This window comes from Microtus pennsylvanicus, chromosome 21, assembly GCF_037038515.1.
Source record: "Microtus pennsylvanicus isolate mMicPen1 chromosome 21, mMicPen1.hap1, whole genome shotgun sequence".
NCBI classification, from domain to species: domain Eukaryota; kingdom Metazoa; phylum Chordata; class Mammalia; order Rodentia; family Cricetidae; genus Microtus; species Microtus pennsylvanicus.
The window spans coordinates 6,153,310-6,223,269 of NC_134599.1; the positions used below are offsets into that span (position 1 = coordinate 6,153,310).

The window sequence follows — 69,960 nt, forward strand, 5'->3', positions numbered from 1 at the left end:
ACCAAGCCGCAGGCGCTGCCCGAGCCGCGGGCGCTGGAAAGGCTGTCGGCGCGGCGGCGGCGGCGGGCAGGCGCGAGCCGGGAGCCGGGCGCTCGGGCGGGCGGAGCGCAGCGCGGGGACGAGGCGGAGCGGGGCCCGTGGCACCGCCGGCCCGGGTCGACAGACAGGTGTGCCGGCGCCGCAGCTCCAGCCGCTTCAGGCCCGGCCCGCGGTCCGGAGCCGGCAGCCGCTAGCCGAGGACCCCGCGCCCTCAGTCCAGTTCCGGCCCCGCCCGCACTCAGCTTGGCAGCGGGGTGCGGAGACCACGGCCCGGCCAGGCCACCCGAAGCCTAGTGCTGGGCCGGGCCGGGCCAGGGTGGGTGGGGGCCCGCCCGGCCCGCCCATGGGCTCAGGATGCCGGTGCGGAGGGGCCACGTCGCGCCGCAGAACACCTTCCTCGACACCATCATCCGCAAGTTTGAGGGCCAGAGTGAGTGGGGGAGGGGGCAAAACGGGGAGGGGGTTTGAGGAGGTTTGGGGGGTGGGTCCAGGCCTGCCGAGTGTGGATGGGGGGCGTGCCCGGGCCGAGTGCAGTGCAAAATGTGAATCATTTGGGGATGGTGGGCCCAGAGACTTACGCCAAGAGCCTAGGGGCCAAGGCTTGGTGTCAGGGGATCATTGGTATGGGACCAAGGGACTTAGTGTTGTAGCTTGGGGTCAGAGAGTGTGTGTGACTCCTGGAATGTGCAGGAAAGGGAGGTAGGATGAGATATGCGGGTGTTTCTACCTCTAAATGCCCAGAGTTTATGAGATTGTGTGTGTGGCCATGACGATGTATATGACCCAAGCATTGAACCCTAAAAGTACAGTGCATATGCCAGTCTTGACCGTGTTCTACGGGAGAGACAGAAACTAAGAGTGTAGGCTCAGTAACCAATCTACTCTTGAGTGTGTGGCATGTATATGGCCTAGTCCCTGTGTCACTTAAGAATTTGAGTCTGCTTGGGCAGTCAAGAGGTGTCACCTGCAAGTCCGCAAGATTCTGGGTCCGGTGGTGAGAGGGTGCTGCAGACCTAAAGCTGGCTTTGGGGTTAACAGGCTGGCTATGGAACACCTATGTGATGGGTTTTCCTGCTCTGGACAGCACCCCAAGCCCCATTTGGGGATTACAGCACCCCTTATGCTGACCTAGCAAGAGAGACCTCTAGAAGTGTCTTGGGCTATGTGAATGTTCTGGTGTTGGTGTGCCCGTCCTCAAGGCTGCACTTGCACAGAGGGTGTGACTGTCAAGGACCCTGGAAGCTGGAGAGTGACATTCCTTGCCCGTGACCCTGTGCATACAGGACAATGCGTGCTTGTGCTGTGGGGGGAGGGAGGGGTCAGTTGGATGGGCAGCATTGTCCCTAGATGAAGAACAAGATGATCTTGAGGGGGTGGATCAGTGACATTGGTGCAGGCCTAGGGGCTGGGGGCAGGCTTTAGTTTCCTACCAACTGGGTAGGCACGGGCAGAATCTGAGAAGACCTTGGACTAGATCCTAAAGGCTTGGCTTCTGGCCCCACCTCTGCTACTGAAGCCAAATGACCTTGAATGACCCCTCCCAGCCTCAGTTTCCACACCTGTGAAGCAAGGGACAAGCTCCAGGGCTTTGGAGATTCCTTCTGTATCAGTTAGATCTAGGATTTCAGTCTAGGTGGCGCGGTGGAGTGGGACTTGCCTTCCAAGGAACTTGCTCTCTGCTCGTCTAGTCTGGGAGTTGGATGGGGGGGGGCACTTTTCTCCTATGGGTGCTTGGTACTTTGGACCGTCTTGGGCTGAAGTGGGATGGAGGCACAGTTAGAAGGTCTCTTCATTTGACAAGAAGCTCTGCCCTGGGTTGATACTTGTTTGGGAATCCTGGTAGGCCTTGGGAACTGACCTAAAGATGACACTCAACTCTCAAAAGTAACTTCCTTGAGGGCAGGGGAAAGATGGCAGAAGTCAGGAGGCTAGATCCTGACAGCCTGGCCTTGCTGCAGGGAGCCCCTGCTGCGCAGCCTGGGGTTCCCCTTCAGGACTGTGCAGAGCTGCAGTCTAAAGGCTCCCTGAGGAGGAGGGAAGGAGAGTTTCAACTTCAATTGCACATCGCAGCACTAAAGGCCAAAGTGGCCAGGATTCCTGTTTATAGATGGCGCCTATCCTTGGAACATCTCACTTGGGCACAAACTGACTTGCTGCTCACCCACCTGCCTGGCCCTTGGGGCAGGTGTGGGTTGGATGAGCCAAGTCTAGACGCAATGGGTCTGTCGGACTTCCTTCTTCTGACGGGGTCTATCCCTAGAGGTTGTTTTCTCACAGTGGGCCAGTGTCTTGGGCCCACCTCTGGGCTCTAGGGAGGTGCAGGCTCTGGGGTGTGAAACTGCAGGTTGCTTTCCTTGCTCTGTATGACCTTGGATTTCTGACTGTGACTCCCAGCTGTCCTGCCAGACAAGATTCAAAAGCTGGTTTTACTGTGAATGAGCTGCCTGACTTGGGCATTGGGCTGAACTTCTCTTGAGTTCATCCATAAGATGACGATATTAACAACTGCCTGGTGGGTTGTCCAGGTCTTCTAGTTCACTCCCTCATCCTTTGACTCACCCACTCCTCAGCATCCGACCGCCTGTGGATAAGGTGTGGAAGTCATAGTAGGCACTGACCGGAGGGAGTCTGGGGGTAGGTACTCGAGGGACTTATTTTCTAGGGACAGTCCCCTCTCAAGAGGAAGAAGCCAGAGAAGCTGGTGCGAAGGGGAGGCTGGCCGCCATCTCCTGCCCTTCCCATGCTCCCTTTCCAGGCTGTGTTTATCCCTCCGCCGCGGCTGCTGACACGCGTTGCTGACACCCGCCCAGGCCGGCCTTGGCCGCTGGCTCTCTGCCCGGGGAAAGCCACGCAGCCAGCCGGCCGGGCCGGGGGTTGGGGGGGCGTGTCGCTAGGCCGCGCCCGGTTGAGGCACCTGTGTTTGGGCACAGCTGCGTTCGGCCGGGGTTGGGCGCCCCCTCCCTGGTGCGGACGAGTGTCGGACAGAGTATGTTACGAGCGAATGTGAGGAAGGGCCGGGAGCCCCCGAGACTGGTGTCCCCGCTCACGTGCACATCCCTGCCTCCCCCCTCCAGGCCGCAAGTTCATCATCGCTAACGCCCGCGTAGAGAACTGCGCCGTCATCTACTGCAACGACGGCTTCTGCGAGCTGTGCGGATACTCGCGGGCCGAGGTGATGCAGCGGCCCTGCACCTGCGACTTCCTGCACGGGCCGCGCACGCAGCGCCGTGCCGCCGCGCAGATCGCGCAGGCCCTGCTGGGCGCTGAGGAGCGCAAAGTGGAGATAGCCTTCTACCGGAAAGATGGTAGGCGGGGCCGGGGCGTGGCTATGGCGAGGGGCCGGGCCTCCAGAGAATGAGCGTGGGTGTGGGTGTGTGTGTGGGGGGAACAGTGGGGTGGGATGTGTGGTTGCGGGAGGCTGGTGAAGTGTGCGTGTTCTGTGGGGGCGGGGCCCAGGCGGGGGCGTGGCCCTGTGTCTCGGGGCGGGTGTGGCCTAGGTCTCAAATCTGGTGGGTTGGCTTTCCGGTTGGCCTTGGAGCTGCTAAGAGTGAGGGGCCCTGGCACCTTCTGTACTTAACTATTTGGCAGATGTCATTATGTTGAGCTAGGTAGGCTGGCATTTGCCCAGGCAGAGATAGTAACTGCGTGCGTAGCTGGTGGTAATAGCTGGTGGCTGGCGCTGATTCCCAACCACTGAATTCTAGCTACCTGTAGGTCAGTCTGAGCCAGGTGACTTCCTGAAAGATGTCACAGAGGGTGAAGCGAAGGGGTTTGTATCTGTTGTCACTCTCCTCCCGCCTTCCTTTCTCTTCTGCGCTTCAATCACACTTCTTCCCACAACCTCCATTCCCTTTGTCTGGTTTGCAGAACACCCCGCCCCGCCCCTCAACTCCCTCGTGGCCAGGTGTCTTTGCTCAGCCACCACCTCCCCACCCAGCTGCTCTGCGCATCCGGAGAGCAAAGTAGAAAGCGGATAAACACAGTGGGTGGAGCTGCTCTCATACTAGGCCTGTGCTGCTGGGTGGGCTCTGCTCAGTCAGGAGGTCAGAGAAGTGGTGGGATAGTGGGTATTGGAGGGCTGGGAAGGTGTTCCAGAATTCGGCTTCTCATCAGTGAATATTTCATAAGTTTCACTACAATCCTGGAAACCCAGCTCAGAGCTGAGCTCTTGAACATAGAGTTGCCTACAGTAAAGGCAATGTTCGTGCTCTCAGGGAGCTTGTTGGCTATTCACAGTGAGCCCACCCTGCCTCTTGTGGCAAACGGGAGCATCAAGCCCCATGTCTCGGCTGTGCATGGTCCATGGTGGCTGAGGCTGCCTGTGAAGGTTGGCATCCTTAAGGGGCTTCCTTTACAGGTGTGTAGCCCGTGATGTCCTTGGATAGCACATAGGGGGAGTTTGCTTGTGCAAATTGGGGTTCTGGCTAGCAGGCAGGAAGGGGATGAAGTAGCGGGAAGCTTACAGGTACTGGGATATGTGTTATCTTGTGTAATCCTCATAGAACACATGAGATGCAGATGCCACTTTTAATCTCTTTCTAAGGATGATGAAATTGAAGTTCAGAGAAATTAAGACCGCTCCTTAGTCACACAGATCGAAAGCATCAGCGCTTGAAGTGGAGTTCATGTCTGTCTGACCAGAGCCATGTCACACTGTTCTACTGTGTGTCATGGACAGTGACACCAGAGAACTAGAGGGCTCCACACAGGGAAAACTTAAGTTTCCAAACCACAGGTTTATGCATGTGAACACCTAAGTCCTGGGGTCAGGTGTAATGTGGGAAATCCCCCACCAGCCTAATTGACTGATTTCCACAAATTTATTTCAGTGCTTACTTGGGATGCTGGGCTTTCTCTCTCTCTCTCTCTCTCTCTCTCTCTCTCTCTCTCTCTCTCTCTCTCTGTCTCTCTCCAGAACTAGGGATTAAAGCCAGAGTTGTGTGTATGATGGCAATGACTGCTACCGTATGTGTGTTTGAAGCACAAGTTCATGGAGTTGATTCTCTCCTTCAACCTTTATGTGAGTTCCAGGGATCAAACTCGGGTTGTCAGGTTGTGTGAGAAGCACCTGTACCTGCCGATCATCTTGGCCGTGCTAGCTAGCTCTCCCTCTCCTTCTTTTTGTCTTTTGCCAGGGCCTCACTATGTAGATAGAGCTGGCATTGACTCACTGTGATCTGCCAGCCTCTGCTTCCTAAGTGCTGGGATTAAAGATGTACACTACCACACCTGGACCTAAACTTATTTGTTTTGAGATAGTATCTCAGTAAGTTGTCGAGGCTGGCCTTGAACTCACCTGGTAGCCCAGGTGGGCCTCCAAGGTAACTGGTATGATAAGCCTGCATCACTAGGCTTGGCAAGAGTGTTGAACTTTTGAGAAAATGCTCACAGTACAGGGTCTTCCACTGTGAGCACACTCTAATCCCTTGATGGACATTGCTGTGTTTGAGGATTTGATCCCTTGGCAGTAGTGAGGTGGGGCTGATTTTGCTTTTGGCTATAGCCTAGATATAGCCTTCTCAAGTAGCACAGAGCTTTTTTGCCCATGCTGACTTCTTTGGGAGACTCTTGCAGAGGAGCTGTCAAGGGATGTTGAAGGTCCCCTGATCCAGCCATTTGGGGAACAGGTGAAGTCTCGTGGTGGAGGTCCCATGACCAGTGTATCCTTGGGGGAAAGGGGCCTAGAATCCAAGTCTCTGTGCTAGCCCATGCTCTTGCCTCCTCCAGGTTACTACTCCAAATGGGGGCAGTGACCCAGGAAACCCTATGCCAGCTGCTGCCTTCTGCCCCTTCTTTGTTCTCACCTAGTTTCCATGGGGATCAGATAACTCCCAGTGGCCAACAGGTTGGCCCAAGCCCTCATCTACCCGGGGACCCACTTACCTTGGCATTCTGAGCTGAGGGTAAAATGCAGACAGATTATTCAGCCTCTCTGCCCTCTGTCTTGTGATACAAAGATACAAAGTCCCTCATGCTATCCTTCTTGTCTGACCTGGGGCTTCCTTTGTGTGTGTGTGTGTGTGTGTGTGTGTGTGTGTGTACTGATGCGTGGAGTATGTACAAAGTCAGAGGAGAAGTGTGCCAATGCCAACCCCTGTTTTTATCCAAGCCTTTCCCAGAGTGTCTGCCTGGGCCAGCCCTGGGGGAGTAGGTCCTTGGGCTGCAGCCCCAGGGAGGGGGAATGGCTGGGGAGGAGGCAGGGCCTTTTGCTGGCAGGCGCCGCTAAGGACAGCTGTGCTGTGTCGGAGCCTCTAACTCAGCTCTGTGCAGTCTCAGGGTCTGGAGCCAGACAGCCCCATTATTTAGTTGCTGGGTCTGCTGGGAGGTGGGGAAGCTAGACTGTGGGAGTGTGGGTGGAGAGGAGACATAGTGTGCCCAGTTCACTGGCCTTTTACTGATGCCCCTTAGGTCAGGCCCAGGGTCAGAGTGGAATTGTGAACGGAACCTTGTAGTGCAGGTCTGGCAGGATGTGACATTTCTGGGGAAGCGCCTCAGACAGCAGGTGCTGGCTGGGGACACACCTTGCCCTACACTGCCATAGTGGGGGTAGGGGAGATGTGGTTCTCTCCCTGTCCCTTCTATTGTCTTTGCTCTTTGTTCCCACCTCTCTGCTGCCTCCCCAACCCACTGCTGTGCCCTGCCTGCCTACTGTGCCCCGTCCTCTTGGCATTTCTCCCTCTCCATGCTCAAGCCTCCCTGCCTTGGTCTCTGACCTGCCTGCCTGGCCCTGGCCCTTCCATTTTTGCCTCCTTCCCATTTTGTCTATTTCTTCTGTTCCTTCAGCACCATGGAACCTTCTTGCTTCTTTCCCTATCTCCTCTGTCCTGTTTACTCATCCCCAACTCCCCAGGCATTAGTCTGAAAGGCTTTATCTGTCTTACCATACCTCTGACTGTCCTGTCCCTGTCTCTGTGTCCCTGTGTCCCCAGGAGCCTGTGTGTGGGTGGAGATGGGGGATGTCTCTGGAGAAGAGTCTATTGGCTTTTTCACTCCAGCTGCAGGCCAGTTGCCACGGCAACAAGGTCAGAGGGTCCCCACTGCTACAGCTGATGCTGTGACTGAGGGGGATGGGTTGGGACCTTCGGTCCAGGCCAGCTCCCCAGTGTGCTGTGTCTCCACATTTGCTATACTGCTGAATCCTGACTCACACTCTGGTTTTCCAGGTACTCAAGCAGGCTCTGGTGGTACCAGCCGCCAACCTCTGGGCATTCCACTACCCCTATAACCCAGGTCCTTGGTCCTGGTTTTCTCTCTTCCCTGCCTTTCCTGGTCACTGAAACCAGAGGTCCTGCTCTTCCCCTGCTGTGACCCTCCTCTATCAGACACTCTCCTCACCCCCCACCCCCAATCATGTGGTATCTGAGTTGGTGAAAAGATGCTTTCTGTGAAGGGGGAGGTTTTGAGGGGAAGGCAGAGTTCAGAGGTCAGTGCCTAGCTGTTTCTGTACTCTGCATGGGAACTAGCCTGGATCCTTCCTAGGAGGGGCCAAAGGCTTAAATTTAGGGCTTTTTCCACAGGGACAAAGCCTTGGAGTGTTTACCTGCCTCTTTTTGTTTTACTCTCTATTCAGTCCTAGCTGTCAGGTGTAAGTCAGGCTGGCCTCTCAAAAGCGATTCACCTGCCTCTGCTAGGATCAAAGGTGTGCTCACTTCTTGGAAGCACAGATATGCTTGTCATCCTGGTCAGGATCTGGCGGAGCCTGGAGCCTGGGGCAGGTGGTAGTTTCTGGTAGGGCCTGCCTCCAGCTTTCTGTCTCTACTGAGACTTTTCTTCCAGATGCCCCATGGTGGGCTGCATTGGGCTGCTAGGGGCTTCCGGTCTGTGAGGACAAAAGGATGCTATCTCTTCAGAGCCCCTGGGCCTGGACAGTATCGGGAGGGTGCCTCCTGCTCCTGTGTGTGGTGTCTCCGAAGCCCCAGAAGAACTATGTAAATATTTGTGCAGAGCTGTCTAGGTGGAAGCAGAGTTGACAGTGGCCGTGGGCTCTGGGGAGGGGGACTGGAACAGCAGGAGAGCCAGCCTGGTGTGTGAGATGGGGTGAACTTGGGTGGCTTCCTGTGCAGTATGAATTGCGAGTTCTGAGGAAGCCCTTTCCTACTCAGCATCCCTGAGGGGGCCTGACCACCTCTTCTAGAGAACACTTGCTGGCCTGAGAGTTGCCCCTCTCCTCTAAAGCCTGCCTTCCCACTTTGTGTGCAGGCAGGAGAGTAGTGGTATTTGGCTCCGTGCATAAGGGAACGGCAAATTCTCTGTCTGACATGCAAGGAGATCTTGGGTCAGGGTCAGAGAAGAGCTGGGAGAGATGCTAGAGTACGGACCAGACCAGGAGGGTCCCAGTGCCTGTTGATGCTCCTTATGCTCCATAAAGACTCCTGGGCTGTGTTTTGGGGTCAGGCACTTGTGGGCTGTCCTGGAATTACCCAGTGTATGCTGGGCAATATCTGGTCTTTACTTGTATTTACCTCAGTCTGGCCCTGGATGAATTTGTGGTGCCCACCATCCCTACTAGGCTGAGCAATGTTTTTGGTTTTTTGTTTGTTTTTGTTTCGTATCTACATGCCTAGCACATTGTAGGAGCTCAATATCTGCATATTTTTGCCAAACAAATGAACACACTGGGTACTGTTGTATGGCAGAAGCCTTGTGTTAGATGACATGGGGGTGCAGTTTTTTGCTTGATTATGGACTGTATGGCCTTGGGAAAATTACTTCTTATCTCTGGTTCTTAATGTCTCGTTCTCTGAAAAGCCTTGGGATGATAGCATGCTAGAGTGGAAGAGGTGGTAGAGGGCCAGAGGATGAGCTGGGTGCCCTCCTGCTTTGCTGAGTGTGGGAGCCATCATAACATGCACTCAGAAGGAATGGGAGGAGGCCTGAGAGGGGAACAAAGCTTCAGCAAAGTCATCTGGGAGCTGGTGGCTCTTGGTAGCGCTTAGGAATGGTCAGGTGACTTCGCTTTATAGTGGTCCTTGCAGCCTTCTACTGGTAAAGTTTCTCAGTCATTTTTCCAAGAGGGGAAACTCTTGCAGAGGCTTGCAGAGGCTAAAGGACTTATCTAACAGGTGGGGACTTGAATGGGACCTCCGGCCCAGTTCCTCTCTACTCTCGAGCCCTGTGTGGACCGCCTTGCGTAAGCTTCTTCTGGGGTATGATGAGCTCAGGGTCTCAAGAGGCCTGCACTTGGTTGGAATCTAAGAGTTTTGGTAGCCTTTGTTTCTGAAGTGGATCAAAGTCCTTGTCCCCTGCATGGTGGGTCGAGAGCATTCCCCAAACATGTACCAACACAGCAGCATGGCACGCCAGGGCTGTCTGCTTGTCACCTCATGGTGACAGTTGAGACCGTGGGGAGAAGGTTGTCTGCTGTGTGGCTTTTACAGTACCTCTGCCTGTCTTTCATCTCCCTGCCAAGGTTCCTGAAGGCTCGGCTCCTCAAATCAGTGAGGCCCTAGTACTCATGCCAAAGGTTTTCTTTTTCTTTCATTTTCTTTTCTGCCTTTTCTTTTCATTTCATTTCTCAGTTCCGTGACACTCCTTATAGGCAGCCATTCAAATATACTCCCTATGAATATGCTGTTCGCATATGTTCTTGCAAATGTGTATTTTGACTGGATAGATGCATATGGATTTAATTTATGCAAATGCTATTGTGCTGTGTATTGTATTCTAGCATTCACTTTTCTTATCCAGGAGCCCAACTTTATCTACAGGTGAACTGCCACTGAGTGTCCAGTCTGTGGTTTCCTATCCAGGAGCATGTTTTACTTATGCACTGTCCCAGTGAAGGACCCCGCATAGTCTTTACCTCTGCCACCAGAGGCAATGCCACATTGAACCTTCTCTTACACAGTCCTTTCCAGACTTGTGTGAGGGTGTCTGTGGGCTGCATGCCTAGAAGTGAAATTGTTGAAATACAGGATATGGGGATTCTTAGCTGGCTGTTGCCCCACTGTGCGCCTGAATAGCCAACCCTGTTGTCTGCCTCCTGAATGGGGACTCATACTCTCCCACCTCTGCCACATTTGGCATCATCTCCCTTTCTAATTTTTGCCAGTCTGTCGGCTTGTTGCTCTAATTTGAGTTTCTTTGACTTCTTTGTAGGTCAGTGTATCTCTTTTAGGCTTGATAGCTGTTTGAGCTCTCCCGTTTGAGCTGTTTGATTGTATCCTTTGCTTATCTTTCTGTAAGACTGCTCTCTTTTGTTCCCGTGCATTTCCAGGGGTTGCATGTGTGTTTTAGAAATACAAATGAATACAGTATGTATTCCCTATGTCAATTCCTTGTTTGAATTGCGAATACCTTCTCCCTCTTGGTCTCTGTTCAGTTAAAGACAACAAAGATTCTTTGTTTGGGTACAAAGAATCATCACTGCTAGTTTTGTTTGTGCTCTCGAACTCCCACTGGAGACCCATTCCTATGTGAAGGCTGAGAGGTTCCCCACAGGTCCACGTCTCTCCTCTGGCTCCTTGGTCTCACCTTCCTCAGTTGGGTGTTGGATCCACCCTGAGCCCTCCCTGGATGTAGTGTCAAGTAAGGATCAAGTTGTACTTTTTCCATGTAAGGAGCCAACTTTCCCAACACATCTAGTCTGGTTTTTTCCATTGCTTTGTGGGGCACCTTTAGCATAGGTTACTTGCTGTGTAACTGTGGATCTGCCTCTACCCCCAATATCTGTCTGTCTGTTCATCAGGATGTATAAAACAATAACAAGCACAGCGCTATGGTGTTTACTGTGTCTCAGTAATCAAAAAGACGAAGCCTCCCACTTTTTAAATTTAAAAAAGATTAAATTTAAAAAAATGGCTTGCTTATTTATTTTATTTATTAGATAAGATATTATACTTTAGCCTGGGACTCACTATGTATGAAGTAGTCCAGGCTTGTCTTGAACTGTAGCAATTCCACTGCCTCAGCCTCCCATGGGTTTGGATAATAGCAAGCCATACCTGGATTTTTTTTCCTTCTTCTTTTTAACTTTCATTTGTTTGTTATCATTATTATTTTGAGTCAGTATCTCTCTTTACATCCTAGGCTAGCTTGGAACTCACTATCCTGCTTCTGCCTTCTGCATGTTCAGATAACAGGTGTGCCCCACATGCTGGCTTCACTAGAGCCTCAATCAGAGTTAGGTTAGTCTTGTAGATTACTTAGAAGAATTAACAGCGTTGTAAGTTTCAGTAAGATCCTGGACCGTGTCTATCTGGGCCACCTCATTTTCATCTACCTTATGGCTCCAGAGTTTTGTTTCCTCACCTGTGCATCCTTGGCCACCGTTAGCTGCTCTGTCGTCAGTTATTGAAAACGAGATCGGGTGGCTGGAGCAATGGCGCTGGAGCGATGGCTCAGAGGAGAAAGTTCTTGCTGGAAAAGTGTGAGGACCTGAGCTTGAATCTCCAGTACCTACTGGAGTGAAAGCTGGCCACAGTAGCATGTGACTGTAACCCTGTAAAACGGAAAGTGGAGACAGAAGAACCTTGGGACACTCGTGAGCCAGTTAGCCTGGTGTGTGTGGTGGCGAAACAATACCCAAGGTTGTCTTCCGCCTTGCACATGCAGATCATGGCCCATGTGCATCCACGTACACAGATATGCACACATGCATACATACAAAGATAAGGAAAAAAGAAAAAGACCTTTACAAGTTATTTAATTTACATGTGTGATTGCGATTCTGTATGTCATAGTGCTTGTGTAGAGGCCAGAAGGTAGCTTTGGGAGTTGGCTCTCTCTTTCCACTGTTGGTTCTGGGGATCAAACTCAACTCATTACGTTTGCAAAGCAAATGCTTTTACCCATGAGCCCTTTTGCTAGCTCCTCCCTGTTTTCTGAAGTTTTAAACTCACTGTGAGGCCAAGGCCAACTCTGAGTGCTGGGGTTACAGGTGTGGACTTCTACACCAGTGCCATCTCGTTTTCTGGCTCTCCTTTCTGCTTGTGTGAGGCTGTGCTGTTCTGTGGCTGGTCTAGTTGGTGGAGCTCTTTTCTTAGTTCTTGACTTGTTCATCTGTTGACTTTGTTGGTTCTCTGGGGAGATGATTTTGTATCCTGCAATTAATGCCAGTTTTCAGATTTGTTTGGGTCATGGTCATAGACTTTCATTCTTGAATGTGCCACCTGACTTTTCAGGGGTCCTTTACTGACAAGTGTATTTGCTATGCTGTTTCATAGGGTCCTATGAGAGAGCAAATCAGGAGAAATTGTCCCCTTAACTTAATGACAGCTGTGCCTGCTCAGATACCAAGGGCTCTCTAGGCCCTCACCTGTGTTTGGGGAGCCAAGATGGAAAACTATTGCAGGACCTTACAGAACCCCAGAAGAGGGCAGAGATCCCAGGATTGCCCCTCTCATGAACAGTGACAGATCTGTGCCCCTGATGCCCTATGATAGCTGCAAATACAGGGGTCAGGGTCATAGTGTAGAGGGCAGAAAGGGGCAAGGCTCAGACATTGCACAGCTGACACGGTTCACTTAGGTTCCAAGCACCATCTTATTTGATAGTAACGTGACCAAATGTAGTGTTGCTGTGGGAGAAGCACCTGAATCTCTTGGTGTCTCTGTCTGTTCACACTCAGGATGCGGGATAATTCTGCACTGAAAGACTGGTCAGGGCCCTTGGATCTAGAAGGGAGGTGGGAGGTAGGGACAGTGTGTCTACACTGGCCCAAACCGCAGGTCATTAGGAGACCTTCCAAAGCTGTGCACTCAACACCTGCTGTGAAGGCAGTCTCTGTGGTGCAGGTCTCTAGGGTTGTGGGTACTCACCCCACTCCACAAGCCAGTGTGTGTACATATCCTCTTCAAAGGGTGTGGTATTGGATGAATTCCCAGAGAGAAGCATCCGTGTGAGCTGATTCAGTAAACTCTCTGCAGAGGGGTCTGTGAGGGATGGGGATGGGAGGAAGTGAGAGGGTCAACAGCAGGAGCGGTGCTGCTGGTTCTGTGGGTACAGTGGTGGAGGCAGCTTTCCCCAGGTCAGTGTGCCATCATCCTACAGTTGTTTTAGAAAATCATTACTTGCTCACACATTGTGTGTGTGTGTGTGTGTGGTATGTTTGAGGAGGTCAGAGGACAACTTGTGCAAGTCAGTTCTCTTCTATCATGTTCGGCCCCAGGGATCAAACTCAGGTTGTCAGACTTAGTGGCAGGCACCTTTACCCACTGACTTCTCTCTCAGGGACTTGTGTTACCTTCTTAAGGCAGAGGGTATGACCCTCACTCATAAGCTAAGAGGTGGCATGGCCCCAGGACCCTGGAGTGCAGCCAGCATAGCTTTCCTGGGTGAAGGCTGTCTTTTGAGGAGTTGTAGTCTGAGGAGATGGCTCAAGCATGCTCTAGGCTGTGGGTTTCAGCAGGAAATAAGATGCCAGCAGAGACCTTGGCCCTACACAGATTGTTGGCAGGTTCTGGTTGCAAGGCTGATGGAGGAGTGCATCTGGAGGCAATGTTTCCTGAGATTTGGAGTCTGGCTTGTGGCTCCCCAAACCTGCATGTCAGGGAGTACCCCAGTTCCTGAATTCATGAGCCCAGGATTGGTCTCTTTCTTTGATACACACACACACACACACACACACACACACACACACACACACACACACACGCTATGGCACAAGGGCACAAACTCATTGACTGGCTGGCCTCTCCGACTCCCCCATCCTGTCCCTTAAGCCTGCAGTATCCCTGGCCATCCCTAGCCCCCTGGCTGTCCATGAGAGTGGTGTTAGCGACACGGTGGCCCTTGGCCAGAAGCGGCTCCCGCTGCATCTTCCTGTCGCCGCCACCAGGCTAAATATAACCTGACACTGCACAGCCCTGGGCTGCTCCTCCGGAGACAGCCTCTGCCTGGGGGGCGGACAGGGCCAACTGCAGCCTCAGCCTCCCTGCCCTCGGTGTGACTTTGGGCTCATTTTGGCACAGCTCCTCCTGCTTGGAGTGGGGCAAGGGAGGTGACCAGGATGAGGGTGCTAGAGGTCACCTTCCCTGCAGGGACCTGCTACTCTGCCTCATTACAGCTCCAGATGCTTCTATAATGCCATCTGTCACCTCATCTGGCCCCCAGAGCAGGAATCACTTGTCCCTGTAGTACCCATAGAGAGCCTAAGCTCAGAGAGAGGTGGGTCTGTCTCCAGCACACAGCAAATGTGAGGGACAGCAAGGGTCCAGGTCTCCTGATTGTTGGAACCAACTGCCTCGGTTTCCCAGGGCACATCCACTGCTTTGTATGTTTTGTCTTGCTCTATCTTGTTCAGATGCCAAATTAGGGTCCTATTGAACACTTGTCTCCGTCAGGGTAGGCACCAGGGACATCTTGGTCTTGTCCTAAGTGCTTCACTTGTCCTGGCATGCACAGTGAGACCATGGGGCGATGGGGAAGCCATGAAGCCTGCTGCCCTACAGGTGAGCCAGGTGAGATTCTGACCTCACCAACTTGCCTGAGGCTGTGCAGGTCATCTGCAGGCCTCCTCTCCCCAACCTGCCATAGCTTCTGCTAAGGCAGGCCTGGGCCAGTGGTACCCATAAGTGGGAAATTAGGTTTTGGTGTACTGGATGGATGCCTGACCTAGGTGAGTGAGGATACCAGGCAGGGTAATGTCACTCCAAAGTGAGCCCCTTTGTGTGACCTGGCACCGGATGCAAGCAAGCCAGGGTTTGTAGTCTGAACGGGACATTTTCTGCTGTCGGAATGAGCTGAACCTGCTGCACCAGGGTCCCTTCCATTGCCTCTTCTCTTGGTGACTTACAGTGAGCAGCATGATCTTTGAAGGCTGTTGGGAGATTAGCTGGCCTAGGTCATCAAGACCAAAGGCTCTCCCAGTTCCTGTAGGTATATGGTTTCTAGCATACCTGACAACCCTGTCCATATTTCTATCCTGAGCGGTCAAGGACAGGCCTAGATTGGGCAGAGAGGCTTTGTCACCCAAAAATGGGGGCTCTAAAGCCTGTCTGGAGCTGGGGGGATAAGGGTATGTTTTGTATTAGTCACTTAAATCAGACTATCCCAGGGGCCAATTGCTAAGGTTTGTCTTTCTTCTGAGTATGCAGAGCTCTCGTTAGGCCAGGCTCCAAGCCTATCATATACTATGTCATTTCATCCAGACTTTGGACCTGTGGAGTAGGTGTGATCAACCTTGTATGGCAGACAAGCATTCTGTACGGTGACTGGCCCACAGATTGTGCCACCTCCTCTTTGAGAAAGAGAATAAGACTCCGGCTTCTCCCCTTTCAGCATCTCCCAGTCCCATCCTTTCTGGAGTGCTCCCAGGGCTGTCTGCCTCTTGAATGTGGGCAGTGCCTGCCACAGAGTGGTGCTGGGTGGAACTGCAGTCTTGCCTAGCTCTGGCCCCAGGGGCCGGCCTGGAGACTGCCTCTTCCTTGGATGAGCTGGGTCACTGGTGGGATCCCAAGTAGAGTAGGAGGGAGGAACAGAGTAAGTCTGGGGTCCTGAGGCTGCATAGAGGCTGGGTAGATAGGCAATATCCCAGGATCCCTGGGGACAGCTCAGTCACTTGTTCTCAATCTTTCTTCTTAGCTGGGAACCTGATTGCCTAAGGTGACCACAACTTATCTATCTGTTCTGTGCTAGTATCTAGCTTCAGCCATCTGTGGGCCTCCAGGCTGGCTTTCCTTCTCTTACCCTCAAGAACCCTCTCCATACTTCTAGTCAACTACAAGGTAGGGTCCTATGGGCAGGCCTGGCCAAAGAGCTGGGTTTGGAGACATGTTAGGTCATATAAGACTTGGACAACTTGGCAAGTGAGATGGTAGGTACCTCAAGATCCTACGGTGTGCTTGGTCTTCAGCTCTCTTTGTTTCCATGTACAATACCCCCAATCTCTGTTTCCCTCAGTGATAAGATAGGGCTGGCGGTGGGTGTGTGGGTGTGTCACATTTTTGGAACAACCAGGCCTTTGATGTGATATTTGAAAAGAAAAATTCCTTGCATGTCAATTAAGGAGTGTCAGGCTTGTCCTGTGAGAGGGGCATTATCTTGAGGTTTCTCCTTGGGAGAATTAAAAACAATTATTGTGAGATGCAGGGACTGGAATCACCATCTGAGGTGTCAAGGGCCAAGGTAGCCATCTGAGAAGCAGGGTCCTGGTCTGTGCATTTTCTCTTGCAGAATAGTCTGGGATAACTTGGGGATAAAGTGCTAAAGACTCCAGGTCATCATTTCTGTCCCCTTTAGGGACAGAGCCCCTAGGTCATCTGAAAGAGCCAAAGTCATCTTGGTTTTAGACTCTTTGATACATATCCTGGTGAGCATAGTGGCTTGGAGCCTAGATCTCTGGGGCTTTTGGGGGTAGATGCTGGGGTCTCCCAGGCCATGGTATCTTGGTCTCCCGCCTGAGGAGGCCAGTTCCTGCTCAGGCCGCTGCCGGCCATCACCATATTAGGACATAAACTCCAGGCTGTCTGTCTGGGTGCCAAACGGCCTCCAGCTGGGCCCAGGCCACCCCCCCCCCCCCAGCTTCAACACCACAGCTGTGTGTCAGAGGCCGGAGGTCAGGGGACAAGAGCAGCTGCTAAAGGGACACCCAGGCAGAGTTCCTGAGCTCAGGGCCCTTGGGTAGGGTAAGAGGGTCCTGGCTATGGTGAGTGTAGGGTCTTGGGTGGTGCAGAGAGCTCCCCACAGGCTTTCCTGGGTCTTGCCCTCACCTCTGTACCAGTTTGTCTGAGTGGGTTTGGAGGCTCTCATTTCACAGAGAACCCACAGTTGCTAGAATCACTTGTCTGCCGTGGTCTTACTCACCTACCCAGCATGTCTGCACTGTGGTTGGCCAGTGTCTCCAAGAGCCAGGGCCCTCGCAGCTGGCTGACCTGGCCACAGCTTTCGCTCTTCTGCACCGTTGGCACTCTCTCCTCAGGCCTGACTGACAGACATCAGTGAGTTCTAGGTTTTAGTCTTCGCCACCCCTCCTGCACACCGGGGCCAGTGGTCAGAGTAAGGGGAGGGACAGAGGGCAGAGAGACCAGCCTAGGGAGGTTCCAGGACATAGACGTAAGGGAGACAGAGGCTTGTTGATAGGGCTCTCCAGAGACCATGTGACTCTTTACTTCTTTCCCAACCTCCTTCTTCCTGACTTTCTTTTCCATGTCACTATACCGCTGTCCCACTGACACCATGGTCCATCTCTGGCTTCCAGGGCACATTAGTTATTCTAGGTGTTGGGCCCTTCAGAAGGGATGTGACCATGGGGAGGCAGAGAAGCCAGATGAGCAGAGGGGAGCCTGGGTGATGATGGACAGGAGTTGACAACCTGTCTGGGACCCTGTGAGAGGGCCAGGATGTCATTGTACCCTTCTGAATCATCAAGGAGGACTTCCTGCAGGTGGGACTCTTAGCTTGACCCTGGCAGGGGCATTGCTCTGAGTCCATCTCAGGTCAGCAATCACCATGGAGGGCATGGTGTTCCTCTGAGAGCCCAAGGGAACTGGTGGGCTTGTTTGGCCTGCTCCAGGGACTCTGAGGGAAGGAAAGGAGGAGTCAAGAACAAGAAGGTGAAGAAAAATCTCATATCAGTGTTTCTCAGACTCGGTGAGGGATCAGGGTTCTTGGTTTCTGCCATGTCTCAGTCCAGTACTTCCATGGTGTGGAAGACTGCATGCTTGGAAACTGTGGCAGTCCCAAAATGTTACAAAGTTTTTGAAACTCTTTATTTCAAGTTGCATAATTATCTTGTGGAACTACACAATGTCTGGGAACCAATCTAAAGAGAACTGAGGCAAGGCAGATACAGTAACCAACCATCTGTAGTGTTCACATGCTAGGGCTTGCTCATACAAGCTTGAGAGTGACGACCATTCCATTCTATATGTGAGGAAAATGAGGCACACGGATGTTGGACAGGTTTTTTTCTTTTTAAATAAATGTATATATCTTTTAGCAACAGAGCTAGGACTGGAGTCCAGAGATTCTGGACTAAAACATGAGGTCCTGGCCCTTGAAGGAGGGAAAAACAAAGGCACTTTGAAAAGATGGGGATATAGATGAAAACATAGAGGAAGAAAGGACCACAAGCCAGAGAGAGAAGGTGAAAACAGGGAAAGAGGACTGAGAAATGAGGTGAGCAGTGAGTGAGTTGAACAGACAGAATGAGGGGAGAAATGCAGACTGGCTTGGCAGTCTGGCACAGCCAGGTGCAGGATCAGGCTGGGTCAGGAATTGCAGGTGTGGGCTATGGGGGTGCGGTAGAAGTGGATGGGCTCTTTTGGGTTCAGAGGTCCTTCCTGGTCACTTTGTGTCCTACCTATGTGGTGAGGAAGATGTAGTGTCACCGTGGTCCCTGCCCTCCCTCCTCTGCAGGGAGCTGCTTCCTGTGTCTGGTGGATGTGGTGCCTGTGAAGAATGAGGATGGAGCTGTCATCATGTTCATTCTCAACTTTGAAGTAGTGATGGAAAAGGACATGGTAGGGTCCCCAGTTCGTGACACCAATCACAGGGGGGCCCCCACCGGCTGGCTGGCCTCTGGTAAGTGCAGCCAAACTCCTGAGCCAGCTCAGGATTGAATGTTGCTCATGACCCTGGTTCTGTGGGAAGGGAAGTAGTTAGTATGTGTGTGGGGGGATGCAAGGAGCAAGGAAGACCTGGTCAGTCCCACCTGGACCAGGACGGACAAACACCTGTGCAGCCGCAGGGCCCAAAGTCCTTTAGGCAGAACACATGTTTTCTAGCCTTGCCTTTTGGATACTCACCCAGCACCCTGGAGGAATAATAGGTGCTTGCTTAAGCAGCATTAGCCATCGGCTCATTAGAAAGCTCTCCTCATGGACCCAGCTCTTCTGTGGTCTGGCCAAGTCCCAACAGTGGAGGTTAATGGAGGAGAGGATGGGAAGGCATGCTGGCCTTGGCTGTAAACATTTCCCCTGGTTGGCCCAAAGGCTCAGATCCTCTGCTTTCCCCAGGTGGCACTTTTTGGGTTTAATTAAAACAGCAAAGCTCACCTCTTGGGTTTTAGTGATCCTAGTTCTATGGATGCCAGCAGGGTGTAGGAGAGAGCTTTCGGCATCACTCCCCGCTCACTGTGTGACCTTTAGTGACCCACTCAACGCTTAGACCAATCTCTGAATGTGTCCCAACCAGTACAATTGTGGAATCATGAAAGAGTTAACGAAGTCTTCCTAAAGTGCGGTGGGAAAGGGCAGTTGATGACAAGCTTTAGATAGAATTGTCTGGGTTTGGGAATCAAGCGCTGTGCATGGACTGGAGTGAGGGCTTTCCACTGTCAGGGTCTCCAGTTCTTTTTGGTCAACCCTCACTCCATAGGCCTCCCTTTCCCCCACAGGTCGAGCCAAGACCTTCCGCCTGAAGCTGCCTGCCTTGTTGGCGCTGACTGCCAGGGACTCATCTGTGCGGACAGGAGGCATGGGCAGTGCTGGAGCCCCTGGGGCAGTGGTGGTGGACGTGGACCTCACGCCTGCAGCGCCCAGCAGTGAGTCCCTGGCCCTGGATGAGGTGTCTGCCATGGACAACCATGTGGCAGGGCTTGGGCCTGCAGAAGAGAGGCGGGCTCTGGTGGGCCCAGGGTCTGCTTCGCCAGCGGCCAGTGTCCGAGGCCCTCACCCATCACCAAGAGCTCAAAGCCTCAACCCTGATGCCTCAGGTTCCAGCTGCAGCCTGACCCGGACACGCTCCCGAGAGAGCTGTGCTAGCGTGCGCAGGGCATCCTCCGCCGATGACATCGAGGCAATGCGGGCTGGGGCACTGCCCCCTCCACCCCGTCATGCTAGCACCGGTGAGGGTGCAGGCCTGGGGGACCCTACTCCAGCTCCTCACTTCCTGTCTGCCAAGCCTTTCCTGTCCCAGGCCCACCATTTCCTCTTTCTCTTCTACCTCTTGGGTGCCTGGGAGTCTGGGAGATGGAAATCCCATTAAGAACTTATTTAATCTCATTAAGTGACCTTTTACTCTGTTAAGTATCCATTCATCTCATCGCATTCTACTACTCACAGAGCCCTTGCCGGCCCAAGGGGCTGGCTGTCCCTGGACATCCCGGAACAGGGATGCCTATGGAACTAGAAAGAGACAAGAGAGATTTAGAGGCTCCTGACACTATCTGACCCTTTCTACACCTTTCTCCTGCCTTCCCTTCATGGTGGGATGCTTCCTTAAAGCTCAGAGGGGGCGAGCCCTTGCTTGTTTTCATGGGTCTCCTGAGCTACCCCGCCGCGTATTGTCTCACCCTACAGTGAGTTTGGTCTCATTGTAGTCTTTGTGTCAGTGGCCTGGCTCCCCATCAGCTCCTGGCCTGCCCATCTGACCAAGCTTTCTCTTTCTATCCCAGGGGCCATGCACCCCCTGCGCAGTGGCCTGCTTAACTCCACCTCAGACTCGGACCTCGTGCGCTATCGCACCATTAGCAAGATCCCCCAAATCACCCTCAACTTCGTGGACCTCAAAGGCGATCCTTTCCTGGCTTCACCCACCAGTGACCGGGAAATTATAGCTCCCAAGATAAAAGAGCGGACCCACAATGTCACGGAGAAGGTCACCCAGGTAGGTGTCCGGGTCCATGGTTCTCTGCTCACCTCGGAGGGGTTGGAATTGGTGAAGAAGGCCAAAGTTGTAGTCAGAGTGGGGGTTGAAGGGCGAGTCAGTAAGGGAAGCTGTTCTGGGGGTGGGTGGGGAAAATGCCTGAACTGGGGTATGAGATGAAAAGGCTTTTAGAGAAAGAGGCTGGTGGAGAGGGAGGGAGGAAGGGAGGAGGCTTTAGGAGGGTAGGTGTGGATGAGCGGTGGATGGGACGTGCGACTCCTGGGTACAGGCTGAAGACGAAGTCCTTGAAACTAGGACCTGGGAGGCCATGGTGGGTGAGAGAAGGCAGTCAGAGAGATGGGAAGGACGTGTCTGAGGGGATTACCGGACAACAGGAGAAGGCCTCAGTTAGAAAGGACTACACAAGTCAAGGTCAGGAAGGCCTTGATTCTTGTAGGTCCATGTGGTGTACCAGGTGGCTTAGGTACCTGCCGGGTCCCCCCTAGTGTGGGAGAGTAGGGTTTCTTTCTGGTGGTTGGTGGGGAGTGCTGGTGATGGGTATAAAGCTGTCAAGGGATTGAGTTCCTGTCTCCTTGCCCAGAGTAGAACACGGGCTTTTGATTTCTGTGCCTTAGGGCTCCTCTGGTCTTCTTGTCCCTCCCTGCAGTGAGGTGGGTCACAGCACCTCCACTGCCCACTCAGTCATCTTTTCATCTTGGCAGTGGCGAGGTCTTAGTAGTGAGAATCTCAGGAGAGGAGGGGACTGTTGTTCTATGCCGTGCTCGCCTGAAGCAGCTGCCCTATGAGGGAACTGCCCAGCTCTGGACTCCCTTGACCAGCCTTCTGGCCGTATTCCCATGTCTCTGGCTCTCTGGGTTCATGCCAGGTCTCCAGCCCCTTTGCCTTGCCTCCAGAACATGCCCCTCACCCCATAGCCTTTATCTAGCGCATCCATCTCCCTCTCCTGTTCCTACCTCCCTCTTCCCACCTGGGTGCCCGGCATTTGCCCTGTTCCTGGACCCAAAGTGTGAGAGCCTACGGTGTGTGGGTCTTTGCCTGTCGGTCTGTGTGACTGCGTGTGGTGCCCCTGCCAGTCACCTGGCATCTCTCCATCTCTGGGTGTCTCTGCCTGACTCTGGCTGGCTCGGCACTGGACTGGCGGGGCGGGGGTGTTGGGGAGACCATTAATCTGCGGTGACAGGCCAGGCTGCCGGGTGGAGGGGGAGGGGCTAGGGCTGCGGGAGCGGCTGCAGCAGGAGCCTAGAGCGGGCTGTGAGGGAGGGGGCCGCTGGCCGGGCACGGGGCAGAGGGCGGGCACGGGCTGGGCGGGGGGTGAGGGGGGCAGGGTGGCGGAGTGGGGGTGGGAACCTGGGAGGAGGAGGGGCCGGCCAGCAGAGGCGCTTACCGCTCGGCTGCTAGGCTGGCGGCAGGCGGGCACAGCACAGCACCCTGGTAGCGGGGGGCCCACACCAAGGGGCCATGTGCAGCAAGAGCCAAGCAGGCAGCTGTCCATACTCACTGCTCAGGAGACCCCAGCCCCAGGGCCTAGCCCAGCCATTCTGGCTTCATGCCAGAGGCGGTCTTGGCTGCCCATCGGCCAGCCTTGGGCTGGCAGCCTGGACTGGGACTGCTGCTGGGGCACAAGTGAGGCACTAGCCGGGCCCTAGGGCCCTAGGGTAGTCAGGTTGTGGGGAACCAATTCTTCCATGGCGGTCCCAGCAGGGAAAGAGAGCAGGACAGGGGCTCTGCAGCCCAGGGCCCAGAAAGGCCGGGTAAGGCGGGCAGTGCGCATCTCCAGCCTGGTGGCCCAGGAGGTAGGTGATCCCCTCAGCACCCTATCCTTTTCTTGGGCTGGGACACTGAGGCCGGTGGGGGTGTGGCCCAGAGGGATCTGGCTGCAGTTGGGGAGAGGGCTTCTGAGAAGGACAGATTGGGAGCCCTGTGTTCTTCTGTATGGTCCACCCCTGAGCTCCTCATTGCTTTCCTCCTTGGCCGCTGGCTAGGTTCCCAGGGTTTCCCTTGCCTTGGCAACCCCTTTGGTATGGCACCCCCTTTTGTATGGCTTCTGTGGCCCACAGTCTTCTAGTTTATAATGTAAACGGAATAGAGAGATACCAGGAAGCAGATAGGTGTCTAAAGAGGATGGTGGGAGTTGGAGGGAGACAAGGAACCATCAGTCTTAGGCCAGACCTGACACAGGTGCTGGGGCTCCCTCGCTCTGGGACTCCATGGTGAGCACTGGAGGCTTGGCTTACTCCGCAGGGTTCTGGAGGTGGAACCTCAGAAGAGTAGGGGTCAGAGGCTGCTTGATGGGCAATAAGGAGAGAGAGCCTAGTGCACTGAGGCATGGCTCACCTCTTTAGGGCATCCTGGTCCCTTGTCCCCTGGGCTGGTGACCGCCCCCTAGGAGCCACCTCTCTGCCCTACTGGCTCTCCTGCTTTAGAACCTGGAGGTAGCTCTGGGTGATTTTAAGAATCCCACCCCTGCCACTATCACTGCTATCCCTGACTCGCTCTGTCTAGGCTCTCCTCCCCGCTGGAGAACAGGCACAGGTGAGAGTTTTCCTTCCCAAGGTGAAGATTCAAGGTTGAGTCAGTCTTTCCTAGGACAGCAGATCACAGGGATTATAGCCCTGGCCTGTGGCCATGTGGTAAGCCAGTGGTTTCAGAGATAGGTCTGGATAGACTGAGTTAGCAGGTTTGGGCCTTGTACCCCAGACTTTCTGTATATAGGAATGCAAATGTGCACTGGGGCTGTGGGCAGACCCGGGGGACAGGGTCACTGATGTGTGGGTAGCCCAGCATAGCTCCCCAGGCACAGAGAGGGGTCCTGTGAAGTGACAGCTACCTCCTTTTGTTCCTCGTCTGTGGGGTCCTAGCCTGTTCTTTTTTGATACATGAAAGACACTAACCTCACGTGCATTAACCCTCTATTTTAATGAACAAGCCCTCAGGCTGAAGGCAGGGCAGACCTAGGATCTGTCTCTGACCAGAGTCCTGGTGGTCATTCCCACCCCATCTGGTTTCTCTGAAGTCTCTCTCCATCCCAGGCTGGCCAGACTCCTCCCCAAGACTCATCTTTCTTACTGGTTCCTTTCCTTGTGATATTCTCTAAACAGCCCACCTGTGCAGATAGGCTTAGGGGATTCTCTCCTGAGCTTGAAAGAGAGTCTTGGATTTCATTGAGCGTAGAGGTCCCAGGCTGTGGGATGTAGTGCTTCTGGGACAGGGCTAAAACTCTAGGGGTGGGGAAGGCTAGGTTCTGGTTGCAGGGATGGCAGGGTCCGAGGCTAGAGGGATTGGGTGGGGATTCTGGCTGAGTTTGATGTCTACCAAAGGATTCTAAGGAATGGGTGGATATGGGGGCTTCTGACACTTGGGAAATCTAGTTCTTCCTGGTTTGGTTTGGGAGCAAGAGTGGTGAATGTGCTTGCTGCCCCTTGTCCCTATGGGTGAGCCTCCCCTGCCTGACTGTTGGGGAGCATGTGCTTTCCCTTGTCTGAGAATGGGGTTCTACACAGGCCAAGGGTGCACTTCTGAGCCATCCTGGGTGTACATCTCTCTGTATACTTGAGGTGCCAGGTTCTCAGTGTTGGACTCTGTCCCCTGGGTCCCTTTGTAAGAGTGTGGGAGACTTCTCTGGGACGGGGTGGAGAGGGACCTGAGAGAGAAAAAGTAGCAGCAGGGAAAAGGTTCCTCCCCTGAGGGAGGCCAAGGGGCCTGAGAATGGTGGCTGGCGTCCTTGGACAAGTATGAGCTGTGAGGGAACTGCAGTGACTATTTTATGTGTTGGGACTCTGGCTCCTGGGCTCACTGCCCAGCTGGGAACTGCAGTCCTTGGAACATATTCTGGACTGAGACAGGGGAGCATGTGTGTTAGTTTTGGGGCTATGGGACAAGACTGTAGGTGCAAGTTGCATAGTCTGAGGATCTGGCCTGCTTTGCTGATTGGGAACAGCGTTAGGATTTCCTGCATTATGACCTAAGTTCAAGTATTTTGGAGGCTTGTTAGAGTTATGTGGAGCCAGCCAGGATGTCCCCCTGCTGGGTGGCATTCTGGGAACTGTAGTGCCTCAGTCTGAGGGTAGTCAGTTGCTATGGCTACTTGGCTGAAGGATGAGCACTCTGATGAAAATGTGTTCTACTTGGCCACAGTAAGGATGACACCAGCTTCTGCTTTGAAGTTCCATGACCGTCATCATCCACCCCTTCCCTCACTGCCTAGGTTCTGTCCTTGGGAGCCGATGTGCTGCCTGAGTATAAGCTGCAGGCCCCAAGAATTCACCGTTGGACCATCCTGCACTACAGCCCCTTCAAGGCTGTGTGGGACTGGCTCATTCTGCTGCTGGTCATCTACACGGCCGTCTTCACACCCTACTCGGCTGCCTTCCTGCTGAAGGAGACTGAAGATGGGTCCCAAACCCATGACTGTGGCTATGCCTGCCAGCCTCTGGCCGTGGTGGACCTCATCGTGGACATCATGTTCATTGTGGACATCCTCATCAATTTCCGCACCACCTATGTCAACGCCAATGAAGAGGTGGTCAGCCATCCTGGTCGCATCGCCGTCCACTACTTCAAGGGCTGGTTCCTCATTGACATGGTGGCTGCCATCCCCTTCGACCTGCTCATCTTTGGCTCTGGCTCTGAGGAGGTGGGCTTAGCAGGAGGCAGCATGGAGAAAAGAGCCAGGAGGGGGTAGTGTGAAGGATAATGGGGAGGGGGATACTGCACAGGAAAGGAGGGTTCCTAACAGATCATGCTTGTTCACGCACAGGGTCATAAGGAGCCCCTCGAAGGGGCTCTTTTTTTCTAACTTGTCTACTGAATGGGGGATATAATTTTCTAAGGTACACAAAAGTGTCCTCAAAAGCTAGTTAGAACTCTGGTCTAGCACCTTAAGGTGACTGTTGGCCCTTTGGGAGCCCGTTTCCTCATTCTCATCATGGAGACCCTTACCATTTATCTTGAAGCTGGCACATAGAATAACAACATGCGTGCTGGGAGCAGTGTGGGAGGCACTTTACACCAGGTGGCTTTCATTATCATTGAGCGCTTCCAGGAAGAAGCCTTTTATGGTGTCACCTCTGTACCCTCTACTACAGTGCGCCTTACTCATGCCCCCTCCTCTAGCTGATCGGGCTGCTGAAAACTGCGAGGCTGCTGCGGCTGGTGCGTGTGGCTCGGAAGCTGGACCGCTACTCGGAGTACGGAGCAGCGGTGCTCTTCCTGCTCATGTGCACCTTCGCGCTCATTGCGCACTGGTTGGCCTGCATCTGGTACGCCATTGGCAACATGGAACAGCCTCACATGGACTCACGCATTGGCTGGCTGCACAACTTGGGCGACCAGATCGGCAAGCCCTACAACAGCAGCGGCCTGGGCGGCCCTTCCATCAAGGACAAGTATGTTACAGCACTCTACTTCACATTCAGCAGCCTCACCAGCGTAGGCTTCGGCAATGTCTCCCCCAACACCAATTCAGAGAAGATCTTCTCCATCTGCGTCATGCTCATTGGCTGTGAGTGCGTCCTGGAGGCGGGGTGAGGGGCGGAGCCATGATGGGTAGAAATGATAGTGAAAGTCCTAGGATGAAGCAAAGTGGCTATCGGAGCTCCCTGCCCCGCCCCCTCCTCTTCCCCTCCTAGACTCCCGGGCTCACAATATAGTCTGGAGGCTGGGATACCAAGGCAGGAAATGCTGAAGGTTGGCGTGTGTTTGAGCATGTGTATGTCCACTCTCAGACTGAGACGTGACCGGACCGCGAGTGTCGTTGACCTGGTGCGGGGCCTGAGCAGAGGGTCCCCGTGGGCGGGCGGGGTCCCTGCGGATGCTGACGGCCCCACTCACCCACGCCCTCAGCCCTCATGTATGCCAGCATCTTCGGCAACGTGTCCGCCATCATCCAGCGGCTGTACTCGGGCACGGCCCGCTACCACACACAGATGCTCCGGGTGCGGGAGTTTATCCGCTTCCATCAGATTCCTAACCCACTACGCCAGCGCCTCGAGGAGTACTTCCAGCACGCCTGGTCCTACACCAACGGCATCGATATGAATGCGGTGAGGCGCCAATGGGTGTGGGGGCACCCTCGTGCATCCAGCATGCCTCAGATGGTTGTAATTAGTACTGAGGAACCTTAGAATTACATGGGCTATTGATCCGTGAAACTCCTTCACCTGGAGTTCCCCTACTGGAAGAAGCCAGGTCTTTCACATACCCCACTACAGCTGGAGGTGGGGAACCAATTGCTGCACTTCCACATAAGAACTTGGTCAGGCTGGAAACTTAGGTACTGAGGGGTTCTGGGCTCCCAGGGCTCTGCAGAGGATGGAATTGGGAGGAGCGGGTTTTCCCTGAGCCAGAGGTGTGAGGCAGTGGACTGGTGTTTGGGCTGAGTGCTAAGAGAGTAACCTGAACCACCTCCCCGTTTTTAGGTGCTGAAGGGCTTTCCTGAGTGCCTGCAGGCTGACATCTGCTTACATCTCAACCGCTCCCTGCTGCAGCACTGCAAACCTTTCCGAGGGGCCACTAAAGGCTGCCTGCGGGCCCTGGCCATGAAGTTCAAGACCACACATGCACCACCAGGGGACACATTGGTCCACGCTGGGGACCTGCTTACTGCCCTCTACTTCATCTCCAGGGGCTCCATCGAGATCCTGCGGGGTGATGTCGTGGTGGCCATTTTGGGTATGGGGTGGGGATGCCCACTGAGAGACCTCAACCCAATGAATACACTGGGGGTGTGGGGTTGCTGGCAGGATTCTTGGGCTCTTTTATCTCATCTGAGGGTGGGCTTTCAAGGCGGGCAACAGAAAGGAGCCCTGCAGGACCTGGGGCTGTTGGACTGAGAGACTACCTAACCTCCCCTGACTTGAGGGAGCATTAGGCTCTACCCACAGGCAGGCGCCTTCTGTTTCCTTGAAGCTGAGTATCATCTGGCAGTGGCGTGGGAGGTACCCAGGTGGAGACTGTGCATTCAGTTTCACTAAGGACACAGTTCCCTAAAGTTTCATATAGCATACATGCCCAGAGGAGTCTTGTTTCTTTCCTGCCCCCCACCTATGGCCACTGTGGGTGTGGCCTGCACTTGGACACTGGAGACTTCTTGTCCTCCCATGCTCTTTCTGTGGTCCTGCAAGCATCAGACTCCTGGCTATGTCACTGTAGGGCATTTTAGATTTTTATTTCACAGTTCAACCCAAACATGTATACCGCTCCACAGTCTACTCCCTTTCCCACTAAATCAAGTGTTGCTACACATGTGTGTATAGTTTGGTCTGCTGTGCTTGGCTGTGCTAAGCTATGCTGTCCCGTTTCCCTTCAGTAAAACAATACTGGTTTTGATTAATTACTGTGTTGTCAATTATAGTTTGAAGACCATTGTTTTTAGGGCACTGCAGTTGGTTAGGAGGGCATTTAAGGGTAGAAGTAGGGTTATCCCAAGGAAGTCATGGCTATAGGCAGAGCTGGAACATTCTGGGTGGTTTCTTCTGGTTGAATAGTTGCTGAGAGACTCCAAATCCCTGGTCCCTTCTGCTGGCACCTCTGGCCACTAGCGCTGCCCCCATATATTAAGAGCCTTGGGAATATGGGCTGGCTCATGCTTCCTTGACTGTGTAACTAGGAACTGGATGATTGGAGATGTCCCAAAGGAGGGTGCCTGCTACTCTCCATGCTGGTGACATAGGCTGAAGTCTTTGTCTTCTCCATGGCCTCCAGGGAAGAATGACATCTTTGGAGAACCTCTGAACCTGTATGCACGTCCTGGAAAGTCCAATGGGGACGTGAGGGCCCTGACCTACTGTGACCTGCACAAAATCCATCGTGATGACCTGCTGGAGGTGCTGGACATGTACCCTGAGTTCTCAGACCATTTTTGGTCTAGCTTGGAGATCACCTTCAACCTTCGAGATGTGAGTGGGCCATCTGAGCTGGCCTCATCCCCAAGAGAGCTGCTTCTTGTTGGGAGGCTGCCCCTTCACTGTGTGACTTTGAACATGCAGTTCCTCTCTTGTTTCTCAGCCTGTCAAGTGGCATCACAGTCAAATCAGGCTCTGAAAGTCCTAACTTCAGCTCGTTCAGGGATATGGACAGAGGGGGAAAGATTCTTCCCTTCAACCCCAAAGACCCAGCCCTACTTCTCCATGTTAACGAAGGGGTGTAGCTGGCCCTCGGTCAGCCAGGAAGGGAGCAGCAAAGGGCCCTGACTCTGCTCTTGGTTGCAGACCAACATGATTCCAGGCTCCCCCGGCGGCAGCGTGGAACTAGAGAGCGGCTTTAACAGGCAACGCAAGCGCAAGCTGTCATTCCGCAGGCGCACAGACAAGGGTGAGGTGGCCAAGGGGAGGGCAGAGGGGAGTGAGGGCAGGGTCAGGCTGTGCAGTCCTCCAGCGCACTCCCCCTCTGTCCCTCCCTTCCGTTGTCCAAATGCTGCCATCTTTTTATGCCATGTTTGAACCATCATCTTCTTTGGAAAGACCTCTCCTACCTTCTAGGACAAAGGCTGGGCTTTTGGTCTTCATTAGGTCTGAGTGTTGCCTGGCAGGCCTTGAGGAGGGAGGAGGTGGGAGGGGGCGCACGAACAAAGGAACGTGAGGAGCTGGTGCTGATGAGCCAGGGCATGGCAGGGGCGTCCTCAGGCTGGAGAGAGCGGGGCAGGTAAAACAACTGGAGCTCGCCCTGCTCTTTTCCAGGCTAGCTCGGCTTCCCTCATCCCCTCCCCGTTTTCCCCTCTGGCTGAGGTTTGTTCTCTGTTTCCCACAGATACAGAGCAGCCAGGGGAGGTGTCAGCCTTGGGGCAAGGCCCTACCCGAGTCGGGGCAGGGCCAAGTTGCCGGGGGCAGCCGGGAGGGCCATGGGGGGAGAGCCCATCTAGCGGCCCCTCCAGCCCAGAGAGCAGTGAGGATGAGGACCCAGGCCGCAGCTCCAGCCCCCTCCGCCTGGTGCCCTTCTCCAGTCCCAGGCCCCCTGGAGAGCCCCCAGGTGGAGAGCCTTTGACAGAGGACGGGGAGAAAAGCAGTGACACCTGTAACCCCCTGTCAGGTAGGGCCTGGGCTGGGGGAGGGGTGGGTGTGGGGGCTTCCTGGATCTCACACCTCCTTTCCGGCTCCAGGTGCCTTCTCTGGGGTGTCCAATATTTTCAGCTTTTGGGGCGACAGTCGGGGGCGCCAGTACCAGGAGCTGCCTCGATGCCCTGCCCCAGCCCCTAGCCTCCTCAACATCCCATTGTCTAGCCCTGGTCGGCGTTCCCGGGGCGACGTGGAGAGCCGGCTGGATGCACTCCAGAGGCAGCTGAACAGGTAAAGGGGGGCCGCCCAGGGAAGTGGGTGCAGGCAGGGTAGGCTGCACTGTGGGAGAACTCGGGTCTTCTCTGGGTTTCTGGTAGTGTTTTGGGGATGCTCTGTCTAGACCTGTTTGTGCCGGGCAGCTGGAGCCTCTCCTTCCTCAGCTGGTTGAAGAGGGAGCCAGAGCTGACTAGCAGTGTTCACTTGCCTGAGTGCTCTTTTTCCTTCTTGCCCCAGGCTGGAAACCCGGTTAAGTGCAGACATGGCCACTGTCCTACAGCTGCTACAGAGGCAAATGACACTGGTCCCTCCCGCCTACAGTGCTGTGACCACCCCTGGGCCTGGCCCCACATCCACATCCCCTTTGCTGCCTGTCGGTCCCATCCCCACTCTCACCCTGGACTCGCTTTCTCAGGTACACTCTGGGGCCAGCTCCCAGCCCCACCCTTTCTGCCCGAGCACCACCCCAACAACCGCTTTGTTACCTCCCTACCCCCTTCTACCTGTTCCCTGCTTTCCTCCTATCCCTGTGCTCAGAAGCAATGCTTGAGTGGACTGGAGCCCAAGGGACCTGCCTGCCAGCAGAGTGGCCTAAGGGCCAGATGTAAACAAGGCCTGGGACCTGGGTCTGGATGCTGCTGCTAGTGTGCCTCAGGGTAGCCTCCTGGTCCTTGCCAAGGCTACATGCTGGGCCCCCAGCCTTGCCTCCGTCTGGGCTCTACTCTAGCACTTTTGCAGCGCTATCACTAAGGCTGCTAGCATTTCCAGGGTGCAAAAGTCAAGACTCTGAGATCCAACCTCCTTGTTCTATATTCTCTTTCTTTTGAGTAGCCTCTCAAGGGACGTTCGAAGCTGGGTCTCTTATGCCAGTTCCAGCTCTGGAGGCTGCTTGAGGGGGGCTCCTGTGGCTCCCAGAGGTGTCCTGGGCTCTGCTCCCCATCCCCTGGCACTGTCCCCCTCCCATATGCTGTTTGCTCTTGTTTGCAGACACCAGGGCCCACGTCAGCAAATGTGCCAGTCTCCCTTCACAGCCTCCCCCGCAGGGATCTCACCAGTAGACACGTCAGCACCCACAAAGCCCCCCTGCCTGCCCTAGCAGTCTCCCTGGCCTCAGACGCCTGGCCGCTGGCCCGCTGCTGTTTCTAGGGCTCCAGGGTTCTTTGAAAAATGCAAGAAGGCACCTTGCCTCTCTTTGTCCCAGCTCCTATTCCAAAGGAGGAACTTCTTCTTCCATTTGGAATTTGTCTTCAGCTGCCCTGTCACATTCCCTAGGGAAGGGGAGGGCAGGCCTTGGACTCTCCAGCGGTTCTCAGCTCTTTCTTTTGACTCCTTCACTTTCAGTGTAGCCTTCTTGTCCCCTCAGGTCCCTGCTCTGCACCCTAACCTTCCTGACTTCAGCCTTCCTGTCTTCGATTTCTCCAGTCCTTTTCTCCTCCCTCAGTTTCTCCTGCTATGTTCTTTGTAGGTTTCCCAGTTCATGGCGTTTGAGGAGCTTCCTGCAGGAGCCCCAGAGCTCCCCCAAGACGGCCCCACTCGACGCCTCTCCCTGCCCGGCCAGCTGGGGGCCCTCACTTCCCAGCCCCTGCACAGACATGGCTCAGACCCAGGCAGTTAGTGATGCTGCCCATTGCGGACACATGGCTCACCCAGGGTTCAGGGCATTGCCTGACCTCTTGGAGACCCTGGTTTGGAGGGGAGAACAGTGCAGGAGCAGCTTCTCCCTTTCCCTTGGGACCAGCGTCTCCTCCTGCAATACCCTGGGCCCCACTGGGAGGGCCAGGGGAAGAGCTGGGCAGTGGACTGGGGGTCTGTGGTCCCCCCACTGCCCTGGGGGCATTAGCTGGTCTAACTGCCCGGAGGCACCCGGCCCTGGGCCTTAGGCACCTCAAGGACTTTTCTGCTATTTACTGCTCTTATTGTTAAGGATAATAATTAAGGATCATATGAATAATTAATGAAGATGCCGATGACTATGAGTAATAAATAATTATCCTGAGGAGACTCCAGTGTGCTGGTTTGTTTCAGCCATCACCTGCTGTATGTAGCTCATGTTATGATCTGAATGGACTTGAGCTCCAGGGAGTACAGGAGATTCTGTGCAGGGATCCTGGCCTGTCTATGGCCTGCAGGGCTGATCAGACACAGCCCCCCCATGTGTGTGTGCACATGCACAAGTGCATACATGTACATGAAAGCTGGGGAGTACTCCCTGCGGTCAGACAATGTAGCCCTGGGTTTGGGGCCACAAAGCCATGTGGACTACACTGTGGTTAATAGGACACTTCTACCCTGAGTCCAACCATTCACAACCATGTTGGTTTGCTTTGTGGCACACTGGCTTCCCGAGTCAGCCTCACACTGATAAAGCCTTACACTTGTCTCTCTCAAACAGTTCACAAGTCCAGCTTCACGCTCATTCTCACCTGGTATCGAGGTTTATTTTGGGGTTAAGCCCATTAAACCTCTCAGGATCCAGAGAGATTCGCTATTGCAGGCGAAAGCTGGCTAATTGGATCTGAGGGCAAACGGAATAAATCAACTCATGTGCGCCACCGCTACGTTATTATTCGTTTGCAAGAAGAAGCGGCGAGAAAAAGAAGAAAAAGAAGCATAAGGGGTGATTTCCATAAGGTTTTTTGTTTTTACAGACATAGTTGGAAAATTCCATGGGCAAAGACAATGATAATATGCATATCAAAATCACAAAAAAGGGCAGGTAGGACCTGACAAAGCAGTACTCCGGAACAGTTGACAACACCCAGGAAAGAGCCAACATCCAGGGGAAATACCTGGCATTCCAAACCATTAGATAAAGTTACTAAACATCCCTGAATCCTGAACTTACCTATTCCCCTCACCCAGTCTCTTTTGTGATAACCAGCCTTGGGCACACCCAGATTTGTTTGTTAGCAAGGGTGGGGCACACTACCTTCCTGCATCTTCTTTAGAAATTTCTGTGTGGTCTGTTAGCAGGTAATTTTGTGGGATTGACTCTGTAAATTTGACTGTTAGAACAAAGAGTGAATGTTACCACTCTAAGGCCTCCTGGTGTGGGGGAATGGAAAGGTCATTCGGTTGCCACGCAGGAGAAGTTACATCGCTGAGGTGTTTTGGGAATGAATCCCATTTTGAAGGGAAGAACTATGGCCTCACAAGGTTCCCACAGATATGACAGCGACTTTTCCAAAAGGTAAATGTTCCCACAGCTCTGCAAAACGGGTTATTCCATGTGGACACGCATGTACACACTTCCCGTGGATTAGTCTATTGGTCTGTCAGCTGCACATTTACTGCATGGTCTTGTGGGCTCCAACAACCTGGTCTGAGTCCAATCTCCCTACCTTCAATTGACTTTATATTAACACTGTATAATTAGGCCTCATTTGGATCTAGCTTTGGTTTGGATATACTGGCTTCCCTACTGTGACCAGCACATATCTATATCTGATTCTGGGTGAATCTTACCCTGATTATCTTTGTCCCTTGTGACTGTTGGTCACAGAGAAGTTGCCAAAGAAAGTGGAGGTTGCAAGGTGGCTCATTCTATTGGGAGTAGGTCAAAGCAGATTTGAGGACAGTGAAAGTTCCCCTATGCTCCTGTGTGCTTGTTGTCCTGGATGAATACTAATTGCCTATTGTTCCTCAGGGAGGGGTGGGTCTTAGAAGCCCCTCCCCTCCCCCCATCTGTGGTGGCGTGTTGATAGTCAGTCTTGAACAGATCTAGTGCAGATGCCATTGCTGCTGGGAGTTCATGGGTAACAGCTGTGCCCAGAAGACAGCACTTCTCAGCACTCCTCTCTACTCTCTGGCTCTTGCATTCTTTTCTATTTTCTTTCTGCAATGTTCTGAGCCTTGGGATAACATAGCTGCTACATTTGGGACTGGGTCCTCAACACTTTGACCACTTACGAGTCTCTCCATTAATCCTTATCTGCTGTAAACAAACTGGTCAAGGCTGAGAGTAGCACTCACTGTGGAGTAAACATAAATAACTAGAAAACACTTTGAGCCTATTTAAGAGATCAACACTACTAGAGACCTAGAACCTACCCAGCCATGGTTTCTTGGCCTGAGTTCTTCCAATAAAAAAAAAAAAAGCAGTTGAGTCAGGCGGTGGTAGCACACACCTTTAATCCCAGCACTTGGGAGGCAGAAGCGGGCGGATCTCCTGGTTCAAAAGCAGCCTGGTCTACAAAGTAAGTTCCAGGACAACCAGGGTTACACAGAAAAACCCCGTCTTGAAAAAAAAAAGTACTTAGTTAACTCCCATAGCATTCCTGCCAAGTATTTTCAGTAGCAGGCTTACCTGATATGTTGCTATTGTATCTTGTAGGGTTCACAGTTAGGGAAGACTTGATGTCGTCTCCCACATAGCCTGCACAGCATTTTTCAGCATGCCAAAAGTGTCCAGATCAGTTTTAACTTGATCTCTCTGTCTAAGTTGTGTGGTGTCTTTGGCACCCCATCATCTAGTTTTGGGGGTCGGCCAAGAGAAATGGCAATAGCCTGTATAATTATTGGAATCTTTTGGGTCCTCACTGACCAAAAACTCATAAGAATGTATCCCATTCTTATGGGCTTTATTTAAAAACTCATGACTTCCAGGGTTTCCATGGAGAAATGGCTTAGTGGTTAAGAGCATGGACTGCTCTTCCAGAGGATGGGAGTTCAATTTCCAGCACCCACATCTGGCTGCTCACAACCGTCTGTAACTCGAGTTCCAGGCACCAGGCATGCATATGGTATACAGACATCCATGCAGGCACTTGAACAAACAGATAAAAGAAGTGTTAATGAAAAGTAAAGTGTGGCTTCTGGGAAGAGCTTTGTCTACCCGTGTAGGATATACCTCCCTCTGATCTTCTTAAAAAAGTATGTGTATTTTTGCATTAAATGTGTGTGTGTGTGTGTGTGTGTGTGTGTACATTCATCATGGTGTATGTATAGAGATCAGAGAGTAATTTGTGGGAGTTAGTTCTCTCCTACCAGAGAGATCCCAGAGGCTAAATTCAGGTGAGCACATCTGGCTACAGTTCCATATGGCTTTCTAAAAATAAAATAAAAAACCCCTCAAAATATAGGTTTATGTTTTATGTGTCTATTTGAGCATACGTCAGTGGATCCCATAGAACTGTAGTTAACAGGTGGTTGTGACCTGCCTGACATGGGTGCTGGGAACCAAACTGTGGTCTTCTAGAGGAGCTGAAAGCACACTTACCCGTGGGCCTATCCTGCCAACCTCCATGTTGCTTTTTCATGCACCATATCTCAGTCAGTGCCGCCCGCCATGGCCTTGCTTCCCTCGTCTCTCTACCCCTTCACAGTGCATGGGTTCTACATCTCACCTGCCTTATGGTCTTTCCCCCACCCTTTCCAGAAAGAAGCCCATTGCCAGCTTCTTGACCTCTACAAGCACCCCAAGTTAAACATACAAATTAAAACAGAAAGTACTCGTGGAGTTTGTCTTTTTGGGTCTAGGTTCCCTCATTCAGTATAATATTTTCTGGTACAGGAGAATAGTCTATATTCTGTCAATTACGTTTTAAATAAATGCTGATTGGCTAGTAGCCAGGCAGGAAGTATAGGCGGGACAACCAGACAGGAAGTGGAGGCAGGGCAATGAGAACAGGAGTATTCTGAGAAGGAGGAAGCCCATTCCGCTGCAGTCCAGCCCAGATCATGGAAGAATCAAGATGTGACTTGCTACACTGAAAAAGGTACCAAGCCATGTGGCTAACATAGATAAGAATAATGGGTTAATATAAGTTATAAGAACTAATATGAAGCCTGAGCTAATGGGTCAATCAATTTATAACTTATGTAGACCTCTCTGTGTGATTTTCTTTGGGACTTGCCAGCTGTGGGAACTGGGCAGGACAGAAACCCTCACAAGAAAACCTACCTGTTAAAATTTTCCAGTTCCATTCATCTTCCAGAAAATTAAAAATTTCATTTTCCTTAGAGCTGAACAATTTCCTTGTGCATATGTCCTATGTTCATTATCCATCAGCTGATGGGCATCTAGGGTGAATCCACTTCTTAGCAATCATGAGCACAGCAGCAATGAACATGAATGAGCAAGTGTCTCTGTGGTACGACCCGGCATCCTTTGGGTCTAAACCTAGGAGGAGTATAACCAGGTCATGTTGTAGTTTTAGCTTTTTGAGAAACCTCCACACTAGTTCCCATAGTGGCTGCATCAGTTTACCCTCCCAGGTGCTTTTCTCCCTGCCGCCCCCACCCCCACTGGAACTCACTATGTAGATTAGTGCTTAGGATAATTCTCCCGTATGCTGTGAATATATATTCCTCTCATTGGTTAATAATAAAGGTGATTTTGCATATAGCAAGGAGGTGTAAGGCGAGGCATGGAAGCCAAATTGAAAACACAGAGAGAAGAAGGGCGGGTTTGAGAGACAGAGAAGAAGGGCAGGGTCAAGGGAGCAGCCGCCCAGGGAAGCAAGATGCTAGCTAGAGAACACATAGTCATGAAGTCACCTGGCGAAGTGTGGTTTAATTTAAGTTGTAAGAACTAATTAATAGTAAGCCTGAACTGTAGACCAAACATTTTGTAATTAATATAAGCTCTTGTGTGATTATTTGGGACTGGGTAGCCGGGACAGAAGAACAGCTCCGCCTCTGCTTACAGATTAGATTGCCTACCTCTCTCTGCCTCCCGATGTTGGGACTGAATGCTTGTGCCACCGTGTCTGGTGCAGGTGCTTTGCTTCTGTCAGAAGCAGCTTCTGGCCTCTCCTGGGAAGTAAGCATCCTCGGGTAGATGGCTTGGTGAGCAGCTCTTTGGTGGTCACACGGTTAGTAGCAGGCAGGTGTGTCTGACTCCCGTGTCCACCTCACAACCTCTTCTTATGCCTGCATGGCTTGACACTCAGCTCCCCTCTGGGTTGGACCTGGACCCTGGCCTTCCATTCAGTTCTGAGAAGCTGAGGAACCCTGAGAGTTGTAACCCTTCCTCTCTGGCATGGCTAGGGGATGATCTTCCAGAGTTCAGAGTTCTCCCAAGAGGGTGGGACCTGCAGGACACTGTGATGACTGAAGAAAAGGAGCAACATGGCTGCCAAAGCCTAGAGCAATCCAGGAGCTTGGAGCTGAAGCACTGGCTTTGGGAAGTGAAGAGGCAGGGCCGCTGCTGGCCCCTCTTCTAGCTCTGCATTTAAATCAGAAGCTGAGTAAGACCCTGGTGATGTGTCTGAGTCTCCTGACTCAGCAGCTCCCACTGTTCAGGTGCAGCTCACACCTGCACCTGTTCTTACCTGGCCCCCTGGCCCTCTGACAAGCAGGGGCAGCTCTCCTATTTCGTGAACAAATGTCAGCAAGTGACATTCATGAATGCTCCCTCTGTGGTGAGTGCTCCCTCTGTGGCTGCTTTTTTCTAGCTGCTGTGAACCAAAGCCTGGGACCAAGGAAGCTTCCAGAGTATCCACAGCACTTGAGAATGGACTGCCTTATGGCCTTAGTCACAAGCCTGCGACTTAACCCTAGGAACACTGCTATCCTCATGACATGGATGAGGACTGGAAGAGCTCAATACATTTCTGGAATTCCTAGGAACTTGTCTTGGGCTACTTTGCTTAGAGTACCTTGTGACAATTTCCTCCTGATCCCCAGGTCTCAGGAAGTGCTTGGTGCCCCCGTGGAGCCACCTCTGTGCTGATAGGAACCTGTCACTGCTCTGGATTGCCATACTTAACAGAATGCATTACTCCACATCTCTGTGCTCCAGTACCAAGCACACTGGGTCCCATGTGCTTGGCAGATGGGAACTTACCAAGTGAATAATCTGGAATTTGGTATCAATGAAGCAGGGGAAAAAATTGGCATCCAAAGGGCCCTATGCACTTGTTTCTGGGGTCAGAAAGAACTCCCAGAGCTGGTGGTTGGGTCTCCTTCTGCGTCCAGGCTTGGAATGCAAGGCTGAGGACAAGGTTCTGAAGTTTCCTTTATGTATGTCTCTTCTGCTGATGATTGAGCATGGGATTTGGCATCCCAGAAATGGCCATTGAGGTCCCCGATTTAGTCAGCTCCCAAGCTATAGAAGCAGGTGAGGGCATAGAAATTGGTCATTACTCTAAGTTATAGTTCAAGACCTTGTTTGGTGCCCTCTGGGACTGGAATTCTCAGATGAACATCTTGACAGACAGCTGAACACCTTCAATGGCTTTAAACAAGCTCATTATCTTTATGTGATGGCTCCAACTTCAGGGGCTGATCACTTGCCTTTCCTTGTTGCAAGAATAGATGTCCTGTATCATGCTCAAATTTTGATGAGACACGGGGCCATCTCCTTGCCCACATGAAAAAGCCTTCCATGTCAGCCTGGCTCAGATGTCATCACCCGCTGATGAGGGACAATACCACTCTCTGGCTTTTCAGACCTTTTAAATCATATTATTCAGTTTGGGGATGAACCTCCATAACATTTTCTTGTCTGTCTTTAATAAAGGGGGGAGGGTTGAGGCTAGATCCTCTGGGTCTCTCTTCTTGCCCTGGGCATCAGAGAAGTGCCGAGCTCTTGTACGACTATCAGAAAATTCATCTTCAAAGCATTAATGGTTGAGGATTTGGCAGTAAATTAAAAGATTGTTACTGGGTAGAGCAGTTGAGCTATCTTGTTCTGTCCTTAAAGCTTATTTTCTCTTGGGGTGAGTCTCTTAATTGTGGTTGTTGTTGTGAGAACCCCTTCCCTTTGGAGGCAAAAACAACAGCTACCTCCTCCTTAGAAGAACCAAAGACAAACCAAAGTATTGTTACAAGTCCCCAGACTTTAATAGGCCCCCAGACCTTAGCACAACTAATGTCAAGGTAGAAATACCATTCAGGCCTTGAAACTCAGTATGTAGAGGGAAATAACTGCAAAACAATAACAAAGACCTAACCCATCAAAATTCGTAATTCTGGGAAAATCGCTGAATGTAGTAACCTTGTTTTTGGCTTTTGTAGTTCTGTCTGGTTAACTGTTCTTACTAACTGAGGTGTGACAACCCAGGATGTTGTTTTTGTGTTTAAAAGCTCACCTGAGAAAAGTTCACAGTGGTACTCAGGTACTGAACACCCAGTGCTGTCACCGGCCAGCTAATAAAAACTTTCTTTGGCTTGAACCCATGTCTGATAGTCCTCTCTAGAGGATACCTCACAATATTTCTGGAGGCCCCAGCGAAATCCCCAGAGATGAGACCTTGAGACACTAGGGGTCTTGGAGTCCCTTGGGGTAGGGCAGAATACATGGTCAAGGGACTCCTAGGGGGTGTGCAATATGTTCCAGGGCCCTGAGACTCCCTTCGTTCAATCATTGTCTAATGTCTTGAGGGAATCTGACAGCTCCATTCCAAAACGAAACAAAATCAAAAGTTGTTTGGTCTATCACTTCTGGAGGTAAGTCTGGTTAAGGCATTTTCTGTTTAGAACACAAAGAGAGGCTGGTCGTGGATCTGTATCCAGAGTCCATCCATGTGAGATGTTATTAGACCCCCTGCCCCAGCAATTGTTCATGTTTATGGATATGTGATGGCCACTCTGGTTATCTTTATTATGTGTCTCTCTGTGTGTTTCCGTCAGTTCTGTTGTGCAGGAGTCTCTGAAACCACCATGGCCAGCAGAGTCACAATTCACAGGAGGCAAGAGTGTAGTTTGGTCTAACACAAACCAGCTGGTATTAGGTGTATGACCTTGAGTAGTTTATTTTAGGCATATTTAAGTACAGCACAATTTTTTGAATTTTTTTTCTGGTTATAAATGACTCAGTCCCATGTGTACAATAAAGCTGAAGACATGATTACATGGAAACTTTTTAAAAGTATATGTGATATCTTCCATAATGATAGGTTTTATAGACTGACAAGCTCATGATATGGGTCTGGGGGTGGACCTGGTGTGGTGTGGTCTCTGCTGCATAGATAGTGCAAAGGTCACCAGGCTATTAACCATTTCTCCTCCTAGCCTTTTGGGCAGAAAACAGGTTATGCCTCCCTCCCTTTGAAGGAACAGCCCTGTGTGTGTGTAACATTCCTGGTTCCTCTAGTGCTCATCTGTGAGCACAAGGACCTCTGCTTCCCACACTGTTGGCTGGAGAAACAGGTCTAAAATGGAAGTGTGAGCTGTTCTGGGACGCAGGAGGCTGCTGCCCTCAGGACAACTTCCTGTGGGTTCACAGTCATGACGGGCACCTGTCTGTGCCATGCTCCCACTTCTGGTAGTGACTGTGGCTGTAGTGGTGGTCATCCCCTGCCGAAAGGCAGTTTTGTGGCCCGTCTGTGAAATCGATTGGCCCTCTTTTGGAGCAGAGTGGCCCAGTGACAGTTCAGGCTGTCTGGCGCTATGTGTCTGTGAGACTCTGGCTGTCTCAGCCAGTTTTCTATAGCTGTCTCTGATGTGGGACCCGGCCTAACTTAGGCCCCATGCTCCCTTCCTGGGGACTCAAATACTTTTGGCTCAACCATGTTACCCAGAGAAACCCAGCCTTCACCTGTTCTCTCAGCTCCACGGAGGAAACTGACCTCCCCTCTTTTGCTCCTGGGCGTGAACATCCTTCTGGGCGCGTGAATGTCCAGTGCCAGCTGCTTAGATGCTTGTTTTGACACTCGATTCCTGCAGTCCTGGTCCCCTTCCCTGTGTAGAGGTCTGGAGTGGTCAGGCTTTCATCTGGGGCACCTCCTGCCTTCTAAGCGGATTGTGCACAGGGAAGAGGAAAGATTCCTGAGCCTCACACTCCCCTTTCTTCCTCCTCCACCTGCACTAAGCAACTTGTTGCCCCAGGGAAGGGGAAAGTGGTTCCCCCAGTGCCCTTAGACTGAGAAGAGGAAGTTTTGTTCCTCTTTCATCGTTTATGTTACCTTTTCAACCAATGATCTGTATAATTGGAAAACTTGGAACCCACCATTCTCTGAGAAGATTAGAAAATCTGCCCCTGGCTGGTGGTGGGGTTCACTCCCAGACAGTGTAGCCTACATAGAATGGTTCTGTCCAGACTGACTGGGACTCCAAAACTGGCCAAGGCAGGGAAGCTCTGGGAAATTTTTGCCAGGCCCTTTTAGGGTTAAAGATAGGTCCTAGGAAATACTGCTTTTGTTGTGTAGTCAGTCCCAGGTTTTAGAAAAAAGCCTTCAAAAGTTAAAAAGGATTTGAGAAGATAAATATGTCCTAATTATTGGAAATTGCTTAAAAGGTTTACAATAAGGAAAACAAAACAAAAATTAAAAGAGATTCCAGAAGGGAAAGCCAGAGACACCTGGAAAGGAGGAGAGCAAAGGGAGCCATGTCCTACATAAGTGATTGCTAAGGGGGTCCTCAGCCAGGACTAGGACCCTGGGAGAGGCCTGCAACCTCTCTGTTCAAAAGACTTGATCCTGTTTCTGCTGGTTGGCTGGCTTGTTTGTGGGCAGTTGCTGCTATAGCCAAGCTAATAAAGGAACCTGACAAACTGACTTTGGTTGAGAAACTGTTCCTAACCACCTGAAACTTTGAAATAGCCCTACTGAGGGGGACCCCAGAAAGGTGACTGTACAATGCCAAATACTGAATTATCAGGCACTGACCAACCCAGTAACTGGTTCTGTAAAGTTTCAGCCCTCAGCCCAGCCAAGTGCGGCCGGACAATAACCCAACAGAGCCTTTCTCTAGTTGCCTGATGTGGGTGCTGGGGAAGGAACGCAGGACCTCTATAAGTTCAGTGCAGCAAGTGCTTTGTACTCTGAACTGTTGAGCCCTCTCTCCAGCCTCTCTAGTTAATTTTCTGAATTTTCAAGACAGGATTTTTCTGTGTAGCATTGGAGCCTATCTTGGAACTTGCTCTGTAGACCAGGCTGGCTTTGATCTCAGAGATCCACTTGCCTCTGCATCCTGAGGGCTGGGATTAAAGGCGTGTGCTGCCCACTAGCCGGCCTACTTTTCTTTTCTTTTTTTTTTTTTGAAGTTTTGTAATTATATTTATGTACAGAAAACTCAGTAGTACATTTAACCCAGTTTAGTGGCAAGTTCTTTGGCCTTTGCCTTTTCCAGCTTGGCAATTTGAGCCACAGATTTAGGACCTAGGATGTTGCCTCCCCAGTGGCGGCAGATCTCATCATATCTGTCATTGTAATTGGTCCTAATAGCTTCCACCAGCTTGGCCAGAGCACCCTTGTCTTCCGAGTTAACCTGTGTGAAGGCAACAGTGGTGCACGTCTTCCTATGGACCAGCCGCCCCAGCCTGGCCTTTCCCTTGATGATGCAGTAGGGGATCCCCATCTTCCGACACAGGGCAAACAGGAAGACCACCAGCTCAATGGGGTCTATGTCGTGGGCAATCACCACCAGCTGAGCCTTCTTGTTCTCTACCAAAGTGGTGACTGTATTGACGCCCGCTTGAAGGACAGGTGGTCTCTTAGTTGGGACATCCCCTTTGCCGGCAACTTTCTAGACTCAGCATGGGCCAGCAGCCTCTGCTTCTTCTCCTGCTTGGGCTCTGGCCTGTACTTGTGGGCAAGTTTAAGCAACTGAGTAGCTGTTTGCTGGTCCAGGGCCTGGGTGAACTGGTTAATGGCAGGAGGGACTTTGAGGCGCTTATAGAGGATGGCCCTCTGCCGCTGCAGCCTGATGTAGCGGGGCCATCTGACGAAGCACGTGAGATCTCTCTTGGGCTGGATGTCCTGCCTAATGCAGAAGTTCTTAGGCCTCTTCTCAAATGAAGGATTTACCACCTTCGCCTCCTGCTTCTTCATGACGGTGAGGGCAGGGGCCACCTTCTTCCCCTTGGCCTTCTTTCCCTTGGGCATCTTGCTGGGCTGGAGGAGAGAGCCGGCCTACTTTTCTTAAAGTTGCATATATACAAACTATTAAGGAATAAAAACTCTTTTGTCTTGTCTTTCTGAAGTAGCACTAAAAATAAAGTAACAATTTTGATACTTCATACCCTGAAGGTCCAGGTATAAAGAGCAAGGTTTTGCTGCTGTTAACTCATATCTTAAAAGAAAGGCATTAAGAGAATATATTCTGAGACATCTGTTCGAATAATCAGCTTTTTTATTTTCTGATCCCACCTTGCAAGTGAGTTGGAAGCCTGCAGGAGCCATTGCCAAGAAAGAGGAGCGCTGCACGGCTGTCTTACTAGTCCTTTAAAATAAGCAGCGGCATGAGGCCTGGCTGCAAAAGGCTCAGTGCTAACTGGCAGGGAAGGTTCTCTCTGGGGAGACAGTCTGGAGTGAGTTCCTGGAGCGGCTGCCATATGTGACACTTGTGCTTCCTTCTCTTCCTGCTCTACCAGGTGACAGCAGGCAGAGACGCTGTGGTGCTCACTGAGCAGGGACAGCATGCTCCCAAACGAGGCCGCTCCAGTGGGCCTGGTTGGCTCAACAGAACTGAATTCTTCGGTGGGCAGTGGCCATGGAGTGCTTTGTTAAGTTGCTCTGGGGGCCTGGGCTGTGACTGTGGAGAAGCTTTAGTCCATGTAGGTCCCTGAATGACTGTAAGTGGGGGTTACCGTTAGGGCTGAAGGTCGGAGTATGGAGGGCAAGGGTTAGGCATAGAACACGTAGGTGATGGGGCTTTACCCTATTGCAGCTCTCACTGCAGACATTAGAGAATGGGTTGAGCCCCATCCCATGGAGAGTAGGGGGCCTCCAGGGTTCCCCCAGCTCTGGGACTGCGCGAGGAGTGAAGCCTGTCCTTTGTTCCAAGCCACTTATGGCTTATGTCTCTGTAGACCCCAGGTCCCGCTGTCATCCTTCATGCCACCCTAGCTGCAGCTGAATACTCTTTTTTCTCCTCTATGACCCCAAAGTCCACTAGCCAAAAGCTTGCTGCATGCAGTGGAGGACCAGGGACCTCTCTGGAGGTTACAATAACCCCTGAGGGGTCATCTCCCTGAATAGCCAGAAAACAACCTAAGAGATACTCTTAGACATTCCAGCCCTATGTGTTTGGCCACTTTGCTATTAATGACTTTCTGACCGGCTGATTTCCTTGTCAGCCCTCCCAAGGCCATTGAAATGCTATGCAAGCACCTGACATCACATCTCAGAGATGAATATACCATGCTATTTTGAGGGAGAAGGGCTACAGTGGGTTTTAATTTTTTTTTCTCTTTTTAGAGTAGCAGTTTCCCCACAATGAAAATGATCAGCAGAGAATTACAATGAGGCATCCTGTTGTAGAGCTGGGACAATAGAGAGGAAGTGAAGAAGACACAAAGGGGTGGAGCAGAATGGGTGGGGGGTGGGAGGGGGTGGAGCAGGACGGGGGTGGGGTGGGGTGGAGGGGGTGGAGAGTTCAGAGCCAGGTCTACTGCAGGCCTGAGGAGGAGGCTAGGTTGGATTCAATGGCAACTGTCTTCCGAAGTTCCAGGGCTTCAAGTAGTAACATAGCAAAGCTGGGGTCTTAGGAAAGTACTCCCTGCCACCCAGCGGCGGGGGTCGGGGGGGAGGAACAATAAATCCCTCTTCTGCAGGGGCACAGGCTCCAGCTCAGGCTCAGACACTTGGTGAAGGCTGGAGGGACTGTAACAGCTGTTGTGGAATATTTGTTTTTCTAGGCAGCGATGTGTTACATTTGTTCATGCTGCATTTGCCTTAATTAAATAAAATTAGCCTGTGCTCAGAGGGGTGGGGTTAGCAACCAGTTGACAGGAAGTAGCATGGAGGAGTGTGGGGTGGGTTTCTGACTTGGGACAGTGTGGAAAGAGAGTGGCTTCTGGGGATGCCAACTAAGAGAGACAGTTAACCAGTCCCTACTCTAACTCTCTGAGCTCGCAGGTTTCCACCCTGGCCTTTGAATCTGAGTTTTATTAGAAGGACGGGGATTTAGGTAAAGCTACCTTTAGCAGCAGCCACAGAACCATTGCCTGGGGGTATAGAATCCCCCCCCCCCCCCCCCCCCCCCCCCCCCGCCCAAGCTGCGGCCTGAGCAGCCTGGCTGCTAGTTGTTTAAAGCCACTCCAAGGAAGCTAAACCAGCAGCTAGCCACTGCCAATGACAACCCCAGCTGGCAGGAAGGCTCCCCATGCTGCTGGCTGAGTACAGGCAGCGCCTTGAGGCTCTTGCTAACATTCTGTCAACTGACGTGTGAACATGGAATGTTTTGGGTAGCTATCCACATGATTTGGAGCTGAATCAAGTACAGAAAGGCTACAAGTCTCTTGACTAAGCCGCTTAGCCTGTCGGAATGAGCCCAGGCCTCAGACAGATGCTGCTGTGCATCTCCACAGTATGGAGTGTCCTCAACAGGCTTGTGTGTTCAAACATGTGAGCCCCAGCCGGCGGCTCTCTCTTAGATTGTGGAGCCTTTAAGAAGCAGGGCCTGGTTGGCAGGAGGCTGTAACTGGTGGCAGGCACCAGAGGCTGTATAAGTTTCCTTTCTCCTTGCTGGAAAAGAAGACCTCAGAAGGGCTTCTTCTGGCTCCAGGGCAACAGATTATCAGTGGGAAAGGCAGGATGCAGGGAGCCGTTTAGTACCCTGGCAGCTGGAGCATAAATGGGGCTGGTTACAGTTGGAAGCCGAGAGCTCAGGCCAGAAGAAGGTTGGGCCCACCCACAGCGACCCATATCCTCCCAGGAGCCTCCTCTCTCCTAGAAGTTCCACAGTCTCCCCCAACAGTGCTACCAGAGATAAAGGTCTCAAATCCATGAGCCTAGAGGAGACACTTGCTAGCCGAGCTGTAATAGAAGCGCTACCTGCTTCTGGTTCATGCTGCTCTGTAGCAAGCTGCATGGTGTCACACCTGATGGAGATGTATAATCAACTCCTGAGATGGCTAAAGTCTGACCTATGCTATGATCACGCAATGATTATCAGCTACCTGCATATGCGTGAACCTATGGGCAGTGCCCACCTGGGAGTTCGGGATTGGCAGCCCGTGCCTACTTAAGGGCTGGGAGAGGTTTGCCCAAGGAGTAAGGAGAGAGGAGAGAGGAAAAAAGGAGAGAGAGGAAAAAAGGAAGAGAGGAAAAAAGGAAGAGAGGAGAGAGGTCAAAGAAAGAGAGGTTTGCCCTGGGAAAGAGAGAGAGAGAGGTCAAGGAGAGTGGAAGGGGCTGAGAGAGGTCAAGGAGAGAGGGGAAAAGAGAGAGTGAATAAAGGTCCTGGAATAAACTGCAGTGAGAAGAGCTCCGGTGGTCGCGTCATCCTTGCGGGTCGAGGGTGGCTGTGACACTGCCCCTCTCTTGGTTCATGCTGCCTCATGCTCCCACTGCCATGGGCAGAGTTATCTTGTTTTGCTTTCACTTCTGTGCTGTCCTGAAAGCCCTCTGAAGCTGTGAGCTAAAACAGGGCTTTGCTCACAGTGACGAGAAAAGTAACCAACACAACTGTCTTTCTGGCTCTCCGTTCACCTGGTTTACTCTCTGCAGTTGGGACAGCGATGCTTGCTTCTGGAACAAGGTCAACTCTGAGCTCAGTGGGTGGCCATCCTGCACCCCTCCCCCCAGGTCCCCCAGACCTTCTCTTGTGACGTTACTACTGGAACAAAGTCGGGTTGCTTGCAAATCAACTTTGTTCTTCAACTCCAGCTAGACCCTTGGAGTTAAGAAAGATCCCTTAATCTCTGCCCAAGAATGGAGAGTGAAAGGCCACAAGGTCTCATCAGGGATAGTCCCACAGCATGCTGGGAGCTGGGCAGGATGCAAGGACAACTGGTGGGAGGCAGCTGTGATTAGAAGATTAGAGTTGTGAAGACATGAAAGAAGTAGAAGATAGCCATGAGCTGGCTTACTTTTCTTGAGGCAAGGTCTCTAGCCCAGGCTGGCCTTAAACTCTGTACATAACTGAGGATGACCTAAAATTCCTGGCTCTCCTGCCTTCACCTTCTCAGTACTGAAGTTATAGCTACACACACCATACCTGGTTTCTGCAGTGCTGGAATGGAATCCAGGATTTTGAACATGGTAGGAATATACTCTGCCTTGCTGAGCTCCATCTTCCTCTCTTCTTTGCCTCCTTAACCTGTAATGGGTTATTTACTTTACTTAATTTGTGTGTGTGTGTGTGTGTGTGAGAGAGAGAGAGTGAGAGAGAGAGAGAGAGAGAGAGAGAGAGAGAGAGAGAGAGAGAGAGGAGAGAAGAGAGAAGAGAGAAGAGAGAGAGATAGAGGAGAAAGAGAGAAGAGAGGAGAGAGAAAGAGAGAAGAGAGAAGAGAGAGAGAGAAGAGAGAGAGTTCTTGTGCCACAGTGGGTGTGTGCATGTGAGAGGATAATTTATGGGAGTTGGTTCTCCCCTTCTGCCATGTGAGTCCCAGGGACTGAAGTCAGGTCATCATGCTTGGTGGCAAGACTGTATCAGTTACATTTTTTTTTTTGTCAACTCAACATAAGCCAGGATCGCCTGGGAAGAGGAAATTTTAACCGAGAAAATGCCTCCTTCAGATTGACTTGTAGGCAAGTCTGTTGGGGCATTTTCCTGCTGTGGGAGGGTGCAGCCCACGGTAGATGTTGGCACCCCTGGGCAGGTGGTCATGGACTGTATAAGAAAGCAAGTCGAGGGTGCAATGAGGAGCAGGCCGAGAAGCAGCATCCTCCACAGCCTCTGTTTCGGCGTCTGCCTGGAGTTCTTGACCTGACCTCCTTTAGGGGCAAACTGTGACCTGGGAGTTTTTATGTGAAATAAATCCTTTCCTTCCCAAGTTGCTTTTGGTCAGTGTTTTATCATACGGGATGGCTTTTCAGGGTTGTCAACTTGATCACTTCTGGAATTGACTAGGCACACCTGTGAGGGGTTTCTTAATTAAGTCACCTGAAGTGGGAAGACCCACCCGAAATCTAGATCTTTTGGAGAGGGAGGAGCCACTTTACCTCCGGGCCACTCTTTCTGGTGCGGCCTGCATAAAGGACATGGCAGAGAGAAGCACTTGTGCTTGTCCCCAGTCCAACTGTAAGCTCATTTCTCTTCTTTATAATTTATTTGTTGGGGGCTGGAGAGATGGCTCAGTGGTTAAGAGCATTGCCTGTTCTTCCAAAGGTCCTGAGTTCAATTCCCAGCAACCACATGGTGGCTCACAACCATCTGTAATGAGGTCTGGTGCCCTCTTCTGGCCTTCAGGCATATGCACAGAAAGAATATCATATACATAATAAATAAATAAATATTTTAAAAAAATATAATTTATTTGTTTTATGTTCACTGGTGTTTTGCCTGCATGTATGTCTGAGGGTGTCTGGTCCCTGGAATTGGGGTTACAAACAGTTTTAAGTTGCTTGGAATTGAATCTAGGACTTCTAAGAAGAGCAGTCAGTGTTCTTAACCACTGAGCCATCTCTCCAGCCCCTGTACGTTCATTTCTTTGCTGGCATTAGAGCCTGCTTCTTCAGGATTTTGGTGTTTTCTGAAGACCAGCTGACACATCCAGCCAGTAGACTGAACACCTACTGGTTCCTTAGACTTTCTGTTGGTAGACAGTTGTTGTTGGACTAGTTGGGCTATAGCCTGTAAGTCACTCGGCAAATCATGGAATATATATAACTTCTTTCCATTATTTCTGTTCCTCTAGAGCAGCGGTTCTCAACTTGTGCTTGTGACCCCTTTGGGGGTTGAATGACCCTTTCACGGGGGTGGCACATCAGATATCCTGCATATTAAATATGCATATTACAATTCATAATTGTAGCAAAATTACAGTTATGAAGTAGCAACAAAATAGTTTTGTGGTTGAAGGTCACCACAACATGAGGAACTGTTAAAAGGTCACAACATTAGGAAGGTTGAGAACCATGACTAATACAACACAATAGAAAACCTAACTGTGTAGTTTGAAGGTAATTGTCCCCCATAATCTCAGGGAGTGGCACCATGAAGAGGTGTGGCTTTGTTGGAGTAGGTGTGGCCTTGTTGGAGGAAGTGTGTCACTGTGGGGATGGGCTTTGAGGTTTCCTATGCTCAAGATACCACCCAGTGTCTCAGCTGACTTCTGTTACCTGCAAGATGTAGCACTCTTAGCTCCAGCACCACATCTGCCATGTTCCCTGCTATGGTGGTAATGGACTGAACCTCTGAAACTGTAAGTGAGCCACCCCAACTAAATGTTTTCTTTATAAGAGATGCTGTGGTCATAGTGTCTATTCACAGCAATAAAAACCCTAACTAAGATACTAACTAAAACTGGGCTTGGTGGCTGTCGCCTCTAATCCAAGTAGAGATGTGAGGATCTCTGTGAGTTTGAGATCAACCTGGTCTATATAGCTAGTTCCAGGCCAGTCATAGTTAGACTATGTCTCAAAACAAAACAAAATACCCTCCCTACAAAGAAAATAAATAAATAAAAGGAAACCTATCTAAGGCAACCTATGAACGATCTTGTTGACCCTCCTTTTGGAGATAGGGTCTGAATGTAGCCCAAGCTGGCCTCCAGCTCACTATGTAGTTGAGGATGAACCTTGAACTCCCACACCTCCTGCTTCTATGTCGTGAGTTCTAGGGTTATAGGTAGGTTGCTCCAGGCCCAGATGGGCCAACTGCTATAGCAATCAGCAGAGCCATTTTATGCCTCTGATTCCAACACAGGGCTCCTGGGGGGCTTGTCAGTCCGCAGTGGCATTCATGGCACACCGTCTGTGACAGCTCTTAGCTTAGCCGGGCTTGGGGACGCCTCATCAATATGGATTGCAGCACAATGGAGACATGCCCCAAGAATGACACAGGGTCTGCTCCTTTAAAAGTTCTTACTTAAAAATACTGGTGTGCTTTCAGCCCTGCTTTGCCCAGGGGTTCTTGTGAGGCTGCCGGACCAGAGTGTAATGAGAAGGAGCCGAGAGCCAGGTAGTACCCCCTCTTTCAGCTGGTTCCGCCTATTCTCCATCTTCATAACTTCCAGTTTTCTTCTTGGCTATGGGGTTCCACCAGTTCTGGGGAGGGGTTCCTGTGCCTGCTCCTGGCCCTACCTCTGTGTTGGTCAAGTAGAACTTCGACTTGGGGGAGGGAGGCTCACTTTCTTCAGTTTGCAGAGGGCAGCCACCACCTACCTGCCTGCCATGTTGAACAGTCTCTTCCCACAAAATCCTGAAAGCGTTCCTAAGTAAGACCAGGGTCCTGTATGAATTATAGCTTGGGACTTAGGTAATCTCCAAGTAGAAGCAGTTTCCTTCCACAGGCTCTTGTGTTTCCCAGTTACCTGAAATTCTCATCTCCCATGGAGTCTATATGCAGATGGCAGGGCAGACTCAAGATAAGGAAACAACCTTCTCCTTCTTCCCCTTCACCCCTTTTCTTTCCACTCTGCCACTTGGGGGTATTTAATATAAAGACTGCAGCAGGAAAAAAAAGTCTGCAAGTAGACCTTGAGTGTGATCATGGTCCCCTGGGTCCTCACATAGGGCCTGTCTGATGAAAATTCAAGTGAAGTCACACGCTGATGCGCAGTACCAGCTGGCACTGTGCCACTGGCAGCCAACATGTGGCTCTGTGGGGCATGAAGCTCTTGCATCAGCTTGCAAGTACCTAAGAGAGCAGTAACCACAAGGGGAGATTTGGGGGCCAGGATGGACATCAGGTGGCCCAACCAACCTGGTTTTGGATGGAACAGGACAGGGAGGGCACTATGGGCCAGCTGCAAAGTGATCTGTTTCTTTTTAGGTTGAATTTGAAAACACAGGTTAAACATTATGAAACAGACCTGATGGAAACCAAGTTATTTGGGGATAAGTTTGGCAGAGGCTGTTGTCGGGAGGCGACAAAATAAAGCGGGAATGAGTGTGAGTCTTGTCTCCCTAACACGGCTATAAATTCCTTGAGGTTGAGGCTGAGACTGCAATGGAGACAAAGGGGTGGGGGCGACTAGAGAATCTCTCCCCAGAGGTGGGCACACATAGACCAGCCACAGGGTGGTACTTCTTGGATGCATTCTCGCTTCTAAGTCTGGAAAATAGATGCCTGAGGTTTTAATTTTGCCCATTGTTGTCACTGTCACTTGTCACTGAGCTCAGTGAAGGCTGGCTGTTCGCAGATGTCACCAAAGCTGATGTCATGAACACTTGATGGGTGACAGAGACCTGAAGGCTAGGTGGTATTGTTGGGGCCAACATCCAGGCTGGAAGTCTCATCAGGGAGTCAAGGCTCAACCTGTTTATTACAGAGATGGAGGAATGAAGACCCAGTGGGAGGGGGTGTTTGTGGCTGTCCCAGGGCAATAGACCAGTAAGAGCAGGGCCAGGCCTGGAGTCAGGTCTTCTGGCTGCTTCTCACCACGTGCCCAGCTTGGTCAAACCTGGTTAGCACTCTCACCAAATAGGCTGGACTGTGGTTTGTCCTCTGGGTAAGAAGGAGTTTACCCTGAGTCTGTGACCCCACATCTCTCCGTGTTTACGTGCAACTCTCTCAGTTTTAACTGTCGCCTTGACACAACCTAGAGTCCTCTGGGAAGACAGTCTTAACAAAGGAGTAGCTAGATCAGGCTGACCTGTGGGCACGTCTGCAGGGAATCGTTTTGCTTGGTTGCTGACTGATGTAGGAAGACCTACATCAGGAGGTCTTGAGCAATGTCATAGAGGAGCAGGCTAGCTGAGAGCAAGCAAGCAATCAAGTGTGTAGGTGTGCATTCCCTCGGCTCTTGACTGTGGATGCGATGTGACTAGCTGCTCAGGTTCCAGCCTCGACTCCCCCCAGTTATGGATTGTAACTTGAAATTTGTGGTGGTTTAAATAGGAGTGGCCCTCATAGGCTCATCTATTTGAATGCTTGATTATTAGGGACTGGCACTCCTTGAGATGGATTAGGAAGTGTGGCTTTGTTGGAGGAGGTGTGTCACAGGGGGTAGACTTGGGGGTTTCAAAATCTCAGGCCAGTCCCAGTGTCTCTCTTCCTGCCATTTACAGACGTAGAACTCTCAGCTCCTTCTCCAGCACGTGTGCCCACATGCTGCCATACTCCCTGCCATGATTTCAGTGGATGAAACCTCTGAAACGGCAAACCAGCCACTTTGATAAGAATCACCATGCTCATGGCGTATCTTCCCAGCAATAGAACACTGACTAGAATGGTGAGCCAAATGAGTCCTCTCCTTCCCTTGTGTTGATTGTCATCAGGGTGTTTCACAGCGATGGAAATGGAACTACTCCAGAAGGTAGCGTCCCTTCAGAGGAGGAGGGGCATGGGATGTGTTTCAGTCACTGTCCACTTGGATGACAACTCCTCATCTCAGATCTCCAACCTGTGAGACCCTTTCCTCCTCCCACTCTCCATCTCAGGCTCCCACCAGAAGAGCCTCAAATGGTCTGCCAAGACATGTTCACGTCAGGGGGACCAGAGACAGGCTGACTTATCCTTCTCCTGTGTTTAGACAGACACCTTCTTCCTGTAGTCACGGTTCTCTACTGGGGGGGTGATCTGGTCTCCTGGGATATATTTGAAAATGTCTCGGTGGAGTTTTGGAAGTTATAGCTAGAAGTAGAGGCGACATCCAGGGGGTAAGGCTGGTATGTCACTAAACACTCTAAGCAATAAGACAGCTCCCCACATAGACCCACTTGACCTCAACTGTGAGCAGGGTTGTGCTGAGCTTTCCTGCTCTGCCCTCCTTAGGGTGTGATGCTACTATCAAATATGACTCCTCTCTCTCCTACCATGCGTTCTTACCACAAGTGGAGCCACTGGGTCTCACTTCTATATGTAGCAGAGTGAAGATTTCAGAGGGCTTCCTGTCCTCTGAGCCACACGTTTCTGGAAGCAGAGTATTCATTTTGGGAAGGAGAGGTCCTTTTGTTTAGATTTTTTTGAGCCTGCTGTTTATTAAAGTTTCCAGACAGTGGTCTGGGTGAGGGCAGGACAGAGATGGCATAATGGGAATCACCTTTGATATCTTACAGGCATCTTGGGAGAGGGAGCGGGGTGCCCAGCATGAGAGGAAGGACCCAGAAGACACTGAGGATACAGGGAGGCACATTATTTTTAGGTGGAAATGTCAGGTGAGCTTGTAAGGAAATTACTGTCAGCATTTAGTGTTGGGTTGCATCCCCAGTTCTCTTTCCTGGAGAATTATTCTGTTCCCAGCAAGTCTTCTATAAAAATCTGCAACATGCTCTGCTGTATGGCAGAGGTGACATAGGAAGGGGACACTTCTAGAATGTCAGTCACCCAGAAAGTACAGTGGGGCAGAGGGAGGTGTTGAGGAGCCGGGCACCATCATAAGGTCACAGCTGTGCTGTGTTCTCATTAGGAGCAGAACATTTCCTTAGACCCCAAGTATGCTAGACTTTAGAAACTTAGGTTTTGTGTGTGAATCTGTGTGCACACATGTGTGTGGGTACCCATGGAGGTCAGAAGAGGGTGTTAGATACTTTGGAGATGGAGTTGCAGGCATTTGTGAGGCACCAGATGTAGATGCGGTTCCTCATGGTAGAGAGCCAAGTGTAATTGCTGGGTCATCCCTCTAGCCTTGAATATGGCTTCTTAGGGGTTTGGAGAAAGAATGGGGATGTCGGTGTTGATCTCATGTGTCTAGAGCCTTCCAGATAACAGACATGCATCATGGAAGGAACATGTGGTCGAGGGTGACTCTTCATTTTATGGAGGCCAGGAAGCAGAGACAGCAAGGAGGGATCAAATTTCCTGATACCACTCAAGCACACATTCCAAATTGCGGAAGTTCCTTCCAAGACCTCACAGCCCCATCATTCAGAGACCAACACCTTAACACATAAGTTTTTTTTGGGCGGGGGGGAGCATCAAGATCCCAATCATAACATTTGACCAATGAGGTGAGAATAAAGTTGTCATGTGGAACCCCTGAGAGATGCCTTTCAAGGCAAGAGAGTTCCCCTTCCTTCTTTGGGAGAGTTTCCTTCCTCCTTTCTGCACCAGCGTACTAAGAGGGAAGAGCCACAGACTAAAGCACACCAGGGCCTGAGAAGAACTTGTACCAGCTCTGACTGCCCTCCTCTGGACTTCAGTTTCAAATAGCATGGCTGTGCTTGTACTGTGTAAGCTTAGGGGCCTGAGGGAAAGATGGAAACCCTTTCCTTTGCCCAGAGTGGAGGGAGGCGATGGTGGCTTCTTATGCGTATGAGCCCTAGGAGCTGGGACTAATTGCAGAGTCATCTGAGACCATTCTGGCTTAGCCCTTTCCTGTCCCTATTGCTCCTGCTCCAACCTTTCGCACCAGCTGCACCCTCGTGGCCGCACATGCTAGGGGATGGTGGTACATTCCTCAGGGTTGATCGCGTAGGCAGACTGCAGTCTGGGTCCTGCAAGCAAAGAGGGAGGCGGCTCTGGGAAAATTAGGAACATTGATTTTGTCTGTAGAATATGAGTTGCACAAACAAACCCGAGGAAAGTGTGATGCCAGGGAGCCAGAAAGCTGCTGCTGTCCCCGGATCAGGCGTGAAGGTCCACAGAAGCCGCCGAAGAACAGGATGACTTTAAGCCGTTCTTGTGGGTGTCGTGAAGCAGGCAGGGCTGTCAAGGCTTCAAAAGAAGCTCCAGTCTCTCCTCCCTTGTTTTCCATCCTTCTTCCTCCTCCCCCTCCTTTTCCTTTTCCCCTTCCTCCTTCCATCCCCTTTTCTTCCTGATCTTCTATTTTATCTCCTTATTTTTTAAAACAGAGTTTCACTACATAGCCCAGGCTGGCTTCAAACTCACTATGTAGCCCAGCCAAAACACAAACTCATGTTTTTATTTTTTATGCAGAAACCCACCAACAGGAGAGCTTGATACTTAATGGCGCCCTCGCTCAGAGGTGGCACCACTCACTCAATGGTGCTAGTACTCACTCAGTGGCGCCAGCTCTCACTCAGTGGCGCCAGCTCTCACTCAGTGGCGCCAGCTCTCAGTAGCACCAGCGCTCACTCAGTGGGCGCCAGCTCTCACTGTCACCAGTGCTCACTCAGTGGGCGCCAGCTCTCAGTGGCACCAGCGCTCACTCAGTGGCGCCAGCTCTCAGTAGCACCAGCGCTCACTCAGTGGGCGCCAGCTCTCACTGTCACCAGCGCTCACTCAGTGGGCGCCAGCTCTCACTCAGTGGCGCCAGCACTCACTCAGTGGCGCCAGCACTCACTCAGTGGCGCCAGCACTCACTCAGTGGCGCCAGCTCTCACTCAGTGGCGCCGGCTCTCAGTAGCACCAGCGCTCACTCAGTGGCGCCAGCTCTCACTCAGTGGCGCCAGCTCTCACTCAGTGGCGCCAGCTCTCACTCAGTGGCGCCAGCTCTCACTCAGTGGCGCCAGCTCTCACTCAGTGGCGCCAGCTCTCAGTAGCACCAGCGCTCACTCAGTGGCGCCAGCGTTCACTCAGTGGCACCAACGCTCACTGGCACCAGCGCTCAGTGGCACCAGCGGTCACTCAGTGGCACCAGCGGTCACTCAGTGGCACCAGCGCTCAGTGGCGCGCACACGGTGGCTCAGAGTGTGCTAACAAGCAATAGAAATGGTTCGTACTGTTTTTGAAGTCTTTTTGCTCCTTGACTGCATCCCACTAGGGAATCGAGGCCAAATTATGGTATCAAAGGAACTTGAGTAATCGTTGCTTGGGCGGCTGTATTATACTGTTATAGTTTGCTCGTGTAACTTCTCTGTACATTTTTAAGGCTTACTCTTTATGTCTAGTTCTAAAGTTGAATCCACAAAATATGGCATTTCCTAAGAAGCCTAGTATCTACCTCTGTTCCATCAGCGTCTCCATGGATTACTGTGATCTGTGGTTTAGTGTTTTTAGAAGTCAGTAAAGGTGTATGTGTACATGCATATATATGTATGTGTGTCTGTGTGTATGTAGATACCCTACTACTTACTCTGTTTTTAGTTTTTATTTTTGGTTTTACAAGACAGGGTTTCTCTGTATAGCCCTGGTTGTTCTGGAACTCTGTAGATCAGGCTGACCTTGAACTCACAGAGATCCACCTGCCTCTGCCCCTGAGTGCTGGCATTAAAGGCGTACGCCACCACTTAAAACATTTTTTAAAACTTCTGTCTGCAAGTGCATGTTCATGCATGTGTGTGGGAAGGTTGCTCACATGTCATGACATGTGTGTGAAGGTCGGAGGACAACTTCACGGGTTGGTCCTCACATTCCACCTTGATTGAAACAGGGTCTCTGGTTTACAGCTGAGTTCACTAGGCTCATTGGCCCTTGAACCTCTGGGGATTTCTTCTGCCTCCACCTTCCACTACACTGTGTGAGCACTAAGATTATAGACATGTGCTACTGTGTTCAGCTTTGCAAACGTTTCCGGGGATTTGAACTCAGGTCCTCATCCTTGAGCAGCAAGCGCTTTACCTAGTGAGCTCTCCCAGCCCCATTTTTGCTTCCCTAAAACAGGGCCTCGTGTGGTCCAGGCTGGCTTCCAATTGGCTCTGTGACCAAGGATGACCTTGAATACCTGATCTTCCTGCCTCTACCTCCCACGCGCCAGGATCACAGGAACATCTGATTTCCAGCTTCTACTCATATTTTAAATGGATGAGGGCATCCATACACTTTTCCTCTTCCTTGTGATCTCAGGACCAGGAAAGGACAACACATTATCACAGAGCCGCTCACCGCAGCTTCATGTTGCCTCAGCTTGCATGTCTGTAGGTGACCTAACCAGTTCTCTAGCGGTTGTTAATTTTTCAACAGTTTTTAGTTGGTATTACGAGATTTGTTCTATGATAAATAGCTATTTTTGCGCATGTATTTTTTTCCATGTTTTCACTAGATGTTTTTAGAACAAATCCCCTGATTTTCTGGATCAAAGGTTAATACACGTGTAATTTGTAAGTTACGGCTTAATTTCCCACCAGCAGTGTGGGAATCCTTTCTCTAACCGTGCCAACAGACGCTCTGTCGCAGTTTTGGATTTTTGCTCCATTTTATAGATGAGAAACAACATCTCGGTCTCTTAAATTTGTGTGTTTCTGTTACAGGTGGAAGTTCCTGGGTGCAGATTCTCAGATACTGTAAGAGAGGAGAAGAGAAGGAAGTGGACTGGGTGGGGGCTGGGGGCAAGCTGAGTTGTGACACCGTCTCAACAGAGGACCTAGCCAAGGCCACAGGGTCCTGTGGGGCTGGAAAGGACCTCTAGGGAGGCTGAGCTGGGAAGACAGGCTCAGAGCTCTCTTCCCGCGGCAATCCATCATCTGATGGGAGCGGCCCTGGAAGGAGATGTCACCTTGGCTTTTTTCTGTAGAAGTAAATCCAGGCAGCTGGCAGCAGAGGGACATCCTCTGGGGCCTGTGCAGGGGGTGGGGGAAGAAGTCTCTCATTTCCAAAGGACAATCCGGGTGGTATATAAATGTCTTAAGTTACCTGTAAGACCTACACTTAGATCATTGTCTGTCTGCTTGTCTGTCCATCCATCCAGCGACTCAGCCATCTGCTTCATTGGTCTTGGAGTGGGATTTGCTACTCCAGAAGTATGTTTTGTGTGTTTTCCCATCGACTCCTTCTGCTTTTGAAGGTTGCTGTCAAGCATCATTCTGTTCTCAAGTATCACTTACACAAACCTCGCCGCGACGTGCAGGCTGGTGAAGTGGATAGTGCCCTTTTCGCGGCCTCAGGCAAGTGCCCTCAGGTCTGAATTCTACTTTGTTGGATGTCAAGACGGTGGCCGTACTTTAGAAATATTTTTTATTATATTTGCGTATTTATTTTGTGTATGTGGGTGCACGTGGAGGTCAGAGGAGAACTTGTGGGTCCCAGGCTTGGCGGAAGGCACCCTGAGCTGTTTTGTTGATGCAATCTCTTTATGCCTGCTATTTGGCTATTACATCTTTCAGTCATGTTTTCATTAATCCTTTGAGAATTCCAACCATGCATTTTGATCATATTCTTTTTCCTCTTCCTCAGCTCTTCCCAGACCGTCCCTTCGCTCTTTACCCGCCCAGCTTCACGTTCTTTCTTTCCCCTTAAAAGATTCTCTTTTTTGCCTTTGTAAATCTCAGTTTTTAGAAATATATGATCTATAGCACACTATTAGAGTTTTGAACTTCTTATTTTAAACCAATGAAGATTAGTCCTTTTCTTTTACTAGGAGCGTAGACCCCAGTTCCATAGATGACGTAACTTACGTGCTCCGTCTGTCTTCAGTTCTGGTACAGTGTGTGGTCTTACTGTGATATGCACATGCACCTGCGTCTGTTTGAATATCAGTAATATCAGCTTTGTTCTTCTGGTATTTATGAAGGTTTTGATTTTGCCATTAAAAAAAAGATTTGGTTACTTTTATTTTTCTGTGTGAGTGTCTGGTGCCATGGAGGCCAGAAGAGGACACTGGATTTATGGACAGGTGCTATCCGCCATGTGGGTGCTGGGAAATGGACCTGGGTCCTCTGGAAGAGCGGCCAGTGCTCCTAACTATGGAGCCATCCCCCCAGCGCATGTCTTTGTTCCCCATGCAGCACTGTTTGTTTGCTGCACTTGGACTAGCTCCTCTCCGTGCTCCCCAGCATGTGACCTGAAGTGCCACCCCGTTTCTTTGTCTGCTTTCGTGGCGATTGGCAGGCTTAGCTTTATTACTTTTTCTTTCCCTTTCTGTCCCCTCTCTCCTGAGTGTGTTGCATCTGTGTGTGCACACATGCATGCACACACGCATTCATGGGGAGGTCAGAGGTCAGTCTCAGGTTCCTCAGGAGTCAGCCACCTAGCGTCTCTCACTGGGACCTGGGGCTCAACAATCAGGCTAGGCTGACAGGCCAGAAAGCACCAGGGATTCACTTCTTTCTGTGTCCTGAGTGTTGGGGTCACGGGCAAGCACCACCATACCTGGCTTTTCAAGCTGGTAGTGGGGATCAAACTCAGGTCCTCATGCTTGCAAGTCAAGTACTTAACTAAATGAGCTATCCCTTGACTATTTTCCAGCTTTGTTTAGCCTTGGCCTCCTGTCCAGTCTCCCTCATACTCATCATTTGCTTGTGGTTTCATGCCTACTCCCCATCCCAGTGTTGATACCATCTCAATTATTTCTGCTGTCTGAAGCCAGTTTTGTCATATTCTCTTCAGGAAGAGCTGAGGACTGACGCTGCTCTGTAGCCTTTCCACATAGGCCGTGTGGTTTCCAGTTTCTCCCATGAGTGTTCAGGATACTTCTTCCCTCGTCCTCTGGCATAGTGCAGGGCCATAGAAGAACTGACCTGTGCCCCCATGTGAAGAGCCATGGTCTATGTGACCTGAAGCCCAATGATTTTTTTTCTTCTGTAAGTCTAGGACTTTGGGAGCACACGAGCGTTGTTGTGAAGTGTGTTCATATTTGAAATCTAGGAATTTGGGGGCACACAAGTGTTGTTGTGAAGTGTATTCATATCTGAAATCTAGGACTTCGGGGGCACACGAGCGTTGTTGTGAAGTATGTTCATATTTGAAATCTAAGAATTTGGGGGCACACGAGCGTTGTTGTGAAGTGTATTCATATCTGAAATCTAGGACTTCGGGGGCACACGAGCGCTGTTGTGAAGTGTGTTCATATTTGAAATCTAGGACTTCGGGAGCACACGAGCGTTGTTGTGAAGTGTGTTCATATTTGAAATCTAGGACTTTGGGAGCACACGAGCGTTGTTGTGAAGTGTGTTCATATTTGAAATCTAGGACTTTGGGAGCACACGAGCGTTGTTGTGAAGTGTGTTCATATTTGAAATCTAGGAATTTGGGAGCACACGAGCGTTGTTGTGAAGTGTGTTCATATTTGAAATCTAGGAATTTGGGAGCACACAAGTGTTGTTGTGAAGTGTGTTCATATTTGAAATCTAGGACTTCGGGGGCACACGAGTGTTGTTGTGAAGTTTGTTCATATTTGAAATCTAGGACTTCGGGGGCACATGAGAGTTGTGTAGTGTGTCTGTTGAGGTCGCAGTTTTCAGAGGTTCAAACCCAGGGACTCTTTGGCGTTCTCCTTCCTCAGTGTGCTTCATGGACTGCACGCACACTGGGGCTCCTGCTACTTAAACTCTCAACCTTCTCAGTTTGTTTCGCTCTACTTTCCCATAAAACCTTTTCACTTCCCACTTTATTCATCGGCCCCAACAGACAGCCCAGGGCTTGAAAGGATCCTTCCTCCCTCCCTCCCTCCCTCCCTCCCTCCCTCCCTCCCTTCCTCCCTCCCCCCCTTCCTTCCTCCATTTAGTATGTATGTCTGTGTACTATGCATACAGTGCTTGGTGAGGCCAGAAAAAAGCATTGTGTCTTCTGGGACTGGAGTTACAGATGGCCAGGAATTGCCATGTGGGCGCTGGAATTAAACCCAGGTCCTTTGGAAGAACAACAAGTGCTCTTAATCTCTGAGCCATCTCTCCAGCAACTCTATTGTTTTTCTTGCTGTGAGTATGTAATGTGCCATAGATAATGTGTGGAAAGCAGAGAAGAACTTTGCGGAGTTGGTTATTTCTTTGCATTTTTATGTCGGTTCTGGGTCTCGAACTAAGGTTGCCAGGCTGTGTTTCAAATACCTTTATCTAAGTCATCTTGATTTCCCAAAAACTCCCTCTTGAGAGAAACCCTGAATCCTGTCAGAGGACATACCCCAAATTAGCCTTAGGCATTCCTACAAGGTCTTACCCCTTAAAGGGCACGTCTCTCTTTGCAGTCCCACGCTGAGGACTGAGCCCCCAATACGCAAGCCATGCAAGTGTGCATGGGTTACTGTTTTCTCAGCAGCATTTGCTGCTGTCTTTGTCCTTTTAACGCAGTAACGGGGTAAGAGGATAGCTTACTGGGGTTCTGATCTGCATGGTTTAGGATGTTGTACAGTCTTCATACACCTCTTGCCTTTTGTTTTCTTTGAGAATTGTCTGTTAAATTATTTACCCATCTCTAAATGAGATTTATTTTCTCTTTTCCATGGAGCCTTTCTAGTTCCTTGTGGACTCTGGATTTTAGTCTCTTATTAGTAAGCAGTCTGGAGATAGTTTGCAGCTTGTCCCTTTGTCCTGAATATTTCTTTTGCAGCAAGGAAGCTTCTCAGTTTTTTATCTTCCAATTTGTCTATTTTTACTTTAGTTACCTGTGCTTCCGGGGTCTTATGAGGAAGTCTTTGCCTAGCCCAATGTCTTGAAGGATTTATCCTATTTCTTCTAATAGTGTCATGAGTTGGCATCTTACACTTGGGGCTTTGATCCTTGTTGAATTGATTTTTATGCATGGTGAGAGGTGGGACCAAGAAACACTAAGGAGTCTGAGCCAATGTCAGGCAAGAGGCAGGTACCTCATTAGGAGCCAGGAACATGGTGACAAGCACTTGTGCCAGTCCTGGGCTGTTTCTGAAGTCTGACTACGTTCTTGGACTAATTGGTTCTTTGGACTAATCTTCTGGGTCTTGCCCCAGGCTGGGAGCTAAGCTCGATCCAGAGGGAGCACAGTTCTACAGCATCTCGTAGGAAGTTCATATGTCTAAGGAGCTGTCAGAGAGAAACCGCTGACTCTGGACCAGGATGTGCAGAGCAGAAGAAGATGATTCTTCACGCCTCGTTCTGATGACTGAATCTTATAAATGAGTTCCCTTCTGAAAGCCTGAAACCCTTAGGAAGGTTGAGGAGGAAACAAGGACTCAGAATGCGTGCCAAGAGCTGTAAATGTCCTCTGTCTGAGGTCATTACCCTCTGCTATGGGCACTCACTTGGCAGCTCACAGGGAATCAGTCACATCCACCAGTCCAGGTGGGTGCACTGGGTAGTTAATTAATTGCATGTACATAGTTCAAGGTCCTGGCTCTTGTGTTGGGTGTCTGCCAAGCTCTCCATAGTCTAGAAATATCCCAAGGAACTTTTCCGACTTATAAATAGAATCATTATAATCTCACCTCCCTTGTTCGGTTGCCAAACCTTCTTCTCATTGGTCCATTTGAACAACAACAACTGACAAAAGCTGCAGAAGCCGTTCCAACGCACAGTGTTTTATGTGCTTTTGAGATTCGGTCAGGTGGAGAAGTCTGATACCAGCTCTTTATCCTTCAACTTCTACATCTGCCGTGGTTGAGACTACAGTGTGTGTGCTTCCACCCATCCCACCACAGGTAGGGCTGGGGGGTCAAACCCAGGTCCTCTGGTGTGCCAGCTCAGCCCTCTGCCCACTGAGCTACACCACCAGCTGTTGTTTTGTTCGCAATGAATGCGGGCTTGGTTTCATCGCTGCCATGATCCTGCACCTGATTAATAGACGCGTCACCTTTATGTGTCATGGTTGAAGGGTCAGAGAAGCTTTTCCAGGAACTTCGGGTCTATTGGGAATTTCACACCCAAGCTCTGGTCTTTGGCATCCAGAGTAGCCTAGGTGGTAGAGTTAGCTCTTTATCCTCTGAATGGCCCACGCTTTCCCACCTATGCCATGTCATTTACCACAATTCTCAAGAGCTTTCCATTCATTTCCCAGTTACCTCCCCAGCTTCCATCACCCTAAGGGTGGAGCAGCGTTAGGTTTGTTACTGAGCCATCCTTCAAGACACAGACTGCAGGCTAGCAATACAGGGACGAACTCTTTCCTTCTTCTTCCTCCCCACTTCCTTCCTTCTCCCCCTTTCCTTTCCTCCCCTTCCTTCCTTCCTTCCTTCCTTCCTTTCTTTCTTTCTTTCTTTCTTTCTTTCTTTCTTTCTTTCTTTCTTTCTTTCTTTCTTTCTTTCTTTCCTTTTTATGTTCTTTTGGGGACAGGTCTTGCTATACAGCCCAGACTGGACTGTGCTCTTAATCTGACACTTCTAGTCTCCTGATGCTGGGATTGCAGGCCTGCTCCTGATGCTGGGATTACAGGCCTATTCCCCTGGCTCCCAGATCTCACTTCCAGTTCCATCTTGACTCTTGTTTTTTAATTTGCATCTTTCAGGGTTTATGTGAACACACCTTCTGGTTATCTGTGTGCTCGCATCTTCCCTACATTTCCTTTCTGTCCATGTTTTCCTGCGTCCTTCTCTTCCCCACTGTGACTCTGGCCTCTTTGATTTCTCTCTTTCTCTGGCACATAACTCTGTCTAGTTTACTTCCTTTCGATCCTTTCCTCCATCAAAAATTTCAGGCAGGGGGCTGGAGAGATGGCTCAGTGGTTAAGAGCATTGCCTGCTCTTCCAAAGATCATGAGTTCAATTCCCAGCAACCACATGGTAGCTCACAACCATCTGTAATGAGGTTTTCTGCCCTCTTCTGGCCTACAGACACACACACAGACAGAATATTGTATACATAATAAATAAATGCAAAAAAATAAAAAAAATTTCAGGCAGAACTAACTTGCAGACAAAAGATTCAGCTATAGTGATTTAAATCAGAAAAGGAGTTCAAGATGAAGAATTGGGTGCTTAGGGACTTGCTTCAGAATCAGAGGCTTTGTTTCTCAGCCTCTGCTCCCCAGAACCACACCAAACAGCTGGTGCAACAAAGGAACTGGCAAGGAACCTCTTCAGCAACCCAGCAAGCAGATTCCAGGATCTGTTAGCTGCAAGCCAGAGTCAGGAAGCCATAGGCATGGCTGTGCTCCTCAGACACAAGATACTTCAGCCCTGTGGAACTCCAGGGAGGAGTTGCTGCTGTAGCGGAAAGTAGATCTGTTTCATGGTGCTGTCTCTTTCTCTGCATGACTAGGCTCATGGGAGTGCGCTTTGCCTGAAAGAAAATACAGCTCAGAGTGAGGATCAACAGCATTCACAGGCAATGAAAAAGATATGGTCAGGTACTCAGAGAGCTGGGAAAGATACAGTGGGCATCAGTGATAGCGTGACCTGAGGAAGGGGGATAAGGTGGACCCTAGAACTCTCAGGGTTTTTGTGTTCTAGGTGTGTGCTCAGTTTGGAAGAGGTTCTCAATCTGTAGACATCATCAAGGCAAAAACATGATCTCAACTCAAAGGGAGCAAGAGACAGTTTATTCTGGAACCAAAATGCGCACGACCATGGCCCAGAAAAACACAGCTTCCGGTTAGCCATTGCTAGCCTTTCTAACAAGGAAGCAGGTCGTGGAGTTTTATAGTAACAGAGCAAAGAAAGTTATACATTTCAAAGTACTTTGGTGAAGCCAGGTGGTGGTGGTGCATACCTTTAACCCCAGCTCTTGGGAGGCAGAGGCAGGCAGATCTCTGTGAGTCCAAGGCCAGCCTGGTCTACAGAGCGAGTTCCAGAAGAGCTAGAGCTAAACAGTGAAAGTCTATCTCGACCCTCACCCCCACCCCCAAAGTACTTTGGTGGAAACATCAGAGAGATGGAGGAATTTCATCGGTAGGCTAAGATGGTGTCTGAGAGCATTCCTAGCCCTTCTATTGGTGGAAGATTGGGTTTTGTTAAGGTAATACAGTTCAAAGGTTCATATCTGCTTACCAGAATATTAGGTATATAGAGGTAGGCAAGTAATAGCTACTTGGTAGGCTAGAGATTGCTGGCGATAAATTATAACCAGGTTCAAAATCATAACATTCTAGATTTTCCATAATCTTTAGCCAGTCAGTCTCTGGAGATGCCACTTCTCTCTGGGAATTGTTGTTCATTACACCATGACCCATACTGTAGATGATGCTTAGACCTTTTGTCCCCATCTAATCAGTTACCCAGTGATCTCTCAGGGATGGCGGCTACATGTGGGCTTGGGAGCACAAACTTTCCTTCACCATGGTGATTCTGTAGCCTGCTGTCCCACAGCAAGAGGCCAGTGACTGGTTCTTTCTGGAATGCTGTGGTGGTTTGAATGAGATTGGTTCTATAACCTCATGTATTTGAATGCTTGGTCCTCAGTTGATAGAACTGCTTGGGAAGGATTAGGAGGTGTGGCCTTGTTGGAGATGTGTCTCTGGGGACAAGATTTGAGATTTCAAAAGTCCACATCACGCCTCGTTGGCTCTCTTTGTCTTACGGTTGAGCCTCAAGCTGCAAGTTCTCAGTTACTGCTGCAGCACCTGCCTGCTGCCATGCTCCCCACCACGATGCTCATGGACTCTCCCTCTGAAGCCCCAAATAAGCTATTTCTTCTATAAATTGCCTTGGTCATGGTGTCTCTTCACAACAATAGAAAAGGAACTAAGACAAGGCCCCTCCATCATTTCATTACACACAGAGGGGTCGCCAACATTCATGGATTTCTTCCTGTCTTTGTCACCTCAAATAACTTCTAATGGAGGAGGTAACATTTATGCAAAAGACTGGGACAATGGCTAACACTCAGGATTTTGTGCTCTGCCAGCCCGTGTGTGTTATCACTCTGGAGGGGTTGTACAGGGAGTGCTGGAATGACCCGCCAAGGTCATTCCAGCTTTTATTCTTAGCTTGCTTCCGCTCTTTCCATCCTACCCCTCTATTCCTTTTGCTCCTACATTTTTCTTTCTTCCTCTATGTTTGATGAAGTACTGTTCCACTTCACGATCAACTATTCTCCCCGTCCCCACTTCCTCATATTAACTGAAGCTTTGTTGTTAAGACTCCATGTATTTTCAGGCTGTAGAAACCCATCTCAGCCTAGCGCGTGCTAAGTAAGATGCAATTTGCCAACTGTTAAAATGGAAGAGCCAGGACCTCACTGGCTTGAGGTCTGGCTGGAGAGAGATGCTCAGCTGGTGTCTTGGGGACTCTCTCTGAAGCGGTGGCTCTGCTCCTCCCTGCACTGGCTCTATTCTTTGTCAGCCTCTCTCTGGGGCCTTCAGAAAGTGACTGGCAGCTAGAGACGCAACAATCCTTACAGATGTGGATCTCATCGGAGAAGCCCAATCACTCTCAAACAGAAAGAATCAAACCTGGTGACCTCTCCTGAGGCATGAGATTGAATCACAGGAAGCTGTGCAGGGGTCATTTGGACAGAGCAAAGAAGAGGCTCTGCTCCTCGTCTTTGTTCCCTCCTTATCCTGCATCCTGACTTTAGCTGTTCATGGTCTATTTCTTGCTGCTGTTCCTACGAACTTGAATTTACCCATACAACCAGCGCCCTGGTCCGGAAATAGAACTTGCCTCTTCTAGAAGCTCCGTATGAGATGCTTCCTGATCGTACTTGGTGTTTGAAAGGCAAAACAAAGGCACTTTGAGGAAGCAATGGAGGGAACCGTGAGCGTGAACCCTGGAGGAAAAGACTAGCACAGCTGGCTACATTAAAGCGAGGAGTGTCTGCTTATCAAGGGCTCCTTCAGGAAATACTGAAAAAAAAAATAAAATAAAAGCTCCAACAGTCGCAGGGGGGAATGTCAAAAGGTTACAGGAACCCACTGGAAAGAACGGTTGGCATCTAGAGCAGGAACAATTTGAGCAACAAAGTAAACAATAACAGAACTGGATTATGAACTAAGACGTAAAATAAATAGCCACGGGTACAGACCGATAAATGACTAAATACATGAGTGCAATGGAGAGGAGGCCGTGTGCTTTGAGTAGAGGGATCCCAACAGATGCAGACAGCAGCTCCTCCAGGCACGTCTTCCCAGTCTGGGCTAGACTTAGGGAAGAGAAAGCACTAGCATTCTCGTGGAGAATAGACAGGTGTACTGGAAGCATATGCCTCAACCACCAAGCAAGGACCAGGGCACATTACAGCAGGGCACTTCCCAAAGCACACATCCCTAGTAAGTCTTTCAGAAACACCAGCCAAAATGCAGCTGAGACAGACAGACAGATAGACAGACAGACAGACACACACACTCCTCTTCTGTGACTCCTGACTTGTTCAGAATGAGGTTTTTGTACAAATAGGAAAGAATGTGCGGGCAAAGAAGTCGTGAGGAAGAAGAGATAAAAAAATACAAAAGCTGGGCTTCGGTGGCACATGACTTTAATCCCAGCATTCAGGGAGGCAGAGGCAGGTAGATTTCTGTGAGTTTGAGGTCAACCTGGTTTACAGAGTGAGTTCCAGGACTGCCAAGGCTACACAGAAAAACCCGGTCTCGAAAAATCAAAAAAAAAAAAAAAATAAAAAAAAAAACAACAAAAAAACTAACCAAACAAACAAACAAAAAACCCAAACCAAAACAAACAACAACAACAACAAAAAAAAAACAAAGAACAAACCAACCAAACAAAAACTGGTAAAGAAAAAAAAGCAAGCCTAGAGGAGGTGAATGAGATGTGCTGACCTGGTTGTTCTGTGGGGACTCAGAAGAACAGTGTTATGGAAAATTGGCAGAATTCGGATAGTCTGTGCTTAATAGTGTTGCACCAGTGTTGATTTCTTTATCTGGGTGGATGCACCATGGTAATTTACCATGTCTACACTGGGGAAAGCTGGGGAAAGGGCAGAGAGTTCTGTGACATCTTTAATATTCCTCTTGAAATCTAAAATTTTCCAAAACAGAAACTATTAAAAATTACACATTTAAGAGAGAGAGAAAAAAAAAAGCAAAACCATAGAGTTCACACGGTCTGGAATGCATCTAAACCTGGAAAAGACGATTCAGAGTCTGTCAGCATCTTCACAGATTGATAGGCCAGCCAGAGCTACACAGCGAGACCCTATTCAAAAATAGAAAGCGGATAAACTAGAGAAACCCGACAGTAATGGAATAGGAAGAGGAAACCGTGTGCATCACATCTGTAATCCTGGCGCTTGGAGGGCTGGGGCAGGGGCAGGGGCTAGGGCTGGTTTGGTCTACACTATGACACCTTGTCTCAAAAAAGGGACAAGCAAAAGAGTGGGACAAAGGCATATCCGATGACTGATAGACATGTCTCCATAGAGAAGGCAAGCAAGGGATCACATCCACGTCCTCCTGCCTGCTGAGGTCTCCTCACACTCCGGGAGGACCAGTCAGGGCTCTTTCATCTCCTCCCTGACCTTCCTCTGCTTGCTCCTCCCTCCAGCCAGCCGTGCTCCCCACTGCTGTCCTCATTCCCACGGTAATTTTGGTTTTGGTGTGGCTCCTTCCTGCATCTTGTCAGCTTTTCACAGCCTCCTGTTTTCTCACTGTCTCTTATTTGGGCTGTTGCTTCATTAACTCCGAAAAAATTTGTGGTGAAATATTTGGATATGATTTTTCATCCGCTCGTCACCAGCACCTCTCTAGACAGGGTCTCACTATGGAGTCCAGGCTGCCCTGGAGTTCACGGTCCTCCTGTCTCTACCTTCCAAGTGCTGAGATTACACCCATCCCAGCTACAAGGCTATTTTATGTATTTATTTAGTTTATAATCTAGTCTCTTGAATTGTTATGTGTTTAGCCACTAAGATCTCTTTCTTATTAGTTTCACGTGGGCCCTGGGGCGTACTGGGCAAGCACTCTATCACAGGGCGACACCCCAGTCCATGTCACTGTCTTGATGAGTGTCTTTATTACCATTCTTTCTCTCATTTATGACACAGCCTTGTACATAAATCTCAATGTCACTCTTCTTTGGAGCAAGCCGATTCTTTTGGCCCGTACTTCCCAGGCCTATGAGAGTTAGGGGTCAGGACACCCTGTGGCAGACATCAGTGTTGTGGATTCTCTTCTTGGGTTCATCTCCTCTACCACTGACACATGGGAATGCCCATAATTTTCAGTTACCTCCTGAAATGTGGAATTTGGAATGAAATTATAGACTGAGTGTACAAGACTCTGTAGCTGCAATGATTTTTTTTTAAAATAAAGTTCCTTTAAAGGCCTTTGTGTTGAAAGCTTGGTCTCCAAAGCTGTGCCATTGAGAGGTGGTGGAAATTTTGAGAGGAGGAGCCAGGTGGGTCTTTAGGTCATTGGGGCATGCCCTTAAAGGGGAGGATGAAACCCTAGCACCTTCCTTTCCTCTCTCTCAATTTGGTTTTTAAAAATTACGTTTTAAAGACTCAGTTGTGCATGTGCCTGTGTGTCCATCACGGCGCGCACAAGGGTATCAGAAAATGAATTATGGGAGTTGCGCCCCTCCTTCCACCGAGTGAGTCCCAGCGACTGTGCGCAGGCCCCCAGGCTTGGCAACAAGCACCCTTGCTTCCTGAGCCACCTTCCTTCTCCTTTGCTTCCTATCCCGTGTAGTTTTGCTTTGTCCCGTGGTCCTGCTGTGATGTGTCACCACAGGCTCAATGCCGCAGGGCCAATCTACTCTGGACTGAAACCCTTCAATACCATGAGCCCAAACCAAACCTTTTTGCTCTTGAACTTGCTAGCTCCACTTCTCTCTGTGGGATACGACCTTCAGTCCTGTCCTATGATAAAGCAAGAGGCTCAAAGCAAGGCACGATGGGTCTAGGGTTGGGCACGTGATATCTCCCCAGTTGTATGGGGCCACGGGGCTGGGTGAAGTGCTGGGTCTAAGTATCTCTTGGCTGGAAAGACTGGAGAGTGGAGAAGAGGGCTTTGAACATATAAGCAATTTCTGAATTACGTTCCCCGGGCTGGACATAGGAAAGAGAACGGGTGTGCAGAAACAGTTAGGTCCGTCCCTTAGAGAAGGAGGCCGATGTGGAATGGAGCAAAGCCCTGCTTTGCAGATGAGTTGATCTGTGCTGGATCTGAGCTTGGATGAGCGGCTGCGTGACCTTGGCGACAGCGCCTCTACAAAGAGTGGGCGGTGTGACTCGGCACTGGGCTTATGCTCCAGGGCAGGTTACAGTAAAAGCTCGGTGCATGCTTGGCTGAGGAGTGTGAGCTGCACGGCAGGGAGCACAGCTCAGAAGCTCAGCCTAGCACCCCAGTAGGGAAAGGGTCTCTTGTGTTTGGGGGCTCTACGTTCTCTGTGAGCCACTGCTACCGTGACTGCTACAGGCAGAGAGAAGCCGCCAGCAGGCATGGAGATGAATGAGTTTATTCACGTGTCTTAGTTTTCATCCCACAAACAGGATACCATTTTAAAACGTTTTGTTGTTGTTGTTTTTTAATCAGCTTATAAAGCATTAGGTTTCTTTATGGCATTGTCATGCATATTTCATCTTGGTTGATGTTCCTTCCTTCCTCTTTCTCTCATCTCCTATCTGCACTTGAAGCCCTCCACTGCCAGTCTTCCCGTTCAGCTCACATCACAGGCATCCTACTCCTCCTCCTCCCTTCCCTCCCCTCCCCCTCCCGCCCCTTTAAAGCCTGCTCCCCCCCCCCCCCCCCCGCCGCCAGGCATGATAACATTTTGCCTCTGTGATACCTTTGAGTGAATAACTCATAACAACCTCTGGTGGATTCCGACATTGTCTCAGCAGGAATAATAGGAAAGGGCTGGGGGAGGACCAGGGTCACTGAGAGGGCAGGAACACGATGTAAGCCTGCCAGTGGGGAAAGATAGCTCCAAAAGAAGATTTCTCAAGGAAACCAGAAAAAGATGAGAAAGAGGAGCTAAAGGCCCCAGCTAGGCTGGGCTGAATACAGGCTGTGCACTCCTGAAATATTCCAACGGGTCTGTGTGTCCCGAAAGTTCTGTGCACCATTTCCTGGGAAGATGGTCCTGTGAGGCAGAAGT

The 69,960-nt window shown here is 50.6% G+C and overlaps 1 protein-coding gene and 1 pseudogene across 4 annotated transcripts; one reads left to right on the top strand and one right to left on the bottom strand.

Annotated features, from left to right (window-relative positions):
- The first annotated feature begins 255 nt into the window (after positions 1 to 255).
- On the top strand, positions 256 to 31,793 carry Kcnh2 (potassium voltage-gated channel subfamily H member 2). 4 transcript variants are annotated; one of them, XM_075955243.1, is made up of 16 exons: positions 257 to 469; positions 3,114 to 3,344; positions 18,337 to 18,501; positions 19,316 to 19,462; positions 19,634 to 19,765; positions 20,315 to 20,526; positions 24,731 to 25,159; positions 25,639 to 26,026; positions 26,368 to 26,567; positions 26,943 to 27,195; positions 28,228 to 28,421; positions 28,734 to 28,836; positions 29,272 to 29,550; positions 29,621 to 29,807; positions 30,030 to 30,207; positions 31,258 to 31,793. In XM_075955243.1, exons 1-16 carry the CDS (start codon positions 394 to 396, stop codon positions 31,405 to 31,407), a joined length of 3,324 nt encoding a protein of 1,107 aa, XP_075811358.1. In that variant the 5' UTR covers positions 257 to 393; the 3' UTR covers positions 31,408 to 31,793. The 4 variants fall into 4 exon arrangements, with proteins under 4 accessions (XP_075811357.1, XP_075811358.1, XP_075811356.1 ...); XM_075955242.1 differs by having other exon boundaries at positions 256 to 469; positions 19,316 to 19,765; positions 26,943 to 27,171; positions 31,258 to 31,550; XM_075955241.1 differs by having other exon boundaries at positions 19,316 to 19,765.
- A 9,969-nt stretch (positions 31,794 to 41,762) lies between these two features.
- On the bottom strand, positions 41,763 to 42,562 carry LOC142839303 (large ribosomal subunit protein eL8 pseudogene; annotated as a pseudogene).
- Positions 42,563 to 69,960: the final 27,398 nt, after the last annotated feature.

Coding starts and splice junctions, on each gene's coding strand:
- Kcnh2 (XM_075955241.1), top strand. CDS start 394: ATGCCGGTGCGGAGGGGCCACGTCGCGCCGCAGAACACCTTCCTCGAC. Junction 3,345..18,336: donor AGCCTTCTACCGGAAAGATG/GTAGGCGGGGCC, acceptor CCTCCTCTGCAG/GGAGCTGCTTCCTGTGTCTG. Junction 27,196..28,227: donor TGTCGTGGTGGCCATTTTGG/GTATGGGGTGGG, acceptor CATGGCCTCCAG/GGAAGAATGACATCTTTGGA.